This window comes from Apium graveolens, chromosome 7, assembly GCF_009905375.1.
Source record: "Apium graveolens cultivar Ventura chromosome 7, ASM990537v1, whole genome shotgun sequence".
In the NCBI taxonomy this organism is placed as follows: Eukaryota; Viridiplantae; Streptophyta; class Magnoliopsida; order Apiales; family Apiaceae; genus Apium; species Apium graveolens.
This window is the reverse complement of record NC_133653.1, coordinates 141,417,904-141,489,992: the sequence shown is the minus strand read 5'-3', so window position 1 is coordinate 141,489,992 and position 72,089 is coordinate 141,417,904. Positions and strand designations below refer to the sequence as shown.

Below are 72,089 nucleotides of genomic sequence, written 5' to 3'. Positions count from 1 at the left end.
AATCAACCACCAATCAACCACAATTCAATCATACAACCAGACTCCATACATACAATGCTATAACAGCCCCAACAACTCAATATTTCTAATTTACACTACTTCCCAATCATGAACTAAAAGCTTACCTAAGTTCTTTAACTAATCAACAAGATTTACGACTCCAAACACATCACAAAACCAACACATCTCTAAATACACAATAATCAAGCTTCTCATGAACCATTCCAAACACAAAAACTCTAAATATACAAAAGTAGGGCTAGGGTATGAGATTATACCTTCCTTGGTGAGTAAAAGTAACTAAGGAACTTGGAATCACCCTTGAAAGTCCTTACCAAAGCTTAATCTAAACAAAAACTCAAGAACAAAATTTCAAGTTCTTGAAAAACACTATTCACCAAGAACTTTGATGAATTGATTAGCTATGTTAAACATGGAATCTTGAGCTTAAACTTATGGCTCATCTAAGTTATGAATTATGGAAGCTAAAGAAACAAACCTCTTGAATTATGAAGGTGTGTAGCTTGATTTTTGAAATTTTTCCTTTGCTTTTCATGGAAAAGCCGAGAGCAATAGATGGGGGAAGAAGAGAAATGAGTTTGTTTTGGTTGCTTTTGATTTTGGTGTTTGTGAAATGAATACTTGGTGGAGATTGCTTTGATAAAGAGATGACATCACTTGGATGACCTCACCTCCAAGCCACATGTCTTTCCCTTAAGGTTTGATGATGTCACCTTCTCTTTTAACCACTTGTTTTAGCTTTTCTTGGAAGCTTCCTTCCCATTCTACTTGTATGTGCTTGTACCTTGGTCGTTTATTTGTTTTACGGTTCGCTTAACTCTGTTCTCTTTCGTTGTTTGAGTGATCACATCCGGGATCTTATTACTTGGGTTCCCCTAAATCATTCTCAATATCTTATAATCCTTTAATGATCCTCTCTTATAATCCTTGAATATAAATCCCTTTAACCATGTTACCTTATACTCAATTCTTTCGGTATCTGGTGGATTTTTGGGAAAAATCAAAGTGTTCGGATTTGGATTCTGACGATCTTTACATACACTTATATACCACATAGAGTACTAATAATATCTCAGAAGATCAATAAAAGAACCCCTACATAGTGTGGTGTGAAAAGTTTTCTTATTCAGCATAATCAGCAAAATCACTATTCATAAGGGTTTCAAAAATTCCAAAAATTGGGGTTATTACATTTCTTACTGATGATATTACTGAGTTGAGATTATATCTTAAAACCATGTTTATTAGCTATAGAGATCAAACTTTAACATGTGAAAGATTAACTTCTGAAAATCTTACCTTTAAAAAGAGGAATGATTATTTAGAAAAAGAGTTAGTTATGTTCCATCAAACTCAGAAGGATAGAGATGATACTTTCTATGTGAGAGATGAAGTGCTAAAAATGAATAAATTTCTAAAAACTGAGTTAAAAAAGGAGAGAGCGATTATCAGGACTTGGACTAACTCTGGCGGAGCAACTCAGGATATACTGAGTAGTGGAAACTGGAAAGAGGGTTTAGGTTATGGAGATGAGAAAAGTGAAAAAGGAACTGAACAAGTTAAGCCAATTATTGTTAAACAGACTACTAAGCCCAAGGTAAATCTTGTTAAATTTGTAGCTAAAACTGTAAAGTCTGATTCTGAAAAGATGAAAGATATTGAGACAGAAGTGATAGTAGAGTCAACTTCTGACAAATTAGAGCAGGATAAACCAACTGAAGTTAACATAGGCTTAATGACAAAGAAGCAGCTTAAACATAAGCTGAAAGAGATTACCAGTGTAAACAAGGTAAAAGAAGCTAGGAAAAATAGGAATGGAAAGGAAGGTGTGAATAAAAGCAACAATTATATGCCTGTTCCTAATGCTCCTAGAAAGAAATGCTATAACTGTGGAAACTCTAACCATCTGGCTTCTTTTTGCAGGAAGAATAAGAATATAAACTCCTTACCTTCTAAGTCAGGAGTTAAGAGTCAGTCTGTTAGGTTTAAGCCACAAAATCCTTGTTTTCATTGTGGTAGTATATGGCATTCCATTTATACTTGTAAGGAATATCATAGTTTGTACTATGATTATTATCAGAAAAAACCTTCTTTGAAGAAAGTTACTTTAATTCCTTCTAGTGTAAAGTATGCTACAAAGTCTGATACTGTCAATACTGATAAGAAAAATGTTAGCATAAACTCTGATGTTAAATCCGCTGCAAATGTTAAAAACTTAAAAGGCCAAAGGATCCAAGCAAGTCTGGGCCCTTAAAACTAACCTTTAGTGGTCTTTGTGATTGCAGGGCAACAGGAAGAACATCCTAGTCCTGGACAGTGGATATTCAGGACATATGACTGGAAATAAAGCCCTGCTATCAGACTTTGTGGAGAAAGCTAGCCCAGGAGTTTCTTATGGAGATGGCAACATTGGGAAAACTCTGGGATATGGCAAGATCAATCTTGGGAATGTCATCATTGAAGTAGTAGCTCTAGTCTCAGGACTTAAATACAATCTGTTGAGTATAAGTTAAATATGTGACGGAGGTTATCATGTGGATTTCTTTGAAGAACACTGTGAAGTTATAAGTATTTCAACAGGCAAAGTGGTTCTGAAAGGATACATGCATGGTAACATTTATGAAACCAGACTTTCAACAAATACTGATGGTTCTGCAATCTGTCTGTTCAGTAGAGCATCAATTGAAGAAAGCTGGAATTGACACAAGAGACTCTCTTATTTAAATTTCACCAATATAAATGAGCTTGTAAAGAAAGATCTTGTGAGAGGACTTTCAAAAATAGTATTTGCTCCTGATGACCTTTGTGATTCATGTCAGAAGGCAAAACAAAGAAAATCTTCCTTCAAGAGCAAAACTGAATCATCAATTCTTGAGCCTTATCACCTACTGCATGTTGATCTATTTGGTCCAGTCAATGTCATGTCTATTGCAAAGAAAAAAAATATGCTATGGTTATAGTGGATGAGTTCACAAGGTACACATGGGTGTACTTCTTGCACAAGAAGACTGAAACTGCATCTACCCTAACTGATCATGTCAGACAGCTGGATAAATTGATCAAAGATTCTGTTAAAATCATAAGGAGTGATAATGGCACTGAGTTCAAGAATTCAATCATGGAAGAGTTCTGCAAAGATCATGGAACCAAACAGGAATTTTCAGCACCTGGAACTCCACAGCAAAATGGAGTTGTAGAAAAAAAGAACAGAACTCTCATTGAAACTGTACGAACAATGCTTGATGAAGCAAAGCTACCAACCTATTTTTGGGCTAAAGCTGTGCAGACTGCTTGTTTTACACAAAATGCTACACTCATAAACAAGCATGGAAAAACACCATATACAATGGTGAAGAAGAAGAAGCCAAATCTGAAATACTTTCATGTATTTAGTTGCAAGTGTTTTGTTCTTAAGACTCATCCTGAGCAGCTGTCAAAATTTGATCTAAAAGCTAATGAAGGAATTTTTGTTGGATATCCACTTTCCACAAAAGCCTTCAGAGTCTACAATTTAAGAACAAGAGTTGTCATGGAATCTATCAATGTCTCTTTTGATGATTAGAAGATTACTGGACTTGAAGATTTCGATGATCATGATCAGCTGAGATTTGAGAATGAAGATTTAAATTCTGATCCTGAAAATTCTGATCCTGTAAGTTCTGATGGATTAAGTTCCGATGTCATTAAAACTGTGGTAACAACTCCAAAGGAAAATGCACCTGTCCAGGGGGAGCAAGCTGAAGATCCTACCACATATCAAGACTCTCGAGAAGCATCAGAACCTGTCACTGGCTCTTCAAGATTTGATTCATCTAGTTCTGATGAGCCAAACTCTGATAATTCTGGAAGCTCTGATTCTTCAACTCTTGAAAAATCAAATTCAAATTCTGAAGTCTCAGAGAGCATAACTATAGGGGGAGCATCAGAAAATGCTGATGAAGACATCATGGATCATAGGGAGGATCCAGTTCTAGAGATCAACTTCCATCTATAAGGAAGTTGACTAAAGCACATACACCTGATTTAATCACTGGAGATCCTGAAGCAGGTGTCAGAACTAGAATTGCAACTTCAAATGAATGTCTCTATCATTCTTTTCTATCTCAGACTGAGCCAAAGAAAGTGGGAGAAGCTCTTCAAGATGCTGATTGGGTGCAAGCAATGCAGGAAGAGTTAAATGAATTTGAAAGAAATAAAGTCTAGACCCTAGTGCCAAGACCAAAGAACAGATCAGTTGTAAGTACAAAATGGGTGTTCAGAAACAAAACTGACAGTGATGGCATAATTACAAGGAATAAAGCAAGACTGGTTGCTAAGGGCTACTCTCAACAGGAGGGTATTGATTATGATGAAACATTTGCACCAGTTGCTAGATTAGAAGCCATAAGGATCTTTTTGGCTTATGCTGCTCACAAGAAGTTTAAAGTCTTTCAAATGGATGTGAAAAGTGCTTTTCTCAATGGAGAATTGGAAGAAGAGGTATATGTTGAACAACCTCCAGGCTTGACAAAGCACTTTATGGCCTTAAGCAAGCTCCAAGAGCATGGTATGAGACTTTAGCTCAATTCCTTCTGGAAAGTGGATTTCACAGAGGCACAATTGACAAGACTTTATTCTACCTCAACCATGGCAAGGAATTACTTTTGGTACAAATATATGTTGATGATATCATATTTGGTTCTACTAATTCAAAATTGTGTGAGAAGTTTACAAAGCTAATGCAGTCAAGATATCAAATGAGTAGGATGGGAGAACTCAGCTATTTTCTAGGCCTTCAAGTCAAGCAAACTGAAGAAGGCACTTTTATCTGTCAATCCAAGTACACCAGAAATCTACTGAAGAAATTTGGAATACAAGATTGTTCAACTGCATCCACTCCCATGGCCACTTCAACCAAGTTAAATAAGGATACTGGTAAATCAGTAGATATTACTAATTACAGAGGTATGATTGGCTCTTTACTCTATCTATCTGCTAGTAGACCTGATATCATGTATGCTACCTGTCTTTGTGCAAGATTTCAGGCTGATCCAAGAGAACCTCACTTAATAGCTGTGAAAAGAATTTTCAAGTACCTTAAGGGTACAGCTGATCTAGGATTGTGGTATAATAGGGAATCAGATTTTAGCTAATTGGTTACTCAGATGCAGATTTTACAGGATACAAAATTGACAGAAAAAGCACTAGTGGAAGCTGCCAATTTCTTGGAGGCAAATTGGTTTCTTGATTTAGCAAGAAATAAAAGTCAATTTCCACATCAACTATAGAGCAGAATATATTGCTGCAGGAAGTTGTTGTGCACAGATTCTTTGGATCAAGAATCAGTTACTGGATTATGGGTTAGAATTTTCTAATATCCCTATTTACTGTGATAATCAAAGTGCTATTGCTATGACAGGTAATCCAGTTCAACACTCAATGACAAAGCACATCAGCATAAGGTACCATTTCATAAGGGAACATGTGGATGAAGGTACAGTAGAATTGCATTTTGTTCCAATAGATCAACAGCTAGCAGGTATCTTCATAAAACCACTATGTGAAGCTACTTTTATAAGATTGGTAAATGAACTTGGAATGGTTTCAGGTTCTTTCTCTAAATCTGCTTAGTTTTTATTCTCATGCATCAGACTTTATGATCAGTGTTTACAGATTGTATTATCTCTATGTAATCTGTGCTTAATTTAAAATTCATTAAATGCTGATTGTTATCTGATGTGGATTTATATACTCTGATAAGTGTTTTGAATGTTCAGTGACTATTCAATCCAATGAGGATAACTGTGCTAGATGCTGACCTAGTAGTCTTTAACATACTAGAAATCCCATGTTTGAATTAGTTGTTTATGTGGAAACTCAATAACACAAGCAGATTCTGATATTGAGCTTAGTCAAGTTTACTTTATGTATCTTATTACTAAGTCACAAACTAGATTCTTGTTTCTTATCTATCAACTTCTGATGTCAGTAAATCTTAAGAATGAACTAAGTGCTGATAAGCCTCACTTATCAAAAGAAAAGAAAAGAAAAGAAAAGAAAGAATAAAAGTCAGGTACTCCTTTGAGATCTAGAGTAAAAATGGGGAAGGGAAGACTCAACTGCATTGCTGGTATTAAGTAATATGCATTAGAAAAGCAAAAAAATTCTTGGTGACTTTTCACACTCTATGATTACTGGAGAAATACTCTGATAACAACATAAATTCTGATAAGCAGTCGTGACTCACTTACACTGAGAAGCCACTATAAAAAGGAATTTCAAAAGATGCATAAAATGAGCACAAACAGTTGAGGTGGACTCATGCATAAATTTGTTCTATAGTAGACATCATGACTGATGACATATTTTAAGCATTTTTCTTAGTTATGCCTTATTTCTAAGATGTACTGAAGTTGATCAGACTTTAATCTTTATTTGATGTCTTGCTGAATGCACACACTTTCACTCCATATGAATAATGAAAATTACTGTGGTGATTAAGTTATTTTTGACAAACAGTTAAGTGTCAGTTGCATAAATTCCGATGACAAGTTCTGATGATTAAACTCTGAAGAAAACAAGTCAGTATTTCTATGACGGATCACAGAAAAAGATATTCACTTATTGAGTATAGAAGCCATATTCTGATGACTGTTAAAATCTGGTATAAGTTAAGTTCTGATATTAAATCCTGATGGAATCTTTGATGCTTACGTGGCATTTTTCTTTACTTGACTTATTTGTGATAAAATCTGAAACAGTCATATTTAAATCAGAATAATTTGGGTGAAATAAAACAGTCATAATCATTATGGGTTAGCGGTTAATGTGTATGTCTTGAAAACCTACATGTGCACAGTAATTGTTAATTATTTTCTGTGCCCATTAACTCTGGCTTTAGATCTTTTACTGACTGTTATTATTACACATCAGTCTAGGGAGTCGAGGGATCATTATTTTTACTTGTAATTGTTGAATACTCCTCGCGTCCCTTGGTATTCCATTGCCTATTTAAATGACTGATCATTCATCAGTAAAATCACATCTTTTCATTTCTCTCAAAAAATGGCACATTATAGTTGGTTTTACTGCTATGGTACAGAAACTGTGACCATTTTTCGAAATGGAATTCTGACTCTATATCCTATCAACAGCATTCCATTCGACATCTGGATTCAACTTCCAGGCAACATTAAAAATGATCTGATGTCTTTCCAAAGAGAAGTTCATCTTCGCATTCTTAAACAGCATGAACAAATCATTCATCTTGTTGTTCTCTTTGTTGAAAGTAGGAAGAAGAATTAATTGTAATCCATTCGTTTCTCTTCACCGTCAACTTTGTCAGTCTTCTTAGACTAGGACTAAGGCTGTTGATGTTAAGAATCTTAGAAAAGGACTATCTTGTAATTTTTACATGTAATTGATAAATTTCATGAAATGTCTCTGATATATTAATGAAATTTCCTTTAAATTGCAAGATTTGTTCTTTGTTTCTCAAATTATATGACGGTGCATGTTTTAATTGCAATTTGTTAATCTTTACTTCATCGATTTTTAACTTTATCATGTGATGAATGTTTTGATTTAATAATGGTCAATAATAAATTTTGATTTGGGGACACAATTGAAGCACGGGTTCATGCATCTGAACCTGTGATAAATGAAGCTGAGAATGTTACTTCTCAGAAAGTAAAAGCAGCTCAAAGTTCTGATACTTTGAAAAGGAAATCTGTACATTCTGATGCTGCTGAAGCAACTCCTTCATTGGCAAGGAGATTGAAGAAAATGAAGGCAAGGAGGTATTTGGCTAAAGCTATCTCAGAAGATACCGAAGAAGCTGAGGAAGGGGATCAAGAATCTCTGATCTCACAGGAACCGATTATCATTAAATCTCTTCCAGCTCAAGCCAAAGAAACTATTTCCAACACAGTTATTACTCCTCCTGTCTCTCCAAATAAAGCTACAGATGATGCTAAAGAATAGACTGATAATTCTGAAATAGATATTCATAATTTGAATATACCTGAAGTTCTTTATCTGGAAGCTCCATCTACATCAAAGACACCAGCTCTGGAGATAAATTCTGTTGATCAGAATTTAGATGATGTTATTCCTGAATCTCCAGTTGCTTCACACACTGTTGAGCTATCAGAACATAATGAGTCTTCCTCAAGTTCTGATGACAGTGTTTCTGCTGAGACTCCAGTACCTATTCTGGGCAAGGAAGAATTGGTGAAAAAATTTGTTAAAAAGGAAGCACATATTCCTTGGGAGGATACTCACAGAGGTGTTGAGTGGACCAAGAAGTGGAATCAATCTGATTTTATTCCATGTTCTAAAATTCTGACAGAGCATATTGCAAAAGCTGAAGAGTTGCTTACAAATGCCGATTTCAAGACACAACTCAAGATCACAGCTCTGTCTACAATACATCTTCAAGGTCTACATACTGCTACTCATAAAAAGGTTGATACACTCAGAGAACAAGCTGATAAGCTAGATCAAGTGCTCAAGGTTGACAAGAACAGGTCTGATGAAAGTTACATCCATTGAGAAAACTCAAGAGAAGCAACATGCCCAAATTGCTAAGGTTCTGGTTAATCAAGCTTCTCAGAAAGCTCAATTGGATGAAATCCAATCTTCAGTTAAACTTCTTCTTTCACTCTTACTTCCTGATGATGCCAAAAAGGGGGAGAAGGTAGTTAAGTCCAAATGCTCACCTACTCAAGAATTGAAGAAAAAGGATGATGAAAGTGATGACCAGGGAAACTCTGAAAAGAGCAGAGGTCAAAGAAAAGTTCAAGGAAAATCTTCTATTCAGAACAAGTCAAGTTCTGATGCTGTGAATGCTCAAAGACTGAAGTCAAGTGGTGATAACCAAAGTCTAATGTCAAGTTCTGATATTCTGATTCAGTCAAGATCTGAAGACTCTTAGAGGTTTTTGCAAACTCTGAAGTTAAAGGGGAAGCAGACTACTATTTATTACAAAGATCCTAAAATCCACACACTTGATGAGGAGATAGCAAGAAGATTATTTCTGAAACTCAATCCAGGAATAGATTTAGAAACTCTCAAGGAGGAAGAAGCTAGATTTGCTGCTGAGAAGACAAATCCTAAGTCTAAGGCTTCTGATGCAAAGAAACCTCCAAGGCCTAAGAAGAAAGGCATTGTGATCAAGGAGAAATCAATCACTGAGGCATCTAAAGCCAAAACAAGATAACAAATTGAGATTGATTCTAAATCAAAAGGAAAAGAAAACGTTGGTGAACCTTTAAAGAAAAAGAAAATTCTTCCATTCCAGTCTATCAAACTACATTGCATGATGATGATTTGATAGAAGATGAAACTGTTCAAATTCTGAAAAGAAGAAAGATAAGTGAAGATTCTAAAACAACCTCTGACACTGCTCAAGTTGTTGTTCAGAATAAAGGACAACAAGCTACAGAAGAAATAACAAATTCTGATCAAGTTGATTTAGACAAAATGACAATTGCTGATAAGAAGAAGCTGTTATGGAAGAAAGCTACTCCAGTTGAACCAAAATCCAATCTCATGATGAGTCAACTTGCTACATTTGGGTTGAGATCCAAGCAACCTAGAGATACAGCTGGATTAGGTTCTGACGAAGAGAAGATTCAAATAGGAGTAGAGGTTACTCTAAAAGATCCTTTCATATTGACAGACAAGCCATATGAACAAATCAAACAAAGACACCTTGACAAGATGTTGTCTGCTCAAGTTGTGATAGATGCTCATGATAAAGAGAATCTAAAAGAGAAATTGATCTTATTTCTCAATGATGGAAGGACTTATAGATTAGCTGATTCTGATGTATTAAATAAGTCTATCAGAGAGCTTCAACATATTCATTATCTTCTGGAAGTAAAATCTGATGTTACAAGAAGATGGTCAGAATATATTTTGAAGGCTATAAGAGATCTATTCAGAATCTCTAGTACAAAGACTTCTCATTACAGTCCAATGATTACTGAAGATGATGGAAGAGAAATTACTATGCTGAAGAATTCTGCTAAGGTGGAAGTTATTCTGAAAGGAAGATGCTTATGTTATAATGAAAACTCTTCACATCCTAAGCTTATCAGACTTGGTGATGGACTTGAAAGAACATCCATTCAAGCTCTCAGAACTGCCATTTATCAAATTAGTGATAGTAAAGAAGAAGAACTGATGCAGATCAAAGCACAGTTAGTTGAAGTTCTGAAGAAAGCTGAAGATAATCTGATAAGAGATTTTGTTAAGAATCATTATGGATTCAGATTGATTCAGTGATGCTGGTAAAGCTGGATGTTTTGTAAGTTGTAATTATTTGTTTAGTCAAACTCTTATTGCATTTGAACTTAAATGTTTTTGACATCATCAAATCTATTAACTTGTACATTCTTGCATAATTTACAAGTTGGGGGAGATTGTTGAATATATTTGAGATGTCATGTCTAATATGTTTCATGTTTAGTTCTCAGATCTTAACTAACAGGAAATATTAGTTCTTACTGGAATCAGAATTTACTGGAAGTCAAAACTTAAGGATATCAGAACTTAGATTATCAGAAGATAATATCAGAAGATGGATATCAGAACTTAAGTACTGGAGGACTTACAGTTAAGGAAGGAAGCTGATTTACAGGAAAGAAGATCGAGACTAATACAAGAAGAAGATATGCAAGGATAGAGTTCGTGGACTAGAAGAATTATAAGATATCTGGTTGATATATTTTAGGAGACAGAATTATATTCCATATCAACTAGAAGTTATCTTGTAACTGTGTGTCTATATAAACACAAACATAGGTTTACTCTATAAGAGTTACGATCATCGAGAAGATCATATAATTGTAACCTAGCAGCTCTCGTGATATTTGTTCATCACTGAGAGAGAACAGTTCCATTATAACAGAGTTTATTATATCGAATACATCTGTTTTCTGTTACCTGTGCTTTAAATCAATTTGATTGTATTCTACACTGTATTCAACCCCCTTCTACAGTGTTGTGTGACCTAATAAAATATATGTAGATGATATTATATTTGGCTCTATAGATGAGAAACTTTGTAAAAAGTTTGCCAAATTGATGCAAAGTCTGAAATGGGCATGATGGGAGAACTAACTTACTTTATTGTTTTATAAGTTAAGCAAGTTAGTGATGGAATATTCATTAGACAAACTAAATATATTCATGATCTTTTAAAGAAGTTTGACTTAACGGATTGCACATCTGCAAAAACTCCCATGGCCATTGCCCCTAAACTTGAATTGAATACTACTGAAAAGTATGTGGACATTTCAAGCTATAGAGGCATGGTCGGCTCACTTTAATATTTAAAAGCCAGTAGGCCAGATATAATGTTTACTACTTGTCTTTGTGCTTGATTTGAGGCTAATCCTATAGAATTTCATTTAGTAGCTATTAAGAGAATTTTCAGATTTCTCAAAGGAGCACCAAAACTTGGCATTTGGTATCCTAGAAATTTTTGTTTTGATCTAATTGGTTATTCAGATGCAGATTATGCGGGTTGTAAGATAGACAAAAAAAGTACTACAGGAACCTGTCAGTTTCTAGGAAACAAGCTTGTGTCCTGGTTCAGTAAGAAACAGAACTCAATTTCTACTTCAACGGCTAAAGCTGAATATATTGTTGCTGGTAGCTACTGTGCACAGATTTTGTGGATGAAGAATCAACTGTTGGATTATGATCTACATGTGGACAGGATCCCAATTTTCCGTGACAACACAAGTGCCATTGCTATTACTGAAAAACCTGTATAGCATTCAAGGACAAACACATTGACATCAAGTACCATTTCATTCGAGAACATGTCATGAATGGTACTGTAGAATTTCATTATGTTCTAAGTGAGCAGCAACTTGCAGACATCTTTACCGAGCCACTTGATGAGTCCACCTTCACTAGGTTGGTAAGTGAGTTAGGTATGCTTAATTATTCCTAAGTTGTTTTGATGTCTAAGCAATTTGTAATGCAGCCATAAATAATTTTGAATTTATTAAATAAAAAAATCATGATTTACAAGTTATCAGATCCTGACATTGGCGTCAAGATTTACAAGTGGTTAGATCCTAACACCAAAATCAGGATTTGCTAAAGGTAAATACTGATAGCATTCAACTGATAAGGATTAATTATCCGTTAAAAGTCAAAATATTTCTAGGTACTTTATCTTTCAACGGATAAAGGTACATCATGCATTCGTTGAATTGATTCAATCTTAACCGTTAATTCCAAACTCTAGCCGTCGATATTACTTACAGCTTGTATGTATCTGTCGATGAATAAATTTTGGAATTTCTACAATTTACTTTATTTTTAAACGGTTATTTATGGAAAATTTTATTGGATACTTTATTTTATTTTAATTATTTATTAATCTTTTTCACAGTTAGTATAAAAGCCCAATTTACTTCTGTATTTCACTTTTATCTCTCTCTGAATTACTTAGCAACTTTTACTCACTTCATCTCCATAAACCCCCTTTCTCTGTAACTACTTTCTAATCATAACAATGGCACCCATAGTCAAGATTATGTCTCAATCTGGATTTGTCTATGAGAAGAACAACGTCGTAGCACTGGTGGACAAGAACATTGCTGCTTCTGAGGACTATCACAAGATGATGGACTTCATTTGTAACTGCAAATAAAGTTATGCTATGCTTGAATCTCCAATAATCATTATGAAGTTGTGGAGCAGACCTGGACCACGGCAGTGTACAACTCCAAAGATAAGACCATTGCCTTCACTCTTAAATGTAATGATTACTGTATTAATAATGATGAAATACAAGCTTGCTTTCATTTTCCTGAAAACAACACTAATGTTCCACACACAGACACAGATGTGAGCACCATGCTTAGGTCTATGGGCTATTCTCTCATTTATACCATATTAGGAGAGGTTAGGAGAATGGGCCTTAGAAAAGAATGCAGCTTTCTTTGTGATTCTTTTATCAAAGTATTTTTTTGGCAAAATTAGCAACTTTGATGTTGTTACTTATTCCATGGTTAACATGCTATATATGCTTTTGAATGACAAGTACTTTAACTTTAGTAACTCTGTCATGATATAATTAGGGTATAAATTAGAAGATATTAAGAAGAGGTCAAAGAACATATTTTATGGTAGATTCTTTATGATGCTAGCTAACTTTGTTTCTGAGGACCTTGTAATTTAGAACCCGAACAATAAGCTTGATTGCTGAGTTTAAGAAAAGAGAGTTCTTGCAGATTTGAGCAGGAACAACCTCAACAATGGAGTGCCTCTCAACTATCTTCCAATCTTTGAGGCGCAACAGGTAACTGAGGTAACTACTTCTGCTCCAATCTCTTCTCCACCCATTACTTCTTCTACTTCAACTATGGCAATGACATCTGTGACAGTGACCAAATAGATGCCTACCCAAGCCACAAAACCTAAATCTAAATCCAAGTCTAAGAAGACAACCTCTGTTGTCTCTCAAAAGACATCAGTTGGAACAACTACTACTTCACTTGAGGGGAGTGCTCAGGGTAGTCAGTGAAGGGTTTTTAGCACATAAACGCAACGAAAACCTAAATTTAAATCTTAAAAAAAAACCGAAACTCTCCGCAGGATCCATGCGAAAAATAATATTTAATTCGTAGTTCAGTATGTTTACCTTAAGAAGCTTTACGTTAATGGAAAGATGGAGGTCTTTAATAGCGATCCAAGAATGATGAACGGAAATCCCTAGCAGCTACTCCTCAAGTGTGAAGCACTCCACCGGTATCCACCAAGAGTACAATGTGATGGAGGAGGAAGAGGTTGAGAGAATTAGTTGCCTCCCTCTTGTTCTACTTTAGAATTAGGGTTAATTATTTTGGGTTGAGGCAAATAGGGTTTATAATAGTATATTTATAGGCAAAATTTTCAGCTGAAAATTTTCCATAAAATATTATTATTATTATTAACCCTTTAATTGATTATTCTTATTAACCAATTAACTAATAATTAAAACACCTTTTAATCATTAATCCCTTTTCTAAACACTTTAGAAAAATAATTCTCTTACTTGATTTAATTTCCAAAATTAAATTCTTAATTAATAATATTAAGAATTAATTATATCTCATTTAATCAATTATTAAATCTGCTAATTAATTATTTATTTCACAAATAAATAATTACCAGCCATTATTAATTAATTCCTCCACCATTAAATCATTCTCTTTAATGGTGTGACCCTGTATGTTCAATATTAAGCCGGTAGTAGAAATAAATGATAATAAAACTATTTTATCATTATTTATATAAATTCTCTAATTCATTAAATATGATTAATTAATAAATTAATCATATTTATTCTACATCGTGAGGGATACTTCTCAGCATATCGCGACTATCCGGATAATACGAATTCATTGCTTAGAATACCAAGAACCTATTCAGTGAGTAGTTACCGTACAATCAATTCCTTCTACCCTACAATGTCACGATTAAATACAAGGCATGTAACTTGTGTCAAGCCTATCTTATTTAATCATTTGCTTTCCCATTCACTATGCTTAGTTCTATTTAATGTAAATTAGAAACTCCTTTCTAATTTCATTCACTCTGGCCAGAGATTCCTGAACTAGCATAAGTGGATCAGCATTGAACATTCTCTTCCTTCACTGGAAGGGGTAGATCCTTTATTGATCATACACTATCTTCAAGTAAAAATTTCTATACCCAGTAGAGCCCTTATAATTGTCCCTGGAGACTAAGAACTAAACCAAAGCATAGTTCAGTGTACACAAGATGACTATACTGACCTCAAGTCTAAGGATACTTGTACAACTATCACTATATGAACAACTGCTGACACGTGAGTGAACTCCATAAGTTGTTCAGCTGTGTGAGTCATATTCAGTGAACTTATTCTATAATAAGCACCTACATACTATGTTAGATATATTTGATAATGTCATGGCTAATATGATTTATGTTTAGTTTTTAGATCTTACTTAAACAAGATAAATCAGTACTTACTGGAAGTCAGGACTTAAGGATATCAGTACTTATATTATCAGAAGATGGATATCAGAACTTAAGTACTGAAGGACGTTCAGATAAGGACAACAGCTGATTAAAAAAAAGAAGATCGAGATAAACATAAGAAGAGATATGCATGAAGAAGGAATTCTATGAAGAATAAAATACTTGGAAGAAAAGATATCTGATTGATATATTTTAGGAAGCAGAATTATATTCCATATCAATTAGCGATTATCTTGTAACTGTGTAGTATATAAACACAGACATAGGGTTTACACTATAAGTGTTATCATATTCGAGAAGATTATTCATTGTAATCCTAGCAGCTCTCGTGATATTTGTTCATCACTGAGAGGTAACAGTTCCATACTGTAACAGAGTTTATTGTTTCAATAAAGTTTGTTTTTGTTACTTGAGTTATTAAAGTTCAATTTGATTGTACTTTACACTGTATTCACCCCCTCTACAGTGTGTGTGTGACCTAACAAGTGGTATCAGAGCCTATATGTTAACGCACAAACAGTTTAAGATCCAAACACAATCATGTCAGACACAGAAACTCCAACTAAGCCTACCAAAACTGAAGAACCTCCAAAGACACAAATTCAAAGTCGGTATGAGACTATCAGAGTTCCCATACTGAGACCATCTGAATATGCCATATGGAAGGTGAAGATGACCATGTTTCTGGAAGCTATAGATCCAGAATATCTTGATAGAATCAAGGAAGGGCCTCACAAACCAACCAAGCTCGCTGTTGCAGTTGCAGGTGAAGCAACAAAGACTGTACCAAAGGAAAAGAGTGATTACACTGCTGAAGATATCACATCAATTGCTAAGGATGCCAAGGTACGACACTTACTGCATAGTGCCATTGATAATGTAATGACAAACAGGGTAATTAACTGCAAGTCTGCAAAGGAGATATGGGATGCTCTGGAAACAAGGTGTCAGGGAACTGATACAATTAAGAAGAAGAGGAAGACAATACTCACTCAAGAATATGAACACTTTGACTCAAAGGCTAATGAGTCATTGACTGATTTATATGATAGATTTGTCAAACTCTTGAATGATTTGTCACTGGTTAATAAGGAGTATGATCTTGAAGATACAAACCTTAAATTCCTGTTAGCTCTTCCTGAATGCTGGGATTTGAAGGCAACAGCAATAAGAGACAACTACAATCTTGATGAAATTTATGGAATGCTCAAGACTCATGAACTTGAGATGGAACAAAGAAGCAAGAGGAAAGGAGGAAAGTCAAGGATAGTTGCTCTTAAGGCTGAAGAAGAATCCCCCAAGGTAGCTACCTCAAGGAAAGACAAGGGTAAAGCTCTTTTCACAAAGTCTGATACTGAGTCATCAAGTTCTGAAAGTGATGATGACTCAGATTCTGAAAGCTTGCCTGAGACTGATGCTGATAAGGAGATGATGAAGCTGTGTGCTCTTATGGTGAAAGGGATCACAAAGATAGCATACAGGAAGTTCAGGAAGGGAAAGAAGTTTTCCAGAAAATGCACAAATTTTGATAAGAAGAATTTCAGAAGATCTGAGGGCAGAGGAGGAAAGTCTGACAGAGGAGATTATACCAATGTCAAATGCTATAACTGTGGTGAGAAGGGCCACATATCTCCTGATTGCAAGAAAGTGAAGAGTGACAAAGGCAAGGCTCTTGTCACAAAGAAGAAAAGCTGGACAGACACCTCAGACTCTGAAAGCAAGTGCTGAAAGCAGTTCTGAAGCTGCTGAATCAAAGGTACCTCAGACTACTTATGCTTTTCATACTGATGATATTAATGAGTTGAGAAGATATCTTAAAACCATGTTTGTTAGTTATAGAGATCAAACTTTAACATGTGAAAGATTAACTTCTGAAAATCTTGCTTTTAAGAAAAGAAATGATTTCTTAGAAAAAGAGTTAGTTATGTTCCATCAAACTCAGAAAGATAGAGATGATGCTTTTTATGTTAGGGATGAAGTGCTAAAAATGAATAAATCTCTAAAAACTGAGTTAGAAAAGGAAAGAGAGGTTATCAGGACTTGGACTAACTCTGCCAGAACAACTCAAAATTTGCTAAGTAGTGAAAACTGGAAAGAGGGCTTAGGTTATGGAGAGGATAAGAATGATAAAGGAACTGTATAAATTAAGCCTGTTGTTGTTAAGCAAAAGCCAAAGTTAAAACCTGTTAAGTTTGTAACTGTAAAGTCTGATAATGAGAAATCAGAAGTTAAAAAGGGATTAACTTCTGACAAATTAAAACAGGAAAAGACAGTTGAAGTAAACATAGGCTTAATGACTAAGAAGCAGCTTAAACATAAGCTGAAAGATGTTAAGAACGCAAACAAGGTAAAATCACCTAGGAAAAATAGGAATGGAAAGGAAGATGTGAATAAAAGCAATGATTATAAGCCTGTTCCTAAAGCTCCTAGGAAAACGTGTCATAACTGTGGAAGTTCTAACCATCTGGCCTCTTTTTGCAGGAAGAATAAGAACATAAACTCCTTACCTTCAAAGTCAGGAGTTAAGAGTCAGTCTGTTAGATATAAGCCACAAAATTCTTGTTTTCATTGTGGTAGTTTATGGCATTCCATTTATACTTGTAAGGAATATCATAGTTTATACTATGATTATTATCAAATAAAACCTTCTTTAAAGAAAGTTTCCATTGTTCCTTCTAGTGTAAATTCTGATTCAAAGTCTGATAGTGTAAGTTCTGATAAGAAAATTGTTAACACAAACTCTGATGCTAAATCCGCTGCAAATGTTAACAAACTTGATAAGGCCAAAGGATCCAAGCAAGTCCGGGTCCTTAAAACTAATCATTAGTGGTCTTTGTGATTGCAGGGCAATAGGAAAAACATCCTGGTTCTGGACAGTGGATGTTCAGGACATATGACTGGAAATAAAGCCCTGCTATCAGATTTTGTGGAGAAAGCTGACCCAAGTGTTTCTTATGGAGATGGCAACATTGGAAAAACATTGGGATATGGCAATATCAATCTTGGGAATGTCATCATTAAAGAAGTAGCTCTGGTCTCAGGACTTAAACACAATCTGCTGAGTATAAGTCAAATCTGTGACATAGGTTATCATGTTGATTTCTTTGAAGAACACTGTGAAGTTGTGAGTAAATCTAAAGGCAAAGTTGTTCTGAAAGGATACAGGCGTGGTAACATTTATGAAGCTAAGCTTTCAACAAGTACTGATGGTTCTGCAATCTGTCTGATGAGTAGAGCATCAATTGAAGAAAGCTGGAATTGGCACAAGAAACTCTCTCATTTAAATTTCAACAATATAAATGAATTAGTCAAGAAAGATCTTGTGAGAGGACTGCCAAAGTCAGTATTTGATCCTGATGGCCTTTATGATTCTTGTCAGAAGGCTAAACAAAGAAAATCCTCATTCAAGAGCAAGACTGAATCATCAATTCTTGAGCCTTATCACCTACTACATGTTGATCTATTTGGTCCAGTAAATGTCATGTCTATTACAAAGAAGAAATATGCTATGGTCATAGTGGATGAGTTCACCAGATACACATGGGTGTATTTCTTGCACACAATAAGTGAAACTGCATCTATCTTGATTGATCATGTCAAACAACTGGATAAATTGGTCAAAGATTCTGTGAAGACAATAAGGAGTTATAATGGCACTGAGTTCAAGAATTTGATAATGGAAGAGTTCTGCAAAAACCATGGAATTAAGCAGGAATACTCTGCTCCTGGAACTCCACAACAAAATGGAGTTGTTGAAAGGAAGAATAGAACTCTCATTGAAGCTGCACGTACAATGCTTGAAGAAGCAAAGCTTCCAACCTATTTCTGGGCTGAAGCTGTGCAGATTGCTTGTTTTACTCAGAATGCAACACTCATTAACAAGCAAGGAAAGACACCATATGAGATGGTAAAGAAAAAGAAGCCAAATCTGAAGTATTTTAATGTATTTGGATGCAAGTGTTTTGTTCTTAAGACTCATCCTGAACAACTATCTAAATTTGATCTAAAAGCTGATGAAGGAATCTTTGTTGGATATCCACTTTCCAAAAAAGCCTTCAGAGTCTATAACTTGAGAACAAGAGTGGTCATGGAATCTATCAATGTCTCTTTTGATGATAAGGAGATTACTGGACTTGAAGATTTTATTGATCATGATCAGCTGAGATTTGAAAATGAAGACTCAAATTATGATACTGAAAATCCTGACAATATAAGTCCTGATACTACAAACTCTGATGGATTAAACTCTGATGTTATTGAAACTGTGGTGACTACGCCAAAAGAAGATGCACCTATGCAGGGGGCATACTCAAGATATTACCACATCTTAAGAAGCATCAGAACATACATCTGGCTCTTCAAGTTCTCATTCGTCATGTTCAAGCTAAGTTCTGATAGTACTGAAAATCTAAATTCTGAAGAATCCAACTCAGAGAGCATAGTTTCAGGGGGAGCATCAGAAAATGAAATTGAAGACAGCATGGATCATGGGGGAGCATCCAGTTCTAGAGAAAACCTTCCATCTGCCAGGAAGTGGATTAAATCACATACACCTGATTTGATAATTGGAAATCCTGATGCAGGTGTCAGAACTAGAACAGGTACTTCAAATGAATGTCTTTACAATTCTTTTCTTTCTCAGACTGAGCCAAAGAAAGTGGAAGAAGCTCTTCAAGATGCAGATTGGGTGTAAGCAATGTAGGAAGAGTTAAATGAATTTGAAAGAAACAAAGTCTGGACCCTAGTACCAAGACCAAAGAACAGATCTGTTGTTGGTACAAAATGGGTATTCAGAAACAAAACTGATAGTGATGGCATAATTACAAGGAATAAGGCAAGACTGGTTGCAAAAGGATATTCTCAACAGGAGAGAATTGATTATGATGAAATATTTGCACCAGTTGCTAGGTTAGAAGCCATAAGGATATTTTTGGCTTATGCTGCTCACAAAAAGTTTACTGTCTTTCAAATGGATGTGAAAAGTGCTTTTCTCAATGGAGAATTGGAGGAAGAAGTATATGTTGAACAACCTCCAGGCTTTGTAGATTCCAAATATCCAGGTTATGTCTACAGGCTTGATAAAGCACTTTATGGACTTAACCAAGCTCCTAGAGCATGGTATGAGACTTTAGCCCAGTTTCTTCTGGAAAGTGGATTTAACAGAGGAACTATAGACAAAACACTATTCTACCTCAACCATGGAAAGGACTTACTTCTGGTCCAGATTTATGTTGATGATATCATTTTTGGTTCTACAAATGACAAACTTTGCAAGAAGTTTGCCAAACTGATGCAGTCAAGGTATCAGATGAGTATGATAGGGGAACTTAGCTATTTTCTGGGCCTTCAAGTCAAGCAGAATGAAGAAGGCACTTTTATTTGTCAAACTAAGTATACCAGAAACTTGCTGAAGAAATTTGGAATGCAAGATTGTTCAAGTGCATCCACTCCCATGGCCACTGCAACAAAACTGGACAAGGATACTGGTAAAACAGTAGATATTACTGATTACAGAGGTATGATTGGCTCTCTACTCTATCTAACTGCTAGTAGACCTGATATCATGTATGCTACCTGTCTTTGTGCAAGATTTCAAGTAGATCCAAGAGAACCTCACTTAACAACTGTGAAAAGAATTTTCAAGTATCTTAAGGGAACAGCTGATCTGGGATTATGTTAGGGCGAAAACACGCGCTAATATTCACGCAAGTATACGCGTTCGCAAGTAATATAGAATACTTTCTAGTTCGTTCCCTCAGAGACTCAGACTAATTTATTGTCTAATTAAACTCACTCACCAATGTATGATTACTTTTCAATGTTAAGATAATAACACTTAAAATTGTTGATCAAATATTAACTATAATTAACTACTTAATTAACCACTTAACTAACACTTCAAATTATCAATAATAAAACACTCATGAGATCACAACTTCATTATTATTTCCTTCTATAGCCATTGTTATTACCTTTAGCATGTGACAGTGATGATATTAATCGAATAACACAAAACTGATAAAAGCCAACTTTCATTGTACTAATACCATTCTACCAAACATCCACAATTAAGATAAAAGTCGAATAGTCATCAATTATGCTGAGTTCCTATATGTCTACAGAAATTGACAACACAACGATTTAAGCACAAGTTATTTCTTTTGATTACATAGGGCAAATAAAACTGTTAGAGTTACCCACTAATCATGCACAACGTACATGAACCTATGCTAGCATGGCAAGTTCTAAATCTCAAGATCCACCGTCGCTTCACAAGAGATTAACACCCTATCTTATATGTTCGCGACGCACATAAGACGAATACGCACAACCAATACTAGATATCATGCAATCATCACACACTAAAGTATTAAACAATTAACTAAAGAATTCCATAATAAATCCGTTGTAACCCCATGATCACGATTAGCCCATAATAGAACTTATCGCCATCATGGGTTCATATGAAATCATGACAAACAACACAAGAAAATAATAACTACACTAATTATATTAAAACATAGTACGTCACAAGAGTAAATAAGTCAAAGCAAGAAAACTAGCATCCAACGTTACAACGAAACAAGAATCACAAGAATATATGCTTCCTCTTCGTTGCGGTGTGCTAAATCGGTCTTCTTCCTTATCTCCTTTGCTTCTTGCGTAAAACACAATCTAAAATATAATCTCCTTAATACTCTCTATGAAAACGTCTCAAATCTACCTATATAATAGTCCCATAAAACTCAGATTACATAGAAGTTGGAAGCCACACAGAAGTAGAAGTCTAAAATAATTCAGCTTTTTCCCCGACCTTGCGCGGCCGCTCAGCATTGCTGCGCGGGCGCGCAGGCTGCTGCGCGGCCGCTCAGCATTGCTGCGCGGGCGTGCAGGACCCTACTGGAAAAATTCCAAGCTTGCTCCGTTTCTTCGCCGTAATCTGCCCATTCCTTTCCTCTCGCAATGGTGAACACATGCCAAGGCTTATTCTTGATGATTCCTCCCCCGAAATACAACTATTACCCTGAAATGCATAAACACTAGAAAAACGCATCAAATACACAAAATACTTGATTTCAAGACACCAATTTAAGCCATTTTAAGACGTTCTAAGTGGTGTAAAATGCCACTTATCACACCCCCAAACTTAAATCGATGCTTGTCCTCAAGCGTCACAGACTCAAAAACAAATACAAATATGCATGAATACAATCTATATGAAAATGCAACGATCCCCCTTACTATAATTAACCAACCAAATTGTTACCTCTCAACGAATGCAGTTAGACAACTAAAGATCAATAAACTCATGCAAACGGACATACAGCCAGAAACGTGGTGTGTGCAAATGCTTAACAGATATGCTTCGGAACTAGACCAATTACTATGACTAGACTATCTTCAAGGCAATCCTACGATTATACAAAGAATAAAAAAATTCTAGGCACAAAGTGATATACAACACTACAAGAACTCTGGAGCTTACTACGGAATCGTGCTTTTTATTTACAACTCAAATGCTTATTTGACCGTGCAATGAGTGAGGTCCACAAAAGACTTATACAATGGTATCCATGTAACGAGCGTTAGGTTAGCGGATCCCAGACTCTAAAAGCCTTAGGTCACTAGGCACAAAGTCCCCTAAGAACTTAATAACTCGAATACCAAAGAGCCCACTCTTGATCAATTATGCAATTTTTTTTTTTTTTTTATAACTTCTGAGCAAGTGCGTTTCGCTCCATCTTACTCAACCCTAGACTACTCGCAACATAAGCGAGCCGGCTACTAGCCATTTGACGCCTAGCCACAACTAGCAACAACTTCCATATTTTTTTCTCCAAAAATTTTTCTTTTTCATGTTTTTATCACTAAGAACCTATAATCGAATTCTAAGCATAATAAATAGATTGACCTTGAAAACAACCAAATCATAACAACAATCTAGCCCTTACGCCTTCTTTAAGACTTAGTGGACTTACAATTGTTTCTAGCATGCATATCAACCTACATAACTTAATATCACTTTAATGTTATCACTACACTCGCATCAATATCACAATTCAGTCGATAAATCATTACAAAAGGGATCATAGTAAATGCATGAGCTACATGACATTCATAAAAAAAAACTATATGGCATAAATTATGCAACTATATGAACTAAACTATCATGAATATGCAACTAAATGAACTAAACTATCATGAATATGCAACTAAATGACACACACACAATATTCCTTAACTACCACCTTCAAACTAAAAATCTTCACTGTCCTCAGTGAAAGTAGTAGAAAGGAACACAGGGTATACCTACTCGAAGTCATCATCATCATCACCCTCAGTGGGTGGAGTATCAGGCGGCGGGTATGCAGAGTCCTCACCAAAAACTGGCCACTGGATATCAGCTCCAAGGCCTCGAAAAGCAGTCCCTAATGCAAGGGTGAGCTCCTGAGCAAACCTGCTCTGCGTCTCATACATGGCATCCATCCGCCGTGAAAGCCTCCTATACTGGGCATCACCCATCCCAGCACACTCCTGAGCTCTCGAAGAACCAGCCTCACCACGCCCTGGCCTAGCCATAGTATAGCACCTCGTACTGGACGTCCTCCTGGAAGACGATAACCCAGCCCATGCTCCTCAGGCTCACCACCGGTCCACTCCTGCATCCCATTCAGAGTGCCAGAATCTATCGGAGCTGCTGGCAACTGCAACTGCTCATGAGCCGGCCAGTTCACTCCTACTGCTCGGCATAGCTTCATAATCGTGGATGCATAAGGGATGTTCATATGCTTTGCTCCCCTCAAAAACTTCAGAATTCCTTGGTAGATAAACTCACCAAGGTCCACATAATACTCATCATGCAGAATTCCCCACAACAACTGTGCTCTCTCAACTGTGACCTCGTGTGCATGTGAAGAAGGAAAAATATTAGCACATATAAATGCATTCCATGCACGGGCATACCTGTTCATGGCGATCGCTGGAAAGTGACAATACTCATTATTGGCTGGACTGCGGTTCCAAACTGTGCCCGGTCGACAGAGAGTCGCACAAATCAAATCCAAGTCAAAATCCTCAGCAGTCTTTTCATTCCAGTTCTCCTCCTCGGGCTTCCTCTCTCGCTGTCCAATCACACGGCGAATCGCCGCAGGATGATAATCAACTGTTAGCCCACGGACTACAGAAAACCCATTCTTTTCAGCCTTCGCGTTCGCGTAGAACTCGCGAACAACGCTCATCGGTACTGCTTCGGGTGACTCACAAAAAGCTATCCACCCCTTCTCTGCAATCATGGGCAACAACTCACCATCCCTCCCTGATGGTAAAAACCCCCTCTCTTTCAGAATCGGCTTCCCCAACAGCCTAGTGTACTCCTCCTCCGCAGCTCTGTCAGTTAACCGAGGTCTTGCAGCAGTACCCCTCGATGAATCAGCAGTAGGAACTGTGCTGCTGCTGTCAATAGTGCGTGCTCTCTTGGGTGCCATTGATTCGTGAATAAAAGTGTGTAAGCACTGATTTTTAATATTTGTGAGAGGGTTTAAGTGTAGGAAGTTTTGTGAGAGATATGTAGGATAGGTGTATGTATATATAGGGTGTGGATTAGATTAGGTTTTGGGAATTAAGGGATAAAATGATGGGGTAGTGGGAATAATTCGTGGGTTTATGGGCTACAACTGTTTTTGTATTTTATTATTATTATTTTTTTTTCTGAACTGTAAAAAAAATTCTGGAACTCGACCCCTGCGCGGCCGCTCAGCAAGCTGCGCGGCCGCTCAGCATAGCTGCGCGGGCGCGCAGAGGGTCTCTGGAATTTTTTTTTTTCAGCCCCTGTTTTCTGATTTTTTTGTGTTTTTGGATAGGTTATTAACTTCTAAGGGTTCCTGTAACAACAATTCATGGGTTGCCTCCCACGCAGCGCTTCTTTTTCATCATTAGCTTGACGTTCCGTACATTTCTCAAGTAGTCAACAAAATGGCACTAACCACCTCTCGGTTTGCCATGTCCCCATAGTAGTGCTTCAACCGCTGACCGTTAACCTTGAATGCATGGTCCGAATCATTCTCAAAAATTTCCACCGCTCCATGTGGAAACACAGTTTTGACAATAAAAGGTCCAGACCATCTTGATTTCAACTTCCCAGGAAAAAGTCGGAGCCGAGAGTTGAATAACAGAACTTGTTGCCCTGGCACAAATAACTTAGGATGTAGCTTCCTATCGTGCCACCTCTTCACCTTTTCCTTATACATTTTGTTATTCTCGTATGCTTGAAGTCGAAATTCATCAAGTTCATTAAGCTGAAGCATTCTTTTCTTACCAGCTGCATCTAAATCCAGGTTCAATTTCTTCAATGCCCAGTAGGCTTTATGCTCAAGCTCCGCCGGTAGATGACATCCCTTACCGTACACCAACTGAAACGGTGACATCCCAAGTGGAGTTTTGTATGCTGTTCTGTAAGCCCAAACAGCTTCATCGTGCTTTAAAGACCAATCCTTCCTTGACGGACAAACAACCTTCTCTAGAATACGCTTTATCTCTCTGTTAGACACTTCCGCTTGACCATTTGTTTGCGGATGATAGGCAGTAGCTACTCGATGATTCACATTATAATGCTGCATCATAGAAGTGAACTAACGGTTGCAAAAATGCGATCCTTCATCACTTATGATTACCCGAGGCGTTCCAAACCTTGTGAAAATTTGCTTATGAAGAAAATTTAGTACTACCTTTGCATCATTTGTCGGTAAAGCTTTAACTTCGACCCATTTTGAGACATAATCGACTGCCAGCAAGATGTACTGATTATTGCAAGACGAGATAAAAGGCCCCATGAAATTGATTCCTCACACATCAAAGACCTCGACTTCAAGCATCACATTTAATGGCATCTCATCCTTCCTTGACAAATTTCCCACTCTTTGGCAACGATCACACCTTAAAACAAACTGATGAGCATCCTTGAACAAAGTAGGCCAAAAAAAACCTGCTTGCAGAATACGAGCTGCCGTCTTCTCACCTCCATAGTGTCCACCATAAACCGTGGAATGGCAGTCTCGTAATATCCCCTCCGTCTCACAGAACGGGATACATCTCCTGATGATCTGGTCAGCTCCCTGTCTAAACAAATATGGTTCATCCCACATATACCACTTCACCTCATGCAGAAACTTCTTCTTTTGAGCGGATGTCAAATTAAGAGGCATTATATTGCTGACGAGATAGTTTACAATATCTGCAAACCATGGTTCTTCCTCCTGAATTGCAAACAACTGCTCATCCGGAAAAGATTCATTGATTAACGTCCTATCTTGTGAAGTAAAATCAGGATTCTCCAACCTAGAGAGATGGTCAGCTACTTGATTCTCTGTACCTTTTCTATCTTTGATCTCTAACTCAAATTCCTGAAGTAGAAGCACCCAACGATTGAGTCTCGGCTTCGAATCCTTCTTAAAAACCAGATAGCGAATAGCTGCATGATCAGTGAATACTGTTACTTTCGTACCAAGCAGATAAGATCGAAATTTCTCAAAGCCAAAGACTATAGCCAAAAGCTCCTTCTCAGTAGTGGTGTAGTTCAATTGGGCCCCATTTAAAGTCTTACTCGCATAGTAGACCACATGGAAGATATTTTTCTTGCGCTGTCCCAGAACTGCACCTACCGCATAATCACTCGCATCACACATCATCTCAAACGGTTCTGTCCAATCTGGTGCTGTAATAACTGGTGCAGTGATCAAACTCTTCTTGAGAGTCTCGAATGCTGCCAAACATTCATCATCAAATTTGAAAGGCACATCTTTCTCAAGCAAATTGCACAACGGCTTAGATATCTTTGAAAAGTCCTTGATGAATCGCCGATAAAAACCCGCATGACCAAGAAAACTACGGATTCCTTTCACAGAATTGGGTGGGGGAAGATTTTCAATGACTCCCACCTTGGCCTTGTCCACCTCCAGACCCTTGCTAGAGACCTTATGCCCAAGGATAATGCCTTCACGCACCATAAAATGACATTTCTCCCAATTAAGCACCAAATTAGTTTCCACGCATCTTTTGAGTACGGCGCGCAGATTATTCAAACATTCATCATATGAGTGTCCAAAGACGGAGAAGTCATCCATGAACACTTCGACGTTATTTCCAATCATGTCAGAGAATATAGCCATCATACATCTCTGAAAGGTGGCCGGGGCGCCACATAACCCAAACGAAACTCTACGAAAAGCAAATGTGCCAAATTGACAAGTGAAGGTAGTCTTTTCCTAATCCTCTAGTGCAATACAAATCTAATTATACCCGGAATAACCATCCAGAAGACAAAAATACTCATGTCCCGCCAATCTGTCAAGCATTTGATCAATAAATGGAAGAGGAAAGTGATCCTTCCTTGTGGCTTTGTTCAATTTCCTATAATCCATGCATACTCTCCATCCTGTAACTGTTCGAGTAGGGATGAGCTCATTCTTTTCATTTGCGACCACAGTGATACCTCCTTTCTTAGGTACACATTGTACGGGGCTCACCCACGAGCTGTCAGAAATAGGATAAATGATGCCTGCATCTAGCCATTTCAGAATTTCTTTCTTTACCACCTCCTTCATGATCGGGTTCAGTCTTCGCTGCTGTTCCACAGTTGGCTTACTACCTTCCTCTAACAGAATTTTATGCATACAATATGAAGGACTTATCCCCTTGATGTCTGCTATGGTCCATCCTATAGCCGATTTGAATTCTCTCAAAATCCTTAAGAGCTTGTCTTCCTCACTACCTGAAAGGTCAGCTGAAATAATAACAGGTAACGTAGATGAATCACCTAAAAAAGCATACCTCAAGTGTTCAGGTAATGGTTTGAGCTCCAAGGTAGGTGCTTCCTCTATTGATGGTTTGAGCTTCCCTTCAGCGTTCTTGAGGTCAGAAGTACCAAGAGATTCAAATGGTATGTCCAGCTTTCGCTTCCAGGGAGAAGCGTTCAGATATTGTAATTGCTCGTTGCTATCTTCATCATCACTGTCAAATTCCCCCACTAAGGCCTTTTCCAATGCATCAGACATTAGCATGTGCTCGAGTTCCGAAGTAACCGCGGAATCAATCACATCCACTTTTAAGCACTCCTCATCTTCTGTAGGGAATTTCATTGCCTTGAATATGTTGAAGGTCACATCCTGATCTTGGACCCGCATAGTAAGTTCCCCTTTTTGCACATCTATCAAGGTACGGCCAGTAGCCAAGAAAGGCCTCCCCAAGATTATGGGAATCTTCTTATCTTCCTCAAAATCCAGAATAACGAAATCTGCAGGAAAGAAGAGCTTATCCACCTTGACGAGCACATCCTCAACTATGCCCCTTGGGTAAGTAATGGAACGGTCAGCCAATTGTAGCGACATGTATGTGGGTTTTGGATCAGGCAGATCCAGCTTTTTAAAGATCGACAAAGGCATTAGATTAATGCTTGCTCCCAAATCACAAAGGCACTTGTCAAAAGTTAGATTGCCAATGGTGCAAGGAATGGTGAAGCTTCCTGGATCTTTCAGTTTTGGCGGTAACTTTTGCTGCAGAACAGCGCTGCATTCTTCCGTGAGAGCAACGGTTTCAAGGTCATCCAGTTTCACCTTCCTTGAAAGAATAGTCTTCATGAACTTCGCATAACTAGGCATTTGTTCCAGAGCCTCAGCGAAAGGTATATTGATGTGAAGTTTCTTGAACACCTCCAGAAACTTCCCAAACTGTCTATCCAGCTTTTATTGCTACAATCTCTTAGGAAAAGGTGGTGGAGGATAGAGCTGTTTCTCCCCTGTATTAGCCTCAGGTAGAGTGTGTTCAACAGTAGTCTTCCTTGGTTCCGCCGCTTTCTCCTTTTGCTTAGATTCTTCATCTCTAACTTCAGCTTCGACTTCTTTTGCCTTTTCAGCATCAGCTACTTTTCCAGACCTTAAGGTAATAGCCTTGACTTGCTCTTTAGCTTCCTTCCTGCCTGGTACTTCCGTGTCACTGGGAAGAGTGCCAGGTTGACGATTGAGCACTGCATTGGCTAATTGACCGATTTGATTTTCCAAGGTCTTGATAGAAACCGCCTGACTCTTGCACAACAGCTTAAGTTCCTCAAAATCAGCACTAGTAGGTGCAGCTGCACTTCCCTGTTGAGGATATGATTGCCTTGTAGCATACTGCTGTGGTTACTGGAATCCAGGTGGGTTAAACTGTTTACTCACTCCTTGCTGATATGTTGGCTGAATCGCATTCTGATTATTCCCCCAGCTGAAATTTGGATGATTTCTGTTATTAGGATGATAGGTCGCTGGCACAGGCTGCTGTTGTCGCTGATAATTATTCACATACTGAACAGATTCGTTGACAAGAGAACACTGATCCGTAGCATGAGAACCTGCACAAAGCTCACAAACCATAGCTATTTGATTAACTCCATACGTAGCCAGAGAATCGACCTTCATTGATAGCGATTGGAGCTGGGCTGCAATAGCGGTGGCTGCATCAACTTCCAGAATACCTGCTACCTTGCCTGACGTCATCCTCTGAGTTGGGTTTTGATGCTCATTTGCAGCCATCGTCTCTATAAGATTATACGCCTCAGTATAGCTTTTAGCCCATAAGGCGCCTCCAGCTGCTGCATCGAGCATGGGCCGAGATTGGGCCCCCAAACCATTATAGAAACCAGTGATCACCATCCAATCCGGCATTCCATGATGTGGACATTTTTTCAACATTTCCTTGTAGCGTTCCCAAGCATCACACATAGATTCTGTAGGTTGCTGCGCAAACTGAGTAAGAGCACTCCTCATAGCAGCAGTCTTTGCCATTGGATAAAACTTCACCAGAAACTTTTGCGCAAGATCTTGCCACGTTGTGATGGACCCAGCTGGTTCCGAATGTAACCAGTCTTTAGCCTTATCCCTCAATGAGAATGGGAAAAGCCTCAACTTGATAGCCTCATCAGTCACGCCATTATACTTAAAAGTGCTGCAGATCTCGACAAAATTTCTTATGTGCATGTTGGGGTCTTCAGTTGGCGCTCCTCCAAAAGAAACAGAATTCTGCACCATCTGAATAGTGCCCGGCTTGATTTCAAAGGTGTTAGCTTGAATAGCCGGATGAAGGATGCTTGACTGAATATCATCAATTTTAGGCCGAGAAAAATCCATAAGAGCTGGATCAGCTTGAACAATACGATCTCCCATGTTTACTGGTTCTTTCTGCTCAGCTCCTGAATCCGAATCCTCAAAATCTAACTTCTCCGGAATATCAAGAACTTCGTCTGTCTCCTCAGCTGTATCTAAAGTCCTCTTGCGAGCACGAGAACGAGTTTGCATAAATGCTTGCTAAAGTACCTGAAACACAACTGAAAAGAGTAAGTAACTATTACGTCCTAATCACTGAGTCCTAATGACCAATGATGGTAAGCACATAAAATAAACAAATACGTCGAGTCCCCGGCAGCGGCGCCAAAAACTTGTTAGGGCGAAAACACGCGCTAATATTCACGCAAGTATACGCGTTCGCAAGTAATATAGAATACTTTCTAGTTCGTTCCCTCAGAGACTCAGACTAATTTATTGTCTAATTAAACTCACTCACCAATGTATGATTACTTCTCAATGTTAAGATAATAACACTTAAAATTGTTGATCAAATATTAACTATAATTAACTACTTAATTAACCACTTAACTAACACTTCAAATTATCAATTATAAAACACTCATGAGATCACAACTTCATTATTACTTCCTTCTATAGCCATTGTTATTACCTTTAGCATGTGACAGTGATGATATTAATCGAATAACACAAAAATGATAAAAGCCAACTTTCATTGTACTAATACCATTCTACCAAACATCCACAATTAAGATAGAAGTTGAATAGTCATCAATTATGTTGAGTTCCTATATGTCTACAGAAATTGACAACACAACGATTTAAGCACAAGTTATTTCTTTTGATTACATAGGGCAAATAAAACTGTTAGAGTTACCCACTAATCATGCACAACGTATATGAACCTATGCTAGCATGGCAAGTTCTAAATCTCAAGATCCACCGTCGCTTCACAAGAGATTAACACCCTATCTTATATGTTCGCGACACACATAAGACGAATACGCACAACCAATACTAGATATCATGCAATCATCACACACTAAAGTATTAAACAATTAACTAAAGAATTCCATAATAAATCCGTTGTAACCCCATGATCACGATTAGCCCATAATAGAACTTATCGCCATCATGGGTTCATATGAAATCATGACAAACAACACAAGAAAATAATAACTACACTAATTATATTAAAACAGAGTACGTCACAAGAGTAAATAAGTCAAAGCAAGAAAACTAGCATCCAACGTTACAACGAAACAAGAATCACAAGAATATATGCTTCCTCTTCGTTGCGGTGTGCTAAATCGGTCTTTTTCCTTATCTCCTTTGCTTCTTGCGTAAAACACAATCTAAAACATAATCGCCTTAATACTCTCTATGAAAACGTCTCAAATCTACCTATATAATAGTCCCATAAAACTCAGATTACATAAAAGTTGGAAGCCACACAGAAGTAGAAGTCTAAAATAATTCAGCTTTTTCCCCGACCTTGCGCGGCCGCTCAGCATTGCTGCGCGGGCGCGCAGGACCCTACTGGAAAAATTCCAAGCTTGCTCCGTTTCTTCGCCGTAATCTGCCCATTCCTTTCCTCTCGCAATGGTGAACACATGCCAAGGCTTATTCTTGATGATTCCTCCCTCGAAATGCAACTATTACCCTGAAATGCATAAACACTAGAAAAACGCATCAAATACACAAAATACTTGATTTCAAGACACCAATTTAAGCCATTTTAAGACGTTCTAAGTGGTGTAAAATGCCATTTATCAGATTATGGTATCCCATAGAATCAGATTTTAAACTAATAGGTTACTCAGATGCAGATTTTACAGGTTGCAAAATTGACAGGAAAAGCACAAGTGGAAGCTGCCAATTTCTTGGAGGCAGATTGGTTTCTTGGTTTAGCAAGAAACAAAAGTCAATTTCCACATCAACTGCAGAAGCAGAGTATATTGCTGCAGGAAGCTGTTGTGCACAGATTCTTTGGATGAAGAATCAATTACTGGATTATGGGTTAACATATTTCAAAATCCCTATTTACTGTGATAATCAAAGTGCTATTGCTGTGACAGGTAATCCAGTTCAACACTCTATGACAAAGCACATCAGCATCAGGTACCACTTCATAAGGGAACATGTGGATGAAGGTACAGTGGAATTGCACTTTGTTCCAACAGATCAACAACTAGCAGATATCTTCACAAAACCACTGTATGAAGCTACTTTTACAAGATTGGTAAATGAACTTGGAATGGTTTCAGGTTCTTTCTCTAAATTTGCTTAGTTTTGTTCTGATGCATCAGACTTTATGATCAGTATTTACAAAAATTACTCTCCTTGTGTATTCTGTGCTTAATTGAAAATTTGCTTAATTACTGACTGTTGTCTGATGTAAGTATCTAAACTCTAAAAATGATATGTCTGTTTATGTAACTATTCAATCCTATGAGGATACCTGTGCTAGATGCTGACCTAGTAGCCTTAAATAAACTAGGGATCCCATATTAGAAGTAATTATTTCTGTGGAAATCTATTTGACACAAGCAAATTCTGATATTGAGCTTAGTTGAGTTTACTTTTTCTATCTTATTACTAAGTCACAAACTAGAATAATGCTTCTCATCTGTTAAGTTCTGACGCTAGTAAATCTGTTGAATGTACTAAGTGCTGATAAACCTCTCTTATCAAAAGAAAAAGAAAAGATTCAAGGATTAAAATTCAGGTACTCCTTTGAGATCTAGAGTAAAAATGTGGAAGGAACGACCCAAGTGCATTGCTGGTATTAAGTAAATATGCATCAGAAAAGCAAAATATTTTCTTGGTGACTTTTCACACTCTATGATTACTGGAGAAATACTCTGATAATAGCATAAATTCTGATAAGCAGTCGTGACTCACTTACACTGAGAAGCCACTGTAAAATGGAATTTAAAAAGATGCACAAAATTAGCACAAAATAGTTGAGGTGGACTCAAGCATGAACTCATTCAATAGTAGGTTTCAGAATAATGACAGGTTTTTAGTAAAGTTTTAGTTATGCCTTATTTCTAAGATGTACTGAAGTGAATCAGACTTTACTCTTTTGTCTGATAATTAGCTTAATGCCCACACTAAACACTCCATATGAATGATGAAAATAACTGTGGTGATCCATGTTATTATTAGATGAACAGTTTCTGTGTCACATTGCACAAATTCTGAGGACAAGTTCTGATTGCATGTTCTGATGATTAAGTTCTGAAGAAACTAAATCAGAATTTGTGCGAGGACTTACTAAGATAGGCGTTCATTTTTCGAGTTAAGAAATTATGTTCTGAGAACTGTTAAGTTCTGATATAAGTCTAAGTTCTGATATTACATTCTGATCCTTTACTTGACCTATTTGTGGATAAATCTAAAAACAGTCTCATTTTAAATCAGAACATATTTAGGTAGAATATTAACAATAAATATCATTAGGGATAGTGGTTCACGTACACGTACAGTAATTTTTACTTGTTACTTGTGCGCATTAACCCTGACTTACACTTCCAATGACTATTTTTCGTCTTCCCAGTCTAGGGAGACGAGGTAGAATTAATTCTACCTGTCAGCATTAAATTCCCTTGCGTCTCCTAGAATTCTTTTGCCTATATAAACAACCACTTCACATCAGCCTTCACATCAACTCTTTTATCACAAACTCATCTTCATACTCTTTATATCAAAAACACCATGGTCAATTACAATATGTTTTTGAACTATGAAACATTCAACATGGAGCTGAGCTGTGAAGCCTGGCAGCAGGAATGGCACGTCACTGCCATTCCTGATGAGATATGGGACTCAGTTCCCCAGGAGGTACTCACCCACCTCCTGTTCTTCTACATGGACTACCATCGCCATCTGGAGCGATTGGAGGAGGAAAGGTGGGAAGCTCTCCGCCAGCAAGAGCGAATCATACGACTCGCTGTTCTGTTTGTCGAGAGTAGGAAGAAGAAATGATTTATTTTCTTCTTCCTATTTTTCTTCATCGTCAGCCTTGCCCTGCTTCTTGAGCTAGGACTAAGGCTGTTGATGTTAGGTTTAGAAGCTTAGGACAATCTTATAAAGCTCTGATGTAATTTAAATTTCATAAATGTATTCTCTCGATATATTAATGGAATTTCCTTTTTCTTTGCAAGTTTTTGTCTCTGAGATGTTTGTAACTTAAATGCACTGATAAATCCTGATATATCCATTTTCTGATGACCATTTCTATTTTGATTTAAATTAAGTTCTGATTTTACAATTTCAGTACTTATTTACTTGATTTATTTTGGTCATTCTCATTCTTGAATTTTTCTCAGAATATTGGAGTTGCAGTGAAAAATAATTGAATAAGTGGGAACCGTTTAAATTTTGAATTAAAACTGATTTACCTTGATTAATGGAATTACTGGGTAAGTCGAACGGTTTTTCCTTGAAAAACTGCAAGTGGGTAAGTAATGATTACTATTTTCCCGTGCCCATTAAATATTCATTATTGCTGCATGTCTGACAGGTGTCCAACGGTTATATTTTTTTTACCAAGTATAAGTAAGAGAGAGAGAAGATTATACAATCTTTTATTTACTTTTTCAACTTTATCTCTCTCTTTGCTTTTACTCTCTTTCATCTCCTGACGTTGGTTTTTCATACAGACATTTTATCAAACACCTAACAGGCACTCTTAAATCTCAATTTTTCTCATGGCACCTAAGGATTTGATCATTGATGGAGCTAAATTTGTTCCAAACAACTATGCTGCAATTCTCGATCATGCTGAAGCTCCATCTGAGTTGCATTTTGTGCAAGATCTTCTTGCACACAGTGAAATCGGGTATGTATTGACCCAGCCTTCAGTCTTTTCCGGCCAACAAGTTCTGACATTTTGGCGGACTGGGCACTTTGATAATGGTGGTACACATGGTACTCCCAGTATTGTTTTCGAAGTGGATGATTCTATGCATGTGGTAACTCCTGGTACAATTCGAAAGGCTCTACATTTTCCAGAAGGATGTACTTTTTCAACCCCGGAGGAATCAGCTCTTAAAGAATTAATGGCTAGTTTGGGGTATGAGCAGAGTTTGGCAAAGCTTGGGTAGTTGAAACGGGCTCATATCAGAAAGGAATGGAGTTTCTTCTTCGACTGCATCACTAAAGCTTTTGGAAATAAGTGTTCCAACTTTGATGCAATCCCTATAATGAGTCAGCACATCGGGTATGCACTCATTAACCAAACTCATTTCGATTTTGCAAATTCTGTGATAGGTTTTATTGGGGATAGGATGACAGAAGATAGGAATGTTGTTTACTTTGCTAGATTTTGTCAGCTTATATATAATTTTTGTTGTGTTGATGAACCCCAACCTACCACTGACTTAACTGCACCTTTCAAAATTGCAAAACGAGCCTTTAATGATTTGGTAAATGTTGATCTTAAGAAAACAGTGGTTAGACCTTTACAGATTCCTCAGTCTGTAAAACAGATCTTGGTAGATGCTGATCCTAACACCTATAGATCTTTTTATCCTGATATCCAACCTACCACCACATCTCAAACACCACAGCAACCAACAGAACATACCACTCATACTACTCAACCATCCCTCATAACATATCTCAAATCATATATCTCCACTTCACAGACAGCTCAGCCCTCATCCTCAGCACCTACTGTGAAGCCTTCATCTTCCAAGCCTAAGAGGACAAAGACTGTTCCTCAAACACCTCAGAAGAGAAGGAGGATTGTTTTGAGAGATGAATCTGACCGTGAGGAACAGGTTTCTACATCAGAACCTGTTGTCAAAGAAGCTGAGAAAGTTCCTTCTCAGAAGGATTCTGCAATTGGGGGATCTAGGCTTCTCAAAAGGCTTAGACGAATGACTGTTGATGAAACTCCCAAGGAATCCATATCTTCAAAGAGATACAAGAAACAGAGGGCAAAAAGGCCAGTTTCAGATGATGAGGATGCAACAGCTAAGGAAGGAGATCAGGAATCTCTGATCTCACAAGAACCAGAATCTGCTAAAGCTACTGCTTCTCCATTAACTCCAACTAAGGAAGCTGCTACTGATAAGGCCAACACACCATCTGTGTCTCCTAAGACTGTATCTCCTGTTAATTCAGGTACAAGTGCTGATATTGATATCCAGAACTTGGTTGTGCCTGAAGTACTTTACTTAGAAGCTCCAACAACAACTAATCCATCAACAACACCTGTTACTAATGCTGCTCAAACTCCAGAATTATCTAATACACCTTCTCTGCATCTAGATGCTGATAATCAGAATATAGGTGAGCATCAGGATATGGATGTTGATCAGAACTTGGATCCAGATCAATACTTAGAAGATGATGCTGAAGCCTCAATTGCTTCGCATACTGTAGTTTTGTCAGAAGATGCTGATTCTGTAAGTTCTGATGTTGCAAATGCTGGAGATACTGGTGATGCTGCTCTACAAGCAGATATTGATGAAGCAGGTCCTTCAGGACATGCCCCTCAACACCAGTGCCTTGGAGTGAAACTCCTGCTGGTCAGGAGTGGACTAAGGAATGGAACTCAATTACTTGTGTTCCATCTGCAAAGAATCTGGCTGAGCACTTGACAAAAGCTGATGAGATGTTAACTACTGATGATTTCAAAACACAGCTTAGAGTCACTGCATTGAGTACTAAACATCTACAAGGTCTCCATTCAACTACTCATGCAGAGCTACACAAGATTCAGGAAGAATTCATCAAACAGGAACAAATTCAGAAAATTGACAAGAAAAAATTCTTCCAACCTACCTTTGACCGAGTTGCTTATATTGAGAAGACTCAAGAGAAACAACAAGCTCAGATTGATGATATTCTGAAAAATTAAGCTTCTGAGCAATCTCAACTTAGTGAAATCCAAGCCTCAGTGAAATTGCTTGTCTCTCTTTTATTACATGCTGATGCCAAAAAGGGGGAGAAAGTAATTAAGTCCAAATGCAAAACTAATAAGACACTGAAGAGGAAGGATGATGAAAAGGATAACCAAGGAAACTCTGGAATGGGTAGAGGTCATAGTCAAGGTAGAGGTTTCTCATCAAGAAAAGCTGAAATCACAAGTCACAGGACAAGTTCTGATACTGGAAAAAGGAGTAGTTCTGCTACTGGTAAAAGGATAAGTTCTAATGAACTTTTAGATCTTGATGAAGAAATGTCAAGACAATTATTTCTTCAGGAAAATCCAGGAATGGACTTGGAGAGTTTAGTGGAAGAAGAAGCCAGTCTTAAATTAGAAAAAGTCAAGTCTAAATCTGAAGTTTCTGGTAAAAAGATACTTCCAAAACTCAAAGGCATTGTGATAAAAGAAAGGACAAATACTGAAGTAATATTGGCTAAATCACAACCGCAGATAGATCCAAGATCCAAGGGTAAAGAAAAGGTTGGTGAACCTATCAAGGTTTATGTGCCTCCTGAGAATGAAGAAATTACTGATGAAGATGTTGATCTTGCTCTGACTTCAAGAAAAGTTCTTAAGACAACCTCTGGCATGGCTCAAGTTGTTCAGAGTCAAGAGACAGTAAGTTCTGATATTTCGAAGAAGCAAGTAACCTCTGACATAGCTCAAGTTAACTTGATATCAGAAGATAAATCAAAGACACTCCTACCAGGATTCACTAAAGCAAAACAGACTCAACCTTTGAAGACTGCTGTAAGTGGTTTTGAAGCAAGAGTAGTTACTGGAAAGGAAGCAAGAGATAAAACTGGATTTGGAAGTGCTGATGAAAAAAGAATACAAAACACTACCAATGATCCAACTTCCTTGAGTGAACCAGGTATTGGAGCAACTCCTGAGAGATTGAATCAACTGGAATCTGTACAAATGGTTTACCATACCTACTTGAAAGAACACATCTTGTTGTACTTCATGACAGATGGTAGGGTTTATCATATAAGGCAAAATGCCATTCCATTGAAGTATTTTGAAGAATTGGAGCATGTACTATTCTTACTTCAAGTGAATGACAGATTGACAGGAAGTGCTGCAAACTATTTGAAGGATCAGATTCAGAGACAGAAAAGGCTTTATTTTGTTAAGTCTGACAGCACATATGTTCCAAAGTACAGAGATCACAAGGGTGATATAGTTGAAATGAAGCCCAACACTGCTAAGATTATAACTACCTTTCTGGGTTACAGGGCTGTGGAATTCAATCTTGAGTCTGATAAGGCATATTTGATCAGACTGGATCAGGATATAAGAAAAGCTAAGATTAATGATCTCAGGGCTGCAATCTTTCAAATTGGTGAAGATACTGCAGAGCTTAAAGATGCTAAAAGGAGGATGATTGATGAACTCAGATATGCTGAAAGATGTTTGTTGAAGAACTATCTCAGAACAACTCCTAACATCAGAGAGATCAGAAGATGAAGCCAAGTCAAGATCTATAACTGTTTAAATTCTGATATTTGTACAGACTGAAGTTATTATCAGAAGTTAAAGATTGGTAAAGCTTTAAGGACTGTAAGTTGTAGTTATCTAGTCTAATTCTCATGTATTTGTACTTAATGTTTTTGACATCATCAAATATCTGTTAAACTTGTATATTATGCTAATTTACAAGTTGGGGGAGATTGTTAGATATATTTGATAATGTCATGGCTAATATGATTTATGTTTAGTTTTTAGATCTTACTTAAACAGGATAAATCAGTACTTACTGGAAGTCAGGACTTAAGGATATCAGTACTTATATTATCAGAAGATAATTATCAGAAGATGGATATCATAACTTAAGTACTGAAGGACGTTCAGATAATGACAGCAGCTGATTAAAGGAAAGAAGATCGAGATAAACATAAGAAGAGATATGCATGAAGAAGGAATTCTATGAAGAATAGAATACTTGGAAGAAAAGATATCTGATTGATATATTTAGGAGCAGAATTATATTCCATATCAAGTAGCGATTATCTTGTAACTGTGTAGTATATAAACACAGACATAGGGTTTACACTATAAGTGTTATCATATTCGAGAAGATTATTCATTGTAACCCTAGCAGCTCTCGTGATATTTGTTCATCACTGAGAGGTAACAGTTCCATACTGTAACAGAGTTTATTATTTCAATAAAGTTTGTTTTTGTTACTTGAGTTATTAAAGTTCGATTTGATTGTACTTTACACTGTATTCACCCCCTCTACAGTGTGTGTGTGACCTAACATACTAGCTGTAGTGTCACCACACAAATATCTATGAGAACAGACATCCTTCATAATGAAGCAAGCATAGTATGTACCGATCTTTGCGGATTACTAATTACCAGTTAGTAATCCTACGACCAGGAAATATTTAAGTTTAGAGTTATCATCTTTTAGGTCTCATTATTATGATCTCATCATAATCCATAAAAAGATTTACTCTAAACTATGATATATCTTATTTAAACACTTAAATAGATAAAGCCTATAATAAAACCAAAACAAGTCTTTTATTAATATCAATGAAATCAAAACAGATTACATAAAAGTTATTCCTAAATCATCATACATGACTGGACTTAGGACACATCTCTTTCAATCTCCCACTTGTACTAAAGCCAATCACTCTGGTATCTAATACCCATCTTGTCTTTATGACGATCAAAGTGACTTTGAGAAAGTGGCTTTGTAAGTGGGTCTGCTACGTTATTATATGTGTCAACTCTCTTGACATCTCCTCTTTCAATACAATATAAGAAATGTTACCGTGCTCCCACTAACCTTTTTGTAGACATATGGTTTATCTATGTTTTTGATAAAACCAAACTCTTTGATTGTCTCATCAAAACGGATGTTCCATCTACGAGAAGCTTGCTTTAAACCATATATAGTTCGCAGCAGCTTACACACTAGGTGTTCATTTCCCTTGGAAAGAAAACCCTCTGGCTGTGTCATATACACTTCCTCTTCAAGTTTTCCATTGAGGAAGGCCGTTTTCACATCCATTTGCCAGATCACATAGTCGTAGTAAGCAGCAATCGCAAGCAAAATCCGAATTGATTTTAACAGGGCTACAGGTAAAAAAGTTTCATCAAAGTCAATCCCTTGCCTTTGTCTGAATCCTTTTTCCACGAGCCTGGCCTTATAGGTCTCCACCTGCCCATCTGCTCCAATATTTCTTTTGTATACCCACTTGCACCCAATAGGCTTAACACCTTCAGGCGCCTCAACCAGAGTCCATACTTGGTTGGTATACATAGATTCCATTTTGGATTTCATGGCACTATGCCATTTCTCTAAGTCAACACTACTCATAGCCTCATTATAGGTCACAGGGTCGTCATCATCAATGATTGACAACTCATTGTCATTCTCAATGACAAGGCCATAATACCTCTCAGGTTGGAGAGACACTATCCCTGACCTACGAATGGGCTGTTCCACAGAAGGTTGTTCATTCTGAACAGGTGTTTCCACTTGATCCGTAGTAGTTTGTGCTTTTTGAACTTCATCAAGTTCAATTTTTCTCCCACTGTTTCCTTCAAGGATAAACTGCTTTTCCAAGAAGGTAGCATGTCTGGAGACAAACACCCGATGATCGGTGTAAAAGTAATACCCTAAAGTCTCTTTAGGATATCCCATAAAATTACATTTTACAGATCGAGATTCCAGCTTATCTGGGTCAACTTTCTTGACATAAGCTGGACATCCCCAAATTTTAACGTGTTTAAGACTCGGTTTCCTTTCTTTCCATATCTCATATGGAGTTTGAGGAACAGATTTGGAAGGCACCTTATTCAGTAAATATGCTGAGGTTTCCAATGCATAACCCCACAGGAATACTTGAAGATTCGCATAGCTCATCATGGACCGAACCATGTCTAACAAAGTTCGATTTCTCCTTTCAGATACCCCATTCAACTGTGGAGTATATGGAGGAGTCCACTGGGAGACTATACAATTTTCTTTGAGATAAGCTAGAAACTCTCCATTCAAGTATTCACCACCTCGATCTGATCGAAGAGTTATAATACTATGTTTGGTTTGTTTCTCCATTTCATACTTATATTCTTTGAACTTTTCAAAGGCTTCAGACTTGTATTTCATCAAATACACATATCTGAATCTAGACCGATCATCTATGAAAGCAATGAAGTATGAAAATCCACCCATGGCTTGCGTAGACATTGGTCCACATACATCTGTGTGTACCAATCCTAGCAAATCTGCAGCCCTCTCTCCATGTCCACTAAATGGAGATTTGGTCATTTTACCCAATAGACAAGACTCGCATGTAGGATATGATTTAAAATCAAAGGGGTCAAGTAACCCTTCCTTATGCAATGTCCGCAGTCTATTTTCACTAATATGACCAAGTCCGCAGTGCCACAAGAAAGTGAAATTTTCATCATCCCTTTTTCTTTTATTAGTATGTTCAATTTGTAATAAATTATGCTCTACGTCACATACATACAGACCATTGTTTAAAATACCACTTCCATAAAGAACGTTATCTCTAAGAATTGAACATTTATTATTCTGAATAACAAACGAAAATCCAGCCAAGTCTAACATGGAATATAAATAATATTCCTCACAATCGAGGGAACAAAATAACAATTATTTAGAACAATAGTCTTGCCCGTAGGCATATGTAAATGAAATGATCCTACAGCTTCAGCAGCAACTCTTGCTCCATTTCCCATCCGTAGAATCACCTCCTCTTCTTCATGTGTCCTACTTCTCCTTAGTCCCTGCAACGAATTGCAAATATGAGAACCACAAGAGGAATACCCAAGTAGAAATTTAACTTAGTGACATATTAACTTCGATCATGAACATACCTGAATCAGAAGCGGTAGTCTCACTACCCTTCTTCTTCTTCAATTCTGCAAGGTAAACCTTGCAGTTCCCCTTCCAGTGCCCCACCTTGTTACAGTGAAAGCAAACAGCTTTGCTCTTGGGGTCTTCAGCTTTTTGTGGAACTGGTTTTTTCTCACCTACTTTCTTCTTCTTAGAAGGGTTCTTCTTCCTTTTCTTAGGATTGGAACCTTCACCAATTAGAAGAACAGAACTCTTCTTAGGGGAAAATTCGATTCCGCAGTCTTCAACATGTTATGGAGTTCAGGCAGGCTGACATCCAGCTTATTCATGTGAAAGTTCACAACAAACTGTGAGAACGAACTCGGAAGTGATTGCAAGACCAAGTCTTGGCTCAGCTCCCCATCCATGGCAAAACCAAGTTGTCCAAGACGTTCAATCAAATCGATTATCTTAAGTACATGGTCATTCAAAGATGATCCCTCAGACATCCTACAACCGAACAGTTCCTTCGATATCTCATATCGAGCCGTCCTCCCTGCCACATCATACAACTCTTGTAGATGCATAAGGATAGTGTGAGCATCCATATGCTCATGTTGCTTCTGTAGCTCAATGTTCATGGAAGCTAGCATGATGCATTGAGCAACATTTACATCATCTATCCACTTACGATACACAACATGTTCATCATTATGTGTATCGCTAGCAGGTTCAGTAGGCTTAGGTGAGTCAAGCACATATTCCAGCTTCTCAACCCTGAGAACAATTCTCAAGTTTCGAAGCCAGTCAGCAAAATTAGGACCAGTCAACTTGTGAGCATCTAGTATACTCCGGAGTGATAGTGCAGAAGACATAACGAATATAATAAATCTGTAAATGATGAACATATAATAATACTTAGCAAATATTCAATTTCATTTCAGGACATTATATGAATCGGGTCTTTATTCATAAGTGGCTCCCACTAGTTTATCTAATTTATACAACCCCTAAGTGAAAATTAAGCATTCATAATGCTAGTGGGAATAGGGATCCTACATTCCATCACACATTTCGGCTGTAGCACGAAACGCCATGTGATGTTCAATAGGCAGACAACTCTTGTCAATTATATCTTATGTTATTCCCTAATAAAACTTTAGCCTCTTGAATAATTGAGTCACGGCTGTAGCACGACAAACTCAATATTCTAAGTCAAGTCTAACCCAACATTTCGTACAATTGAATCAGTCTCCAACGACCCACGGCTGTAGCACGTAACGACCTTTAGATTCTAATTCAATGTACACATCTCTATGTAATAGACAAGTATTTCTTATTTCGAAATCAAAGCCCTCGGCTGTAGCACGAAACGACAATTATTTAAAAATAAGAACCACTTTCTACCATGTTGGAAGGCTTTGACCGACACAAGCCCGTTGTGTCATTGGCCAATTATTACTTGATATTATTTAATTTTAGAGGGATTATATTATGTTACAATCATAATCATATTATAAAGAGATTCTTCCTTTTAAATTAAATATTTCAAATCAATAATCGATAATCAGATGATTCCGAGATCGGGGGGAGCATTGTCAAGAGGCGTCACTTAATACCCCTTTCTTACAAATAGAAATCTGCTTTTGACAGAATCATCCTTTCTCTCAATATTGAAAATTCATATTTAATTTCGTGTTTCATAAACACAAGAATCTCATGATTGTCTTCATAATATTATTGTTAAGGCAAGAAATGATTCCTATTCTAGATTTTCTAGAGCACGCCTTATATTGATTTAAGTTCACCTAAATCTATCATCTCATGGTAAACATAGGCATATATCTCATATATAAAATTAAATAAACAAGTAAATGTAAAGTGTAATAAAGTAAATGTGTTTGGTTATGACCCCATCCTATGTGATCTTTATCAAGCTCATGATAAAGATCAAGGTCAATCTAATATGGTGATGGAAATAAATATAACTACTTATTACATAAGTCTTCTTCTTTGTTTAGACTTCTTGTATGCCTCGTCTTCTTCTTTGTATCACCTCCATTGAAAAGCCTTCTTGAGTCTTCAATTACATTACATAGATTGAAAGTAAAACTAATCTAATGAACTTACAAGAATAACTCGAGTTACATTCGAGATTTATGATTACAAAGATTGACGACATGCAAGTCGTATTTAAAACCAAAACCATTACACTAAGGTCAAAAGGCCATAACCATCCACCATGCTCATACAACACATAAAAGCATGTTAAAACACATAATCTGATCTTAACATATCATATTATCCATGATCTAATCATAAAAAAATATGACAAAAATCAGAAAAATCAGAAAACAAGAATCACTGTTTACGGGCAGTAAACGACGTCAAACGCCTTACAGACGAGTCGTTGATAGCATTAGCTATCAGTTTTGTTCAGACGCTCGTTTACCTATGGAATAGGGTATTCGTTTGCGTAAATCGGACACCAGACCCAGATTTCAGCAAATCTGCAGCAGCCAATTCAGAATCCATATCTAATATGATTCTCATAATTAGAACAAACATAAATCATGTATATATCAGTATATATACAGATTACATAATCATCTTATGATTATACAACTCACATGAATATCATATATTTAAAACCATACATATATAAGCATATTATATCAACATCAAATCATGGCGAATCACGTACATGCTCATATATCGAAAACAGTTAAACACATAAACGAATTAAAAACTTTTCGCAAGTAGCTCTGATGCCATTGAAGGGTTTTTAGCACATAAACGCAACGAAAAAGTAAATTTAAATCTTAAAAAAAAACCGAAACCCTCCGCAGGATCCATATGAAAAATAATATTTAATTCGTAGTTCAGTATGTTTACCTTAAGAAGCTTTACGTTAATCGAAAGATGGAGGTCTTTAATAGCGATCCAAGAACGATGAACGGAAATCCCCAGCAGCTGCTCCTCAAGTGTGAAGCACTCCATCGGTATCTACCAAGAGTAAAATGTGATGGAGGAGGAAGAGGTTGAGAGAAATAGTTGCCTCCCTCTTGTTCTACTTTAGAATTAGGGTTAATTATTTTGGGTTGAGGCAAATAGGGTTTATAATAGTATATTTATAGCAAAATTTTCAGCTGAAAATTTTCCATAAAATATTATTATTATTATTAACCATTTAATTGGTTATTCTTATTAACCAATTAACTAATAATTAAAACACCTTTTAATCATTAATCCCTTTTCTAAACACTTTAGAAAAATAATTCTCTCACTTGATTTAATTTCCAAAATTAAATTTTTAATTAATAATATTAAGAATTAATTAAATCTCATTCAATCAATTATTAAATATGATAATTAATTATTTATTTCACAAATAAATAATTACCAGCCATTATTAATTAATTCCTCCACCATTAAATCATTTTCTTTTATGGTGTGACCATGTAGGTTCAGTATTAAGCCGGTAGTAGAAATAAATAATAATAAAACTATTTTATCATTATTTATATAAATTCTCTAATTCATTAAATATGATTAATTAATAAATTAATCATATTTATTCTACATCGTGAGGGATACTTCTCAGCATATCACGACTATCCGGATAATACGAATTCACTGCTTAGAATACCAAGAACCTATTCAGTGAGTAGTTATCGTACAATCAATTCCTTCTATCCTGCAATGTCACGATTAAATACAAGGCATGGAACTTGTGTCAATCTTATCTTATTTAATCATTTGCTTTCTCATTCACTATGCTTAGTTCTATTTAATGTAAATTAGAAACTCCTTTCTAATTTCATTCACTCTGGCCAGAGATTCCTGAACTAGCATAAGTGGATCAACATTGAACATTCTCTTCCTTCACTGGAAGGGGTAGATCCTTTATTGATCATACACTATCTTCGTGTACAAATTCCTATACCCAGTAGAGCCCTTATAATTGTCCCTAGAGAATAAGAACTAAACCAAAGCATAGTTCAGTGTACACAAGATGACTATGATGACCTCAAGTCTAAGAATACTCGTCAACTATCACTATGTGAACAACTGCTGACACGTGAGTGAACTCCATCAGTTGTTCAGCTGTGTGAGTCATGTTCAGTGAACTTATTCTATAATAAGCACCTACATACTAGCCATAGTGTCCCCACATAAATGTGTATGAGAATAGACATCCTTCATAATGAAGCAAGCATAGTATGTACCGATCTTTGCGGATTACTAATGACCAGTTAGTAATCCTACGACCAGGAAATATTTAAGTTTAGAGTTATCATCTTTTAGGTCTCGTTATTATGATCTCATCATAATCCATAAAAATCTTTACTCTAAACTATGGTATATCTTATTTAAACACTTAAATAGATAAAGGCCACAATAAAACCAAAACAAGTCTTTTATTTATATCAATGAAATCAAAACAGATTACATAAAAGTTATTCCTAAATCATCATACGTGATTGGACTTAGGACACATCTCTTTCAGTCAGTTGGATGAGGGGTGGGGTGCACATAAAAGAAGCGCCAAGGATAAGGAGGGTGAGGTATGTGCGACCCAAATTACCCACACTACAGTCTTCCAACAGACTGTAGTGCTTTATAAGGAAATTAGCACACTGCTAGTTACATCCTCCCAAAAGGATGTAACTATTGAAACAAGCTCTCAACCAAGAGCACATGCCAAAAGAGGAAGGGACACAGACCAAACCCAAACTTATATCAGAAAGAAGAAATCAAAACCAATGGGGGATTCATAGGGCACATACACAGTGCCAACTGAAGTCAAAGACTCTGTTAATGCACCATCTCAAATTCAGATTGATGTGTCTCTAATAAGCGTGGAGTCGCAGCCAAAATATCTTATTATTGAAACACCACATACACAAAACTCTCCAACTATCTCTCTGGATGTGCATATGATACACACATCATTCTCCATCTCTTTTATTCATGGAGGTGCCAAAATCTAAAGCACCTCAGCATCATCTTATTGATGATCTGTTGGCCCAGTTGTCCATTCTTTCTCAAACTGTTGACGAATATGTGCACCTAAATTTAAAATAAATCTTCACAGATTCGATAATAGTTTCAACTCCTATCTCCATTATTTCTACTTCTTTGACAAATATTCCCCATCCTTTGATAAGTGATTGTCCTTCGACGGATAAGCCTAACATCATTCATCCATTGATATTCACAGCTGCTACTTCGACGGATGTTACTCATCCATTGATGGTCTCTGCACCTCTTGAAATCTCTAAAATTGTTACAAGTGTAGATGACTTAGGAGTTGTTCAATCACTCTTAGGACTGAGGGAATGGAGTGATATGAGTGAGAGGCTGGGTTACTCCCAGGCAAAAGGATAGGAAAATAGTGAATATCTGTATGTTATTTCTTCCAACATGGCAAAAGTGAGTTTGAGGGGTCCCACCTTAGATGGTGAAGGTGAGGGTGTTGAGCCAAGGGCAGCCCTTGATGCAAAAAGAGAGAGAAAATGAGAGAAAAAGTGGGTACAGAAGAATGGGAAGATCACATTGCTACTGAGTTAAAGGATGTTAATGATGCAGAAAAGGAGAAACCATTTTAGCAAGAATATCAAGTTGTTCTAGATTCTGTCTCTTTTGATGCTGAGGTATTTACTCATCATGTTCCAGCATATCAACTTCTAGATGAACAGGGAAATGAGGATGCTGAGAAGACTCTCAATTTGGTATACACTACAGCCTCCATGCAAAGGTCAAAGGATGCAATCAATTCTCTTCCATTATAGCTGGTGATGATTTTGAGTTAGATTCTGGTGGCTCTTTTGAGGATGAATTTAATGAAGAGAATGCTGATGAAACTGGCATGAATATAGGGGAAGATGCAGGACCTAGCTCAACCACAAGCACTCCAGCCTGTATGTTCACCCATGATTGCAATGATCATCATTTCAAATCCACACTATTCAAGCTTGTCCATTAGATTCAATCAGCCATCCAAGCCCCCACTGATGTCAATACCAAATGTCTTCTACAAGCCCATCTGGAATCTCTGCAACTGCATAAAATTCAAACTCTCCAATAAAGTCAAGCTGCAGATGAGATCAAGAGCACCATTGAGCAAGTCAAAAAGGACATCAATGAAAGAATGGAGTACAAACTTTCTGAGTCAACAATGAAAGACATTCACCATAAATAAGGAAGGACTTTGAAATGAGTAACAAAATTGCAACATTGGATTCTAGGCTGACAACAGTGGAAAATTCAGTTACCAAGGTGCTTCTCAGTCAAGTACATTAGACACTCCTTCTTCAGAAATTGGTGGTTGCTCAAACTCCATCTCTTGCTATACTTGATGATAACAAAAGGGGGGGGGATAATGTAAATGTCCAAGTTACTAAGAGGGAGGAGAATGTGCATTTCCAAGTTAGTAAGGTAATAGTTCCCGCCATTACCTTCTCTAAGCCACCAACGTTGGACAACATTGACTTAATCAACATAGAAGCATCTGAACTCAGGCTGAAAGAACAAATGAAGAAGCTTGATGAAAGAATCGAGAAGGAATTTGGTCCAATTATAAGTAAAGACAAATCTGTGAACCACACCACTCAATTGAAACCAATTCCAATTAGGGGTGTGCATTCGGTAAACCGAAACCGAATCCAAATTTTTTTGCGGTTAACCGAAATCGAAATAGTAAAAAAAATGCTACCGAAAACTGAACCGAATTGTATTCAATTTTAAACCGAAATCGAAATAATAAATTCGGTTATAACCGAAAACCGGATATTAGAACCGAATTTAATAAAAAAATGCCAAAAAATCAGAATTGCAAAAAAAAAATAAACTTTAAGTTAACAGTCAGCCAATTCAAACATCAAGAATTAAATTTGAAGTTCACAAGCCCAACATTCTCTTTCAAGGTCATATGCCAATGCATGAGATGTTGTGTTGTGTGTAAGGTGATGCATGTATCGTCGTTTTTCAGCCGCAGGCTCAGTTCAGGTCTTCAACTCAGGAGAGTCGATAAGTAATAAGAGTAAAGAATATGCATACATGTATATATTTTATAAATATTTATTATATATAATGAAAATTTGGTTATTAATTCGGTTATTCGGTTAACCGCGGTTAATAACCGAATAACCGAATAACCAAAATATACAAATTTCTCTACCGAAAACCGAACCGAAATATAGAATTTGGTTAACCGAACCAAAGTTATTTTGGTTATTCGGTTCGGTTATCGGTTAAGCGAACCGAATGCACACCTCTAATTCCAATAGATGAAATGAAGTTGGGAAATATGGAAAGAGGTCAAACCTCAACTAAAAGACATTAACATGCCATTGTGATTTTGAAGCCTAAGAAACACTCATCAAAATACTCAAATAAAAACCAATGGACCTAGTCTATGCAACTCCTAAACCTGATAAAAAGAAGCTGCTAGGTCACTCAATTACAAATCACAAAGATCCAAAAGATTGAGTTTTGAAGAAAAGAGTAACAAAGAACTACAGGCATCGCAAACTAATTTGTGTGATGGCTGGACATCCTCAATTTGGAGAAGCCAAGAGAGAAGAAAAATTGAGGCTCAAGTCTCATAAAAGGCAGGCTACCTTAGAAGCAAAGAAATAAGCAGAAAAGCCTGCTAATAAGTCAGAAACTGAAAACCTGCCACTATAACTGAAACTGAAAAGCATGAGGAACCAAAGTAGAAATCAGGAAAAGGATATAGCAAGCAGAAAGCCAAAAGAAAGCTGGTGTTTGAGGAAGAAAAGGACGAACCAAAGCCAACTCAGTCTACCACCTCAAATCAATCAACTATTCCCACATTGGAGCAAGTTGATGTCAAGGTTCATCCTGGTGTGAACTTTCATGGTGAGCCAATAATTCCCAAGGATGAACCTATAGACTGGGAAAGCCTACCTATTCCAAAGCTGAACCTCCCAATCCCAACCACTTCAAAGAGAAGAAAGAATAAACCAAGCAAGAAAGTCAAGTATGTCCCATTCCAATACAAAACCTTATCCAAACCCAAACCAACAGTCAACAAAGGAGATCAACTCTTTATCTGTGATATAAAGGAATTTTTAGACATTAATCTCTACTTGGATGAGCTAGATGAAGTGAGGGCAATAGATGCCCACAACAGTCTTCCAGAAAGATTAGTGTACATGGTGGAAAGGAAATCACTTGGCCTCTTCATAGGATTCTCAATGAAGGCTACTCTGTTTTGATTAAGATATTCTCTAAAATTAAGAAAAACTTTGGATTCACCATGATGGCCAAAAGAGAGATAATTAACAAAATTCAATAAATACAAAAAAGCTGGAGAGACCCAAGTGCACTACCAAGAGTCTTAACTATACCTTACACTGGAAGTAGAGTGCACTTGATGCCATACTGGTTGATGTAGTTCAAGGATAAAAAAAATACCTGAAGATTTTTCAGACTAGAAGATCAGCTAAAAATATCAAGCAATGAGACTCTCAAGGAAATGCAAGAGATGCAGGATCTATCTAATGAAGATGAATCTGAGTTCAACAGAAAACTCCAACACCAGATAGAAGAGAACAATGAAAAGCTGGAAAAGAAGATTAGACACTCAAGGAAAAAGAACTAATTTTCTCATACCAGAGGAGCACCTTGTGTAATAACCTCAATTTTTGGAAATTTTTGAAACCCTTATGAATAGTGTTTTTGCTGAATGGGAAAACTTTTCATGCCACACTATGTAGGGGTTCTGGTATGGATATTTTGAGATTTTATTAGTACTTTATATGGGATATAAGTGTATGTAAAGATCGTCAGAATCCAAATTCCGAACACTTTGATTTTCCCGGAAATCCACTAGATACGAAAAGAATTGAGTATAAGGTAACTAGATAAGAAGGATTTAAATTAAAGGATTATAAGAGAGGATCATAAAAGGAATATAATATATTACGAAAGGTTAAGGGAACCTAAGTAATAAGATCCCGGGTATGATCCCTCAAACGATAAACGAAAATGAAAGTTAAGCGAACCGTATAACAGATCAGCGGTCATTAGGCAAACAATTAGGAAGTTAATCAAAGAGATTAGAGAGGATGATGTCACCCAACCAATGAGAAGAGGACAAGGAGGGAAAGATGACATCATAGCATGACATAAGCATGACATGGGAAGGAAGGAGATGTGGTTGAAGTAGAACCACACAAAGTCCAAGGTTAATAATGTAATTAACCAAAACAAAACAAAAACAACCAACCAAAACAAATCAAAGCAAAACACAAAATCATTTCTTTCATTCAACAAGAGCTTGCTCTCGGCTTTTTGCCAATTTCAAAGGGAAAATTTTCAAAATCCAAGATCCAAGCTTCCTAAATTGGTAAGATAATTCCCTAGTGAAATATAAACCAGAAGCATTTTCATTTCCATGCTTACTTGAAGAAATATAAAAATGTTGGATAGAGAAATGACGAAATATGTGATGAAGACTTAGACGTTTTGTTTTATATATTTTTCTTTTTCATATGTAACTTGGTGATATATATAAACCAAGTTTAGCAAGTAAATAATTATCGATTGATCAATTGAAAGAACTGAGAAATAGTAGAAGGAAAAAATTTTCTTTATTCTTTCTTTGTAATTCTACTTGTAAGCAGCTGTGTGCATTCCTACATCATAGAGTTCTCAATCAATATATATCTCTGGTGGAAAGTTCAATAAACCAGAAAGTTTTTAAATCTCTTTGTTCAATTACTTTATATTTTGAATACATTCATATTTCATTCCGCACACTCGCTTATTCAAATACAGATATACTTTGGTAAAGAAGTTTCTTAGTTTCAAAAAGAAACCATAATTACATTCAACCCCCCTTCTGTAATTCTATTGTTAGATTGTTTGGAAATAACATAAGTACATATTCAAACATCTATAACACAAATCACTGTAAGAACTATAAATTAGTCATTCACTCCCTCTCTCTCTCTTACTTCCTTTGTTCATTGTTATTACTTTGCTAAAGATATGGAATTTTGCAGAATTTTTTTTCATTGTTATTACATTGAGATTTACGTAATTAAACTTGGTATGAGCACTAATTCTTCCCTTTCAATTTTAATATACAAATTTCTTTTTTTTTTGTGATTTCTGAATCACTTAAATATGGAGACTAACTAATCAGTATCAGTTGTTTGTATTTACAAAAAGAATTATTTATGGACATGGTTTAATCATTTAATGGAAATGGAATTGTGTAATTAGAACCTGGATGTAGTGAATTTATAATAATCTGACGTGCGTTAATAAGCCCAAATTTATACATGAGAAGAAGGATTATGTTGCAAATTTCATATAATTTTTTACTGCACTGTTCCGCCGAAACATGGTTGTTAGGTAACGAATTACACATAGAGGGGATGTGAAGGTGTGTTATGTGTTTTTATGCTTTTCTTGAAATATTTATGGTTTGAACAAAGTAAATGTAAATCTTGCAGTGATGTGTATTAATACTGAAATTAAATAAGCAATACTAGTGAACACAGAACTTTCAAAACTCACTTAATTTTATATTAAAATTAAGAATACTTTGCTATAAAATTTCTAGGCTCTTTGTTGATAAAGAGCTTAGCTTCTTCCTTGAGAGAAATACAAGATTTTTTTTTATCTAAATTGTTACCTCCAACAAAGGACCAGTGTTAACTTTATATCATAGTTAACTCATGGTTTACACAATGTATAATAAGACATGCTATTTGAAGGGTTTTTAGCACATAAATGCAGCGAAAACGTAAATTTAAATCTTAAAAAAAACGAAACCCTCCGCAGGATCCATGCGAAAAATAATATTTAATTCCTAGTTCAGTATGTTTACCTTAAGAAGCTTTACGTTAATGGAAAGATGGAGATCTTTAATGGCGATCCAAAAATGATGAACGGAGATCGTTAGCAGCTGCTCCTCAAGTGTGAAGCACTCCACCGGTATCCACCAAAAAAACGATGTAATGAAGGAGGAGGAGATGGAGAGAATTAGGGTTTTGTAAATCTTTTTGGTTGAGGCAAAAATAGGGTTTATAATAGTATATTTATAGGCAAAATTTTCAGCTGAAAATTTTCCATAAAATATTATTATTATTAACCCTTTAATTGATTATTCTTATTAACCAATTAACTAATAATTAAAACACCTTTTAATCATTAATCCTTTTTCTAAACACTTTAGAAAAATAATTCTCTCACTTGATTTAATTTCTAAAATTAAATTCTTAATTAATAATATTAAGAATTAATTAAATCTCATTTAATCAATTATTAAATCTGTTAATTAATTATTTATTTCACAAATAAATAATTACCAGCCATTATTAATTAATTCCTCCACCATTAAATCATTCTCTTTTATGGTGTGACCCTGTAGGTTCAATATTAAGCCGGTAGTAGAAATAAATAATAATAAAACTATTTTATCATTATTTATATAAATTCTCTAATTCATTAAATATGATTAATTAATAAATTAATCATATTTATTCTACATCGTGAGGGATACTTCTCAGCATATCGCGACTATCCGGATAATACGAACTTACTGCTTAGAATACCAAGAACCTGTTCAGTGAGTAGTTACCGTACAATTAATTCCTTCTACCCTGCAATGTCACGATTAAATACAAGGCATGGAACTTGGGTCAAGCCTATCTTATTTAATCACTTGCTTTCCCATTCACTATGCTTAGTTCTATTTAATGTAAATTAGAAACTCCTTTCTAATTTCATTCACTCTGGCCAGAGATTCCTGAACTTCCATAAGTGGATCAGCATTGAACATTCTCTTCCTACACTGGAAGGGGTAGATCCTTTATTGATCATACACTATCTTCGTGTACAAATTCATATACCCAGTAGAGCCCTTATAATTGTCCCTTGAGACTAAGAACTAAACCAAAGCATAGTTCAGTGTACACAAGATGACTATGATGACCTCAAGTCTAAGGATACTTGTACAACTATCACTATGTGAACAACAGCTGACACGTGAGTGAACTCCATCAGTTGTTCAGCTGTGTGAGTCATGTTCAGTGAACTTATTCTATAATAAGCACCTACATACTAACTATAGTGTCACCACACAAATGTCTATGAGAACAGACATCCTTCATAATGAAGCAAGCATAGTATGTACCGATCTTTGCGGATTATTAATTACCAGTTAGTAATCCTACGACCAGGAACTATTTAAGTTTAGAGTTATCATCTTTTAGGTCTCATTATTATGATCTCATCACAATCCATAAAAAGTTTTACTCTAAACTGTGGTATATCTTATTTAAACATTTAAATAGATAGAGCCCGCAATAAAACCAAAACAAGTCTTTTATTAATATCAATGAAATCAAAACAGATTACATAAAAGTTATTTCTAAATCATCATACATGATTGGACTTAGGACACATCTCTTTCACTATTTACTTTAGTAAACTTTCACTTATCATTTCCATTTAAGGAAAAGTATATCTTCTATTTTTGGCTTAGTATGTCTTTGCATACTGTGTTAACTTTGATCTTCCTTTGTTAGTTAATCTTCACCCTTGATCATGCACACTCTTTAAGCTACTTTTTGTAGACTTGTCAATCCAACTGGTTGGATTGTTTGTTGATTGTTAATCTTGGATATTGAACTGGTCTGCAATTTGTACTTTGAGATTTACCTCGAGATCCCCAGTTAAGCATATAGAAAAATTGACATCTCGGTAAGTATATTGGCTTATCGAGATCTCAAATCACCCTAATGTTGTTTTAACTTGTAGAGGTCTCTAAGTTCTCTATAAGAGAATTTAGCTTGTCGAGATCTCTCAGCTCCATGTCTTCACTTTGACTTATCGATATCTCTGATATCTCTAGTGACATTTTGACTTGTCGATATCTCAGAGATCTCTAGTGATATTTGACTTGTCAATATCTCTAGAGTTCTCTAGTGAAGAAGACTTGTCGATATCTCCAATCTTCATGTCTTCAATTTGGCTTGTCGATATCTCTGAGTTCTCTAGTAGCTTTCCTGAGTTCTCGATAAGTCATATGGAGTTCTCGAATGACTTCTCTATAACATTAAATCTGTGACTTGTAGAGATCTTGACTTAGAATATTTTTCTTAAAACAGATTTATTCAACTCCAAGCTTCTTCATTATTCTTCTGAGGCATAATCTTCTTAATCTTCTTCCAGATAGAATTCTTAGGCTTGATACTGTTCTTAGAAAACGACTTCAGTCTGCTCTTGATCATTTTTACAGAATTTAAATGTTACAATACAAAATGTAAACTAAGATTACAATACAACTTACTAAGGGTTGTCAATTTGACTTAGTCTTGTTATTGTACAGGCATGTCTTGCACAACAATCTCCCCCAATTTGTGAGAAGATTGCTTAACACAAATTCACGCCTCTTAACAAGACTAACCCCAAGCTATGATGGAAAATAAGATTAATACATAAAATTAACATAATTACAGCTCTTATACATTAGAAGATTTACAGAGTCTAAATGGTTACAAGCATCAGATAAAAACTGTTTTTGCTTCCGTTTCTTCCCTAATGAGATCCTTTAAGAAAACAAGAATTTCAAGTTCTTCTACAATAGGTGTCCCACTTAGAGCTTCTATTAGTTTGATTATGTCTACCTTTGGATAACCACTATCTAGTAAATCAATTCTAAATCTTGAGAATTTACTATCTTTGATGTTTAGAAACTTTCCATCTTTAGAAATTCTGCTCATTCATTTGGCCTTGAGTTCTTCTGATCTTTTCATGAACATTTTAATCACTTCATCATACTTTATTTTTCTTTCCTCATATTCAGCCTCATTTCTTTTTCTTCTTTCTTCCCTTTTAGTCAACCACTCAGCCAAAACAGATCTCCGTACTCTTGTAGCAGTATCCTTGTCTTTTAGCAAGCTTATCACTCTCTTGATTTCTGTGGGAGAGAGAGAATCCATTAAAGCACAGCCAAGGAAAGTGAAGGACCCATCTGTATAATAAATTATGACTTCCTTTAAAGATACAACCCAGACTCTAACTATTTCCTTAGCTAGTTTTTGAAAATAATCTTCATCTGAGATGCACCAATACAAGAATAGAAAGTCATTTTTCTCGAAACAATTCCAGAGAGCCCTTTCAGTGACTTCTACTTTTTCTGTAGGCTTGATTTTTCTAGGTTTCCTCCTAACAGACTTGTAATTTATTTTGAGTTAAGGCTTGTTTAAAGGTAAGGTAGTGATTTTCTTGAGATAGGTTTGATTTGAGGTGATTGGTGTTTTAAGAAAGATGTTTGCAGTTTGTTTGTACAGAAATTTTGGCTTAGAGGTTAGAGGTGGTTTGATGTTTGAGATTTTTGGCTTAGAAGATTGAGCTTGAGTTTGGATTTTCAGGGTTGGTTGATGTGGTTCTAAGCCATCATGATTCTTCTTGCTTCTCCTATCACTCCCTCTCTTCTTCTCATCATTCTTCTTCTCATCACCCTTGCTTTCAGCTGCCCTACTGGATTGACTTGGATTTGAGCCAAAATGTTTTTGATCATCTTTCTTCTGCTCATCATCATCCAAATTATCCTTGTTGATTTGAGTTGGGCAAGTAGGCTTCAACATCCCTTAGATATCTCCCCAACAGCTTAATCATCTCTTCATCTTTAAAAGTCTTATTCTTCTTTACTTTTAACTCAGTTTCCAGAGTCATGATAAGCTTCTTGTTGGCCATGATACATTTTTTAGGGATTTGGAAGTGTTTGAAGTGTTTGGTGGTATGAAGAGAGATGAAGGATTGTTTGAGATTTTCGACTTCCTTTCCAATGGTAGTAAGATCCATCCTTGACATTTGATCAGCAAAATACTTGAACTTGGAGGTAATCTGTACTTGAGATAGTATAATCTCATCCATTTTGTCCTTTACCAACTTCATTATCTTGTCTTCATGACCAGTCAGTTTGACTTCAAGAGCTTTACCAAAAAGGTGAAAAGCTTTGAGCTGAGCTTTGTAAACTTCTGTAACTGCATCATATACATCTTGTGGAGTCAAGGCCTTGGCATTACTTCCTAGAATGGTGATATATTCTTCCCTAAACCTGGATAAGACTTGATCCATTTCTAATACAAAGTCCTGAGATAGCCATGCATCCACATTACCATCTTGTTATGCATCATTGACAATTTTCTCCTTTTATTTCTCCACTTCTTCATTGTATGTAAGCATGATAGCTTGATAGTCTTGATTGCTCATGTTTGAAGTGAGTAGATGTTGTGAGATGTTTGCTAACCCAGAAAGCTGCTCAACTAGGAGATTATCTATGGATGTAGGTTGAGAGTTTGATTCTTAACGCCATTGTGAGAGAAGATGTGGTTGTTGAGGTTATGAGGATGAAGGTTGGTGTGAGGAAGTAGAACCACATGTGACTGAAGTCACAGTTTTACTCACAGATTGCCCTATATTTACGACAGTGTGTTGTCCTCCACTTGTAGTGGGAACCTCCAATTGAATTGGAAGGGATTTGACTGTGTTACTATCATGTATACCAGCCCCAAACCCTTGTGCTTCTTGCAAAGCACTGTCACTTGAATGTGATAAATTTGCCTCCCTTATAGCAGGATCATTGGCAATTGTACTCCTAGCATCAACTGCCAAAGCAATGTCTGCTAGAGTTTTGAGGGGAGTTATTCCTACATGAGGAACCTCCAATTAAATTGGAGAGGATTTAGATAGCTCCCCCCCAGGAGTACTACCCTCAAACCTAATAGTTCGTGAAGACTGATTTGCACATGAAGGTGCATTTAGTTTCTCCATAGGGTCTTCAGTAAAAACTGATGAATCCCCCATGGTTTTGACCCCCCAGCTAGTAGCCTCTCACCATCTGATTGTAGTGTCTGGGCGGTGAACAAGGTTTCTTGAACCAAGTCACTTGATTTAGCTTGCACTTGAGAATTGGATTCAAGTGCTGTAGGTATAGAAGAAATTTGTGAGATTAGAAGTTGTTGTTCAGAAGTGAGTGTTGGCATCTCCCCCTGAATGGATGAGGGAGCTTCAAAAGATGTTCTCTCACTGTGTGTTCCATCTTTATTTCTTCTACCATACACCTGGATTTGATCAAGTGCAGGCTGTGCAGACTCTATACAGGATACATTGGGGTGAATTCTCTTTTCAATAGACACACCCTGTTGAGAGGATGTATCTAGATTTTGTTTAGTCCCCATTATTACTACTTCATCCTTTTGGGAGGATACAGAGGTGGCTAGAGTGGTCAGCTCAGATTACTTACTTTTCTTTGTTCTCTTGACCAATGGTGACTCAGTTTCTGTTTGATCCTCACCAGTCTCATTCAGAACTGTTAAGGTTACCTTCTTTCTCTTCCTTTTACTCACCTCATCCTTTTGAGAAGATGAGGTGGTTGGTTTCCTAGCTACTAATAGTTTTGAAGGAACATGCTCAATGGGTAGGTTCATGTGGGTGTGCCTGTGTTTGTGCTTCCACAGGCTCAGGAACCATTGTTGCACTAAGTTGACTTGCACTAGTTCTCATGTCTGGCATAGAATAAGGGTAAGTCTAAAATCTTTCAATCATGAAAGATGTTAACTTAAGACTTACTGGAACCTTATTCTTAGTACGAAGTGATCTAAATGGAATTTTAGATACTTACTCACAGTTTCCAATTAGTGACCTATTTACTCCTTCTAGCATATGTATGTCATTAACTTTATAGTTTAAAGCTGACATAATAAATCTAGGTAGAAAAATTTTCTTACCTCTTGATTCCAACGGCATTGTTAGGCTGGTGCTCAATTCCTCCACTATGTAGTGTCCTACATTGATCTGTTTGTCGGTGGCCATTGAGTAGACTAGCTTCTGGACAATAATTGATATGTTGTCAAACCCTGACTTCCTGCAGGTGAAGGCCCTTATTACTGAGTCAAAAAGAAAGGACCATTCTCTCCTTAAATGATTCTTGTTCATGCTGGCCAGATTGATCTTCTCAGAATAATTGATGAAGTCCATGAATTCATACAGCTCATCCTGAGTTAGAGCCTCCACCAGCTTATCAGTAGGAATGCCCAAAGCCATATTGACATCATTTTTAGAGATCTCCACCTGTTGTCCCTTGATTGTGTATTTTATCACTATTGTTGCAGCTTGGTTCTCATGCACAATTATCCTTGTTGTAGCTGTGTTCCAAAAGTCCCCTAACACATCCAAATACAACACATGATTAGCAGTAAGAGCACCTACAAAGTAGGTCTCAGACAGGAACTTGACAAAGCATTGGAAAATCTCAGGTGCTTGGTTTGCATCCAGAAATGCAAGGAAGTTAGTCTCCTTGGGGATGAAGGTACAATATTGTTGGCTGCCATTGATATGAGTATGAAGTTTAGTGGGTAAAAGAAATTAGTGAGAAAAAGGTGAAAACAAGAGAGAAATTAGTTTTGGATTGAAAAGCTAGGTCACTTAAGATCTCGAAAGTTGTAAGTATGTATATGTATCGATATGTCTGGGTATTTATAGTAAAAACAAATGACTTGTCGAGAACTCAAAAATAGACGTCTGGAATTAGTCTATCGAGAAGTCATTTTAAGAAATAAAAGACATATCGATAAGTCATTTTATTTATTCATGTAGAGAACTAAAAATACGCTTATCGAGATGTAAAATAAATACCCAGTTTGTCCAAAATGGACTAAGTTTGATTCCAATTTTTATTTAAATAAATTCAAAATAAAATCAGAATAATTTTACCAAAATACTTTATTGAATTAAACTATTTTAGTTCTGAGTTAGTTATAAGTCTAAAAAGATACTTGTAGAAAACTCTATAAATTTACAGTACTAGAGAACTCTACAATGACTTATCGATAAGTCATAATAATGCTTATCGAGAAGTCACTCGAGAAGTCAGTAAATTGACTTATCGAGAACTCACTCGGGAAATCATAAAATGACTTGTCGATAAATCAGTTAGACTTATCGAGAACTCAGTTCTCTATATACTTTTGATCAGTTTAAGTCTGCCTTGTGTTAATTTTACATATTAATGATGTAAATCAACAACTAAGCAGTTTACTTAGAATTTGAAAAATTCCAAGTTCAATTTTTATTTTTGAAAATTAAATATGCAGAGATTTCTGAAATATTTATAATTCACATTTCAGTTAATTTCTAATTAAATCAAATTAATTTTGATTTACTAGAAATTAATCTGCTGCAACACATTAGCTGAGTTCTTGCCTTAGGATGAAGAATTAAGCATTATAATTTCACCTACAAGTCTACTGAAAGTTACTTCATCCAAAGGTTTAGTAAAAATGTCATCCAACTATTTTTTTGTTGGAACAAAAATGAGCTCAATGGTACCATTTGTAGCATGTTCATTAATAAAATGGTTCCTTACATCAATGTGCTTTATTCTAGAATGATTCACTGGATTAGCTACTATAGATATAGCACTAGTATTTTCACACATGATAGGAATTTTATGTAACAGTAGGCCATAATCTATTAGCTGATTTCTAATCCAAAACACTTGAGCACAACAACTTTCTGCAGCTATGTATTCAGCCTCTACTGTAGAAGTTGATACATATTGTTGTTTCTTGCTATACCAGGATACAAGTCTTTGTCCAAGAAATTGCCAGCTTCCACTAGTACTCTTTCTGTCAACCCTGCATCCAGCAAAATCTGCATCTGTGTAGTCAACAGCTTCAAAACTAGTTCCCTTAGGATACCATAATCCCAAGTTTGGAGTCCCCTTCAAGTATCCAAAAATCCTCTTCACAACCATCAAATGTGATTCTATTGGATTGGCTTGAAATTTTGCACACAAACATGTAGCAAACATGATATCTGGTCTACTTGCAGTTAAATAAAGCAATGATCCAATCATCCCTCTATAGCTAGAAATATCTACACTTTTGCCCTTTCTATCTTCATCCTACTTTGTTGCAGTTGACATAAGTGTAGATGCAGGTGAACAATCAACCATGCCAAACTTTTCAATAAATCTTTAACATACTTAGTTTGGCTGATGAAGATTTCATCACTTCTTTGACTGACTTGTAGTCCAAGAAGTAACTTAATTCCCCCATCATACTCATTTCATATTCACTCTGCATAAGCTTGTAGAATCTTTTGCAAAACTTTTCATTTGTAGAATCAATGATGATATCATCCACATAGATCTGAACTAGGATCATATCTTCACCATGTTTCTTGTAGAAAATAATCTTGTCTATAGTACCTCTAGTAAAACCATGTTTAAGTGGGAATTCTGACAATGTATCATACCAAACCATAAGTGCCTGCTTTAGTCCATATAGAGTGTTGTGCAAGATATGCCTGTACTTTAACAAGACCAAGTCAAATTGACAATCCTAAGTAAGTTGTATTATAATCTTAGTTTGCATTTGTACCTGTAACATTTAAAGTCTGTAAAAATGTTAAAGGAGCAGACTGAAGTCTTTTTGTTTAAACAGTATGAAGCCTAAGAATTCTATCTGGAAGAAGATCAAGAAGGTCATGCCTCAGAAGAATTTTGAAGAAGCTTGGAGTTGAATAAATCTGTTTGGATAAAAATATTCTAAGTCAAAGATCTCTACAAGTCACAGATTTAGTGTTATAGAGAAGTCACTCGAGAACTCTAAGTGACTTATCGAGAAGTCAGAAAAGCTTATAGAGAACTCATAGAGAGATATTGACAAGCCAAATTGAAGACATGGAGATTGGAGATATCGACAAGTCATTTCTTCACAAGAGAACTCAGAGTTATCGACAAGTTAACATTCATTAGAGAACTCTGAGTTATCGATAAGTCAAATTCCACTAGAGAACTTAGAGATATCGATAAACCAAAATTCACTAGAGGACTCTGAGTTATCAACAAGTCAAATTTGACTAGAGAACTCTGAGTTATCGATAAGTCAATAAACCACTAGAGAACTCAGAGATATCAAAAAGTCAAAGTGAAGATATGAAGACTAGAGTTCTCGACAAGCCAAATTTTCTTATAGAGAACTTAGAGACCTCTACAAGTCAAATTAATTATGGATTATTAGAGATCTTGATAAGCCAATATACTTATCGAGATGTCAAGTTCTCTATAGACCAAATGGAGATCTCGAGGTGAAACTTCAAAGTACAAGATTGCAGACCAGTTCAATATCCAAGATTTACAATCAACAAACAATCCAAACAGCTGGATTGACAAGTCTACAAAAAGCAGTTTGAAGGATGTGCAAGATCAATGGTGAACATTAACTGATAAAGGAAGATCAAATTAAACACAGGATGCTAAGATATGCTAAGCCATAAATGGAAGATATACTTTTCCTAAAATAGAAATGACAAGTGACAATTTACTAAAGTAAATAGCATGTCTTATTGTACACTGTGTAAACAGCAGTTAACTAAGTTATAAAGTTAACACTGGTCCTTTAGTCAGTTGTAACAATTTAAGATAGAAAATCTTGTAACACTCTCAAGAAGAAGCTAAGCTCTTTATCAACTGTTAGATATATTTGAGATGTCATGTCTAATATGATTTGTGTTTAGTTTTCAGAACTTAACAACAGGACATATCAGGACTTACTGAAATCAGGACTTACTGAAGTCAGAGCTTAATATCAGAACTTAAGGTCATATCAGAACTGAAGTGCGGGAAGACTTTCAGATAAGGAATGCGGCTGATTTACAGGAGAGGATCTGGACTAAAACAAAAGAAGATATGCATGGAAAGAGTTAGAAGACTGGAAGACTTGTAGAAGATATCTGATTGATATATTTTAGGAGACAGAATTGTATTCCATATCAATTAGAATATATCTTGTAACTGTGTACTATATAAACACAGACTTAGGGTTTACACTATATGTATTATCATTATCGAGAAGATTATACATTGTAACCTAGCAGCTCTTAGTAATATTTGTTCATCAATGAGAGAGAATAGCAGTTCATATTGTAACAAGAGTTTATTGAATATACTTGATCTTTGTTACATACTTGTGTTAAATCGATTTGATTGTTTAAACACTGTATTCAACCCCCTTCTACAGTGTTGTGTGACCTAACAATTGGTATCAGAGCTTTTTTGTTAACACACATACAGTAAAGATCCAAATAATCATGTCTGAAGAAACACAAACCCCAACTAAGCCCACCAAAACTCAAGAAACTCAAAACACCCAAACCCACAGTCGATATGAGACTATTAGGGTTCCCATACTGAGACCTTCTGAGTATCTCATATTTAAAGTCAAGATGGTTATGTTTCTAGAAGCTACAGATCCAGAATACCTTGATAGGATTAATGAAGGACCATATAAGCCTACCAAGCTCTCTGTTACAGTTGCTGATCAACCAGCAAAGTCCATACCAAAGGAGAAAGGTGATTACACAGCTGAAGACATCTCATCTATTGACAAGGATGCAAGGGTAAGGCATTTACTGCATAGTGCCATTGATAATATCATGTCAAACAGGGTAATTATTGCAAGTATGCAAAGGAGATATGGGATGCTTTGGAGACAAGATGCCAGGGAACTGATGCAATCAAAAAGAACAGGAGGACTATACTCACTCAAGAGTATGAGCACTTTGACTCAAAAGCTGATGAGTCATTAACTGATTTATATGACAGGTTTTCCAAACTCTTGAATGATCTGTCACTGGTGGACAAGGAATATGATCTTGAAGATTCAAATCTAAAATTCCTTTTAGCTCTTCCTGAAAATTGGGATTTGAAGTCTACTACCATAAGAGACAACTATGACCTTATTGAAACTACTCTTGATGAAATTTATGGTATGCTCAAGACTCATGAACTTGAGATGGAGCAAAGGAGCAAGAGGCATGGAAGAAAGTCAAGGACAGTTGCTCTTAAAGCTGAGGAGGAATCTCCTAAAGTGGTTGCCTCAAAGAGGGGCAAAGGAAAGGCTCTCATCATAAAGTCTGATTCAGAGTCATCATATTCTGATGATGATGATTCAGAAACTGAAAGTTTACTTGAAATAGATGTTGATGCAGAGATGATGCAACTGTGTGCTCTTATGGTGAAAGGTATCACAAAGATAGCCTACAGGAAATTCAGAAAGGGCAAGAAGTTTTCCAGGAAAAGTGGAAGTTCTGATAAGAAAGGATTCAGAAAGTCTGAAGGCAAAGGAAGAAAGTCTGACAGAGGAGATAACTCAAATGTTAAATGCTACAATTGTGGTGATAGAGGCCACATATCTCCTAACTGCAAGAAAGGAAAAAGTGACAAAGGCAAGGCACTTGTCACAAAGAAGAAAAGCTGGACAGACACTTCAGATTCTGAACATGAGGTGAACTATGCCTTAATGGCAAATGCTGATAGCAGTACTGAAACTGCTGAATTGAAGGTATGAAAGGCATATGTTATAGCCTATTTGTTTATTCGAGGATTTAACTCAACTCAAATAAGAATGTAAAAAGTAAATAGTAGATCTACCGTCAAAGAGATCTCTCAAAGTAACATTTGTCAAAGGATTCAGAAACAATGTTCATCTACAGACTTGAGAAATTACTTCACTGGAAGAAGTTCAAGAAATTGATGAAGCCTCAGTGATATAAATCAAGATTGTGGATTTAATCAAGTGACGGAGATCTTGTTAGGGTATCAGTTAATTACAGCGATTTCATCTGAAGAAAATCAAGTTATCAAAGTCAAGACATGAAGAAACGTCACGGAAGTTAGTCACTCATGAACCAGACAGTACATCGAGTGTCAACATTGAAGTGGTGGAATTGATTCATAATTGACAGTAATTTTCAGAAGATTTTCAGAAGAATGGTTGATGTTCAAGAGTAGTATTAATTCTCTATTAATTAATTAAGTCACATAATTTTATTAAGAAAATAAATTAAATCTGCAAAGATTAATTTATTGATTAATTGAATTAATTGATTAATTAATTCTGAATTAATATTAAGAATTTTCAGAATTATTATTGGATTAAAATCAGTTTTAACTTAGTAAGACAATTGAGATTGAACTAGCATGACAATCTGGATTGTCATACCGATTGTCATGCCAGGCCATTTTCAATAGTCTCACCGAAAGTTATACTGGAAGGAGATAGTCTTGCCAGTTCAGTTTGATAGTCTTGCTAGTTCAACAGATAGTCATACCGATTGTCATGCTAGTAAAAGTGATTGTCATGCCGATTGTCATGCTAATTCAAGTGGATTCTGTTGATTGATTTATTTAAAAAGACAGAAGCAACAGAAGTCATTCATCATCAAAAAATCAACCAAGAACACAGAAAGAAAAGCAGCCGCACAAATATTTCATTTTCATCTGCAAACTTCAAGATCATCATTTCTAGTTTTAAAGTTAAATCCAAACAACTAGAAATCATTCTCTTTTTCTTGTGTAACTATCTAGCGGATCAAAATCTCTGGAACTTAATCTCAAATTGCGTTTAGCATTTGATTCTTTTTATTGCAAAAATAGAAAAATTTCATGTCGAATTTATTCTAGATTTGTGATAATTAATTTGAGATTAATCCCTTGTAATCGATACCGTTGTTGTAACACCTTTCAAGTTTAATAATATTTTTATTTAACTTGAATTTCGTTTCACATTTTTATTCTGTACTAAATTCGATTATTCGGTATAGTTTGTATTCAACCCCCCCCCTTCTACAAACACGTTGGGACCTAACAATTGGTATCAGAGCCTTCTGATTAATGAACAAATCAAGATCCTAGACTTTTGTGATTTTTCAACTCCTTGAATTTTTATTTATTCAAAAATTCATAATGACTTCACAAAAAGTTGGAACCGTTAAAATTCCACCATTTGATAAAGAAAATTATATTATGTGGAAGAAGAAGATGCTCTTGTTTGTACAAGTTACAAATCCCAAATATCTGAACTTGTTAAAGAAGGGTCCAAAAACTCTGATGGTTATTGAACCAGAGGTGATAGTAGATGATGTTGTGATTACCAAAGCTAGAACCTATGCAAAAGAGCCTGAAGATTTTACTCCTGCTGAAAAGGAAGAAGCCTCCTTGGATGCCAGCCTTCAATTAATTTTAATTGATTCCCTTGATCCTTTGATGAACAGACATGTGATGAACTGTAAAAATTCCAAACACATGTGGGAAGCTATTGAGGTAATTAATGAAGGCACAGAGGAAGTTAGGGAGAACAAGTTAGATATCCTAACCTCTGAGTATGAACATTTTAAATCCAATTTAGGAGAAGGAATTACTGAAGTGTTTGAGAGGTACAATGCATTGATCAACAACCTGAACATAAATGGTAAATATTACTCATTCAGGGAGATCAACAAAAAGTTCCTTTTAACACTGCCAACTCATCTTGAACATAGAATCACTGCCATAAGAGAAGCGAGAGATCTGAGTGAGATTTATTTGGAGAGGCTCTATGGTGTGTTAAAAACCTATGAGTTGGAGCAGATTCAGCAGAAGGAAGTCTACGGGAAAGATAGAGTGGTCAGCATATCTACTGCTCTAGTAGCTGAAGGTCAACAACAACAACAACAATCTCAACAGTCAGAGAGAATGGTACAGTATTCCAAGGCTGAGGAAAATGTATTAGTAGAAGAATATGATCCTCCTACTACAAATCAATCAGGTGATGATTTTTACTCCTTGGAAGAGCTGGAGCACTTGGAAGATGAGTCAATGGCCCAAATTGTCAAGAGATTCTCCAATGTCAGATTCAAGAGAAATCCCAAGTTCAAGTACAAGTCCAACTACAACAGATTCCAGACAGGTGGATCATCATCCTCTAACACCAGTAGTGGTGGATACAAAACAGGGATGGTTGACCGGAGCACCATTAGTTGATATAACTGTAATGAGTTGGGACACTTTGCCACAGAATGCAGGAAGCCAAAGTAAGTAAGGAAGAACTCTTATGATTCAAATCAGAAGAGTAACTCGGAAAGGGCTTATCTGGCAAAGGGAAGAAGCTGGGATGATACTGATAGTGAAGATGAAGAAGATGGGAATCTTGCTCTTATGGCTATTGATGGAAAAGCTTCATCGTCAAGAAAAGAGGTAAAATTTACTGATGCTGAATTAGTTTATCATCTAGGAGGTTCCTTAGATTGTGCTCGTCGTGATAATGAACTGTTAAGTCAACAGATCAAAGACCTTGAGAAAGAGGTCAATGAATTAAGACTTTTGCACATTAATCAAGACAAGTTAAAAGAACAAGTATCTTTTCTAGAGAATAGAGTTAACTATTATAGACAACTCGAAACTATTCTCAAAGACAAGATCACCGGTCTTGAGACTAAGGTTAAAGCCTACTTCAATTCTTGTTTGAAGGCTAAAGAGTTCTACAGTAAGCAAGCTGTTAATCAAACATCTGGAATAGGTTATGATTACAATGCTGCTATTGGAGAATTAGGTATAAACTCCCCTCCTCATATATGTGCTAAAGGTAGGGAAGTACCACATGTGCTTAAGGGTGTTGATAAACCCCTCTATAAAGCATCAATTGCTGAACCATTTGATGCAACCTCATCTATTATTCAAGAAGAAATACGTGCTGAAGATCATGCTAATGAGAAGGTTGTTTCCAAGCCAAGTGTGTCGAAAGTTCCAGTCAAAGTTGTGAAAGAAACTGAGACTAACTCAGACACACATGAGTTGGATAACAAAAATGCCATGTCTACCATGCATAAATTGCCTGTTGTTAATCCCTCTCATAAAGCATGTGGTGTTGCTAATTGTATGTTTTGTGCTTTAAATTTGATGTATGCTTATTTTAATGGTAAGCATGTTTATAGTGATAAGACAACTCCTCGTCAGCATGTGAATAATAGGAAGCATGATAGGTCTAAGACTGCTAGTCCTTCTAAGGCTAGAAAGGAGACATTTGTGCCTAAGCCTAAACAGAAATTTGTTAAGGCTGTTTACAAGGTCAAATGTTCAGTCATTGAGAAAGTTGAGACCATGAAAATTAAGAATGTTGTTTTTCCTGACAAAGGTCAATTCTACAAGTATGCCGGGCCCAACCAAGTTTGGGTTCCGAAGAAGGTCTAATCCATTTGTAGTGCAGGGCAGTAAAGAGGTGGAACCGGTAGTGTGGATTCTTGACAGTGGATCGTCAAGACATATGACCGGAGATAGAGCCCTGCTATCAAATGTGGTTGAGAAAGCTGGCCCACTGGTTATCTTTGGAGATAACAGCAAAGGTTTAACTGAGGGATATGGCTGTTTGCAAGCTGGTAATGTTATCATTGAACTCAAACTTCTTTCAACATTAGTGATTTCTTATTTCATTTAAAATCTTTTGAAATCACTATTGTACATCATTTCTCTCAAAAGATTAAAATGTATAATTTTCATTCCTTATAGATATTAAGTATATTTTATCTCTATATTGCCATATGTTCTGTGATACAGGTTCAGTCTCCAATGGCTTTCTTTCATTGACAGTCATGAGGTTGAAAACCCACAACATCTATCCCAGACTGTAAAGGCAAACACAGAAACAGAACCAACCAACACTCTCTTACCACTAAAATGAAGTATGAGTGAGCGTGAGGGAGATAGTGCCTTAGTGCACCACATAATAAAGGTTCTGAAGTCAACCCAGCAGCTCTGTCTCCTACATAGATGAGTAGTATTTAAACCGAGACAACTGCTAGCCCCCATACATCTTCTCAAAAAGATGTAATGGCTGAAAAGGCTCAAAAAACAGTTACTAGATTCATCCTCTCAACATGGTGTGTTTATTAAAATTTGCCTGTAGGCCAGGGTATCCGATGTAGTGTCACCACTTCAAACATAAACAATTCTTGATGCACAAGGAAAGGTTACACACATAAAGGATGAGTTGATGAAAATAAGAGTTTCGACCATTTTAAGGTCAGATTCGATTGTTCAAGGTTCGTTAATGGACCAATTGCCTTTGCAGATGTTAAGAGAGGATACTGATCCAAATATGTCAGTGGTCAGTGTCTACCTCCCCAGGCTTAAATCCCCTGGATGCATCTGCGGATAGTGGATCTGACATAGGCGCGGATCGGCAACTTGTTGACAATGATTCAGATATTACCTGATGAGTCACAAGGAAATGTCTTCACAGACATTAGAAGGGAACTTTGATCTTTATGCTAAATTCGTTGGATCATTGTTTACCTTCCCAAAATTCAAATCTGGAACCCTAAAAAGGAAACTAGCAACTTGTAGATTATGACTCAGATTCATCTGATGAGTCTAACAAGGATGGGGATTTGTGAACTCCCATTGCACCACTTGTGACCTCCTTAAGGATGGCTAAGGTGATTTTCCTTGCAGGTATAGCTGAATTTTGGAGCTATGAGAGGAGTGATACACTTGTGAGAATGAGAGTAAATACGAGTGGAGAGAAGAGTGAAACACATGTGAGGTACACTAAACAGAATCATACACTCACAGTGAGGAAGAAAGAGAAACTACTTGTTATTTCTTTTCCAACCAAGTGAAATATGAGAACTCCTTCAGACAACGGCATACATTCCTTCTCTAAGGGGGAGATAAAAGCTTAAGTAATAGTTTGGAGGATTCCTCAACTAAGGGGGAGAAATAGCAGGGAGGAAGAAAAAGATCCTACATATGTACACTACACCACACCATGTTGTTTGTAACTACGGATCCTATTGTACGGGAGAGGTGGTAAACACAAGGTGATTTTCTAGTAAGGGAAGAAGTTGTTTTCCAAAAGGGGAGTACCATTGGTTTTTATTTGCGGATCCTATTGTACGGGAGATGTGGTAAACGAAGGTGATTTTCTTTAAGCAGTTGTTTCTCATAGGGGGAGAAGCAAGAGAGATATGCGCTTCTCAACAGGAAATATGGTTGTACAAAAGAAGATGAAACTACTTGAAGATATGTTCAGTCTAGAGGAACATCTATTTGGGATCTGGAAAATGTTAAATATAATCCAAAACTATTCTCCTATTTACTTTGCATTTCTGTTTATATCTTTTTCTTATATGTTAGTTGAGTTATCCTCTAGGTATTTGTTGTTATTGTCTAACAAACAAATAGGGGGAGATTGAAAGGCATATGTCATAGCCTATTTGTTTATTTGAGGATTTAACTCAACTCAAATAAGAATGTAATAAGTAAATAGTAGATCTACCGTCAAAGAGATCTCTCAAAGTAACATCTGTTAAAGAATTCAGAAATAATGTTCATCTATAGACTTGAGGAATTACTTCACCGGAAGAAGTTCAAGAAATTGATCAAGCCTCAGTGATATAAATCAAGATTGTGGATTTAATCAAGTGACGGAGATCTTGTTAGGATATCAGTTAATTACAGGGATTTCATCTGTAGAAAAACAAGTTATCAAAGTCAAGACATGAAGAAACGTCATGGAAGTTAGTCACTCATGAACCAGACAATACATCGAGTGTCAACATTGAAGTGGTGGAATTGATTCATAATTGACAATGATTTTCAGAAGATTTTCAGAAGAATGGTTGCTGTTCAAGAGTAGTATTAATTAATTAAGTCACATAATTTAATTAAGAAAATAAATTAAATCTGCAAAGATTAATTTATTGATTAATTGAATTAATTGATTAATTAATTGTGAATTAATATTAAGAATTTTTAGAGTTATTATTGGATTAAAATCAGTTTTAAAACTTAGTAAGACAATTGAGATTTAACTAGCATGATAATCTGGATTGTCATACCGATTGTCATGCCAGGCCATTTTCAATAGTCTCACCGAAAGTTATACTGGAAGGAGATAGTCTTGCCAGTTCAGTTTGATAGTCTTGCTAGTTCAACAGATAGTCATACTGATTGTCATGCTAGTAAAAGTGATTGTCAAGCCGATTGTCATGCTAGTTCAAGTGGATTCTGTTGATTGATTTATTTAAAAAGACAGAAGCAGCAGAAGTCATTCATCATCAAAAAATCAACCAAGAACACAGAAAGAAAAGCAGCCGCACAAATATTTCATTTTCATCTGCAACCTTCAAGATCATCATTTCTAGTTTTAAAGTTAAATCCAAACAACTAGAAATCATTCTCTTGTTCTTGTGTAACTATCTAGCGGATCAAAATCCCTAGAACTTAATCTCAAATTGCGTTTAGCATTTGATTCTTTTTATTGCAAAAATAGAAAAAGTTCATGTCAAATTTATTCTAGATTTGTGATAATTAATTTGAGATTAATCCCTTGTAATCGATACCGTTGTTATAACACCTTTCAAGTTTAATAATATTTTTATTTAACTTGAATTTTGTTTCACATTTTTATTATGCACTAAATTCGATTATTCGGTATAGTTTGTAGTCAACCCCCTTCTACAAACACATTGGGACCTAACAAGGTACCTCCACTACACCATATATGGGCTATTGCAAGCCCAATATGTATTAGTATTACATGAAGTGTTGCTAAAAATATAAAACTTGGTAATCTATTGTAATACTTTTAAAAATGTTACATAAAATGTAAAAATGTTGCAAGTAAAATGGTAGTTTTAAAATTTTCGATACAATTGCAATACTATTATAAAAGTGTTACAATAAACGAAACACTTTTTATTCTTTTTCACTAAAATTGTAGGCGGAAATAATTTTTTTCATTGGCGGGATGTTTCCACGCCAAAAATTTTCAAACAAAAACTTTCATACACGAAAATTTCAGACAATACTCTCTCATCTCGCCCCCGACCCCGTCTCTCTCCCAAAATATTTCACTCTCTCCCAAAACTGTCACTCTTTCTCATCTCTCCCCCGACCCCATCTCTCTCCCGACCACGTCTCTCTCCCGACCCCGTCTCTCTCTCCCCCTCACGACTCTCCTTTCCTCTCTCTTTCTCTCTGTCCCCCACTCTCTCATCTCCAATTAAGCCGAAGCCCAAAACCCCAAACCTAATTGAGCAAGATTTGTGCAAAAATTGAAGTAAAGATTCAATTAGAGGTATTTTACTCATCTTTTTATGCTTATACTTGTATATATGTATGCATGTGAAATTTGTTGGATTTTTGTATTAATTAGTTGAATATATGTGTTAATTTTATTGTGATTTGTGTAGATATATAACCCGCCTGTTAATTGTTCCTATATTTGTGATTTATTCTTGTAATTTAGTAGATATTTGGTAATTTATGATTTTGTTGGACTGTTTATCGTATAATTTGTTTGTT

General features: G+C 36.3%; 1 non-coding gene across 1 annotated transcript; it reads left to right on the top strand.

Annotated features, from left to right (window-relative positions):
* The first annotated feature begins 29,721 nt into the window (after positions 1-29,721).
* Positions 29,722-29,828, top strand: LOC141676376 (small nucleolar RNA R71). Its single transcript, XR_012556969.1, has one exon. It is a non-coding gene; the product is annotated as a small nucleolar RNA R71 (small nucleolar RNA).
* Positions 29,829-72,089: the final 42,261 nt, after the last annotated feature.